Below are 72089 nucleotides of genomic sequence, written 5' to 3'. Positions count from 1 at the left end.
TAAAGGTAAATTTTCTCTCCTTTACATGTATTCATATACATTCTTACCGTATCTAATTTATCTTCTTTTGAAGATCAATCTTGTAGGCACAGAGTTAATGAAGATGGTCTCTCAAATGGAGCAAGTAGCATGGGATTTCCGTATCGAGGCAGATAATTGGAAGGAGCGGTACGAGAGTCTACAACTTGACATGGAGGATGTAGAGGAAGAAAAATGTACCTTGGAGCAACAAGTTAGGGTTATGGCAGCAGAACTGGCCATTTGCAGAGCAGCTTTCCCGTGCCTCTAAGAAGATTAGGAGCCTGAAGGTCTTGTTGGACCAGAAGGAGGAGTACTATGGTGAACTTGTTCAATCGCTCACTCAAACCCAGGAAGACCTCCGTAACTCTTTGAAGAAGGTCCAATTTCTGGAAAGGTCTCTTACTCCTATAAAGGCCTCTTACGATGCTGCCATGGCTTAAAGAGATGAGTTAAGAGATGAAGCTGAATAGTAGGAGAAGGATTATAAAGCTCTTGAAGACAAAGCAATCGTCAATGTTAGCTGGGCATATCTGAACGCCCGTCTTGACACATTGACGAAAATAAGCCAAGAGGGTTTTGACTTGGAAGCCGAAATTGCTAAAGCCAAAGAGACGATTGAGAAGTCTCAGCAAAGTCAAAATCTCTCCTCACTAGAGGTTGAGGTCCCTGCTGCTCGTGTCTCTCCATCTCAAGCTGCTCCTCCTGCCAGTGAAGACAACCCCCCATCTGGAAAAGTTTAAAGAACTTGGTTCATTTTTTTATTTGTATCAATTGGTGGTTACCCCCATTCCCATCGGGGCTAAAGTTGGATCCTTTGTAAGTCCCCAATTGACAATTTAGGGGAAATCAATTAATCCGGCACAGACTAAGTTAACACTTAGTTTATTTTGCCGTAATATCAATATTAGCATAACTTTAGCTTTCTTCGAGTTTTTGTTTCACTCTTAAGTCTTTGCATGCTTTCTTTTTGAGGTTTTTGGTTTACCTCTGAGTTTTTGACTTTGCATTAAAAATGCCTAGATTGTTTGTACATTTTTGTAACAGGCACGATTTATAAAAGAGGGCCCTTTTTTGATCGACGCTTAATGAAGAAGACGTCTCAACTTCATAATGGTGTATATATACAAAAGAGAGATAGGAATTTTCACATGTTTTTTTTTAACAATGTTTTGAAGAAAGTTTTTGCATTGAGCTTTCATAACATTTCACATGTGTTTGTGTATAGTCTATAACTCATTTTGCAACTATTTTTTCTTTTAACAGATTCGATATAAACTTGCACTAGTAACTGTTTTTATTTTGCAATCATTTTTTTTGAATTGGTACAAGGGGATAATTGTTTTTGTTTACAACAGTTTTAAATATAAGGGTATGAATTTTTACCCATTACTGTTTTTATTGATAATAGTTTTCAAATGAATACAAGGGTAATATTTTTTCATCCGTAACTGTTCTTATTCACAACAGTTTTTTTTGAATAAGTACAAGGATAATGATCTTTCATCCATAACTGTTTTCAGTTTACAACAGTTTTTGAGTAAGTACAAAGATGTGCATTTTTACCCGTAACTAATATTTTGCCTTTAACCTGAACATTCGTTTACATTTACGAATATGTATTCGAAGGTTTTTGAGTCAGGCTTTTTGTGTTGAGTCTTTGGCTCTTTTGATTTTGCTCATAGTACTTGACTTGTTGGGAAGATAGATCTTCAGGCCCGAGCTTTGACTTTTTGATAGTCTTCTTTGCCTTCCATACTGTATAGTCCCCAAAGTGTTTGAGCTTTCAAGAATGAAATCTCGAGCACTTGACTATTCCTTCTTTGTGGTCCTTTTCGTGAAAAAGAAAAACATACGGGACTTGAAGGTATATAGTTTTTAGATGATGACTGCTTAACCCTTTAAAACGTCCATCAAAAAGTTGTAACCCTAAACTGGGAATTCAGTTACTTCCTCGTGTCTTTACAGGTCTAATATCATCATCTGGTGATAGGTTAGCTTTTTGCCTATCATCTAAAATGGTTAGTATAATTTTAACAGTACAAAAGTAAAATTGAACCCTTTTGCCTATCATCGTTGTTTGTTTATTCTGTGGGTGTTGTGAACCTTGTGCTTGGTTCACCAGTTTCCATTGGTATTAAAGCTTCTGAACCGTAAACAAGAGCGAATGGAGTCTCTCCCGTGGCTGTTTTTGCAGTAGTTCTATAAGCCTATAATACTGTCGTAGCTCATCGGGCCAGTTTTCCTTGGCTTTTTCCAACCGTTTCTTTAGGTTGTTAACGATGACTTTATTCGTTGACTCAGCTTGCCCATTAGACACGGGGTGATATGGTGATGAAGTGATTAGTTTGATTTGCCAGCTTTCGAAAAATTCTGTGATTTGTGAGCCTATGAATTGCGGGCCATTATCACATACCATCTCCTTTGGTATTCCAAAACGGCATATTATGTGTCTCCATATGAAGCTTTTCACTTATTTTTCTCGTGCCTGTTTAAAAGCGTCCGCCTCCACCCACGTTGTGAAATAATCAGTTAATACAAGTAAGAACCGTACCTTTCCTTTAGCTGGGGGAAGGGCTCCCACTATGTCCATGCCCCATTTCATGAATGAACATGGTGATACCACTGGATGAAGTAACTCTGCTGGTCGATGCATGTTGCTAGCATATCGTTGGCATTTGTTGCATTTAGCTATGAAACTCTCAGCCTCTTCTTCCATTTTGGGCCAATAGTACCCTACTCTGATTGGGGTTTTGACTAAGGATCTTGCTCATGCATGATTCATGTAGTGCCCTTCGTGTTCTTCCTTTATTACGAATTCCATTTGATTGGGTCCGAGGCACTTTTCTAAGGGACCTCCAAACATTTTGCGATATAAAGTATCTCTAACGAGGCAGTACCGTGCAGCTTTTCGACGAAGTGCTTGAGCTACTTATTTATCTTCGTGTACGGTACCATTCTCATTTTTGTCCTGGTCGATTGCTGAATGAAATAAGTGAATGACAATTGCATTGTCTTTATTTGTCACTTCTACAACTGCTACGAGGTTAGCTAATGCATCCGCTTCTGCATTTTCCTCCTTGGGTATTTGCACAACCTTCCATGATTGGATTTGTCTTACTAGATCACATGTCTTTTCCAGATATTGTTGCATCCGAGTCTCTCTGGCAATATAAGTCCCCTGCATCTGGTTTACTACCAGTTTAGAGTCGATTTTGATCATGATCTGCTTGATTGAGAGTTGTTGTGCCAGTTCAAGTACAGCTTCGTACTCTGCTTCATTGTTAGTTATGGGATAACATTTAATAGCTTGTCGTATCTTTTCACCCGTAGGTGATATTAAAACAATTCCCAAGCCAGCTCCTTTTACATTAGAAGAGCTGTCAGTAAATAAGATCCATACACTTGGATTAGCCCCGTTAAAGAGTTGTAACTCTTTTTCCACTTCAGGGATTATGCTAATATTAAAATTAGCAACGAAATCAGCTAAAATTTGAGACTTTATTGTAGTCCTAGGCTGATATATTATGTCATGCTCACTTAATTCTATTGCCCATTCAGCTAACCTTCCTGATAATTCTTGTTTATGCAGAATATTTCTCAATGGGTATGAGGTCATAACAGTGATTGGATGACATTAAAAATATGGTCTTAATTTTCTAGCTGCCATGATTAGAGCTAAGGCTAATTTTTCTAGATGTGGGTATCTAGTTTCTTCATCTAGTAAAGACTTGCTTACATAATAAATTGGAGATTGTTTATCTTTTTCTTCTCTTACCAGTACTTACGACAATTTCTACAACGGCAAGATAGACGTACAACCTTTCCCCCTATTTTGTCTTAGACATCAATGTGGGGTTTTTATAGATAGGCCTTCAGATCTTTGAGAGCCTGTTGACAATTTTCAGTCCATTCGAACTCATTCTGCTTTTTAATAACTGAAAAGAATTTAAAACTCTTCTCCGAAGACCTGGAGATAAATCTTCCCAAGGCTGCAATTCTTCCTGTTAGTCTTTGAACTTCCTTTTTACTCGTAAGTATATTGGGTATTTCATCAATAGATTTAATTTGAGCAGGATTTACCTCTATTCCTCTATTTAATACAAGAAAACCCAAAAACTTACCTGATTCTACATCAAAGGCACATTTTTCTGGATTCAGCTTCATATTATACCTACGTAGGATTTCGAAGGTAATAAAAAGATGCTGGAAATGATCTTCCGCTTGTGTTGATTTCACCAGCATGTCATCGATGTACACTTCCATTGTTTTCCCCAGATGTTCCTGGAACATCTTGGTCACTAGCCTTTGATACGTGGCTCCAACATTTTTCAGGCCAAAAGGCATGATTTTGTAACAATAAGTCCCCCTGTTTATACTAAAGGAAGTTTTTTCCTCGTCTGAGGGATCCATTTTTATCTGATTATAACCAAAGTACGTATCTAGAAAGCTTAACAATTCATGACCTCTTCGTCGATCACTTTATTCTTGAATGGTCCTTGCTTTCTTTTCTTTTGCTTGACAGGCACGAATGATGGATCTTCATTTAGTTTATGAGTTATCACTTCTGGAGGAATACCTGTCATGTTTGAATGGGACCATGCAAAGCAATTTGCGTTAGCTTTTAAGTATTCAATTAACTTACATCTCATGTTGGGGCTTAGCCTCGTGCCTATATGAACTTTTTGTTCAGGCTTCTGCTCGAACAGTGGAACAACATCGAGCTCTTCCGTAGTTGTTTTGATATGTTCGTCCTCTTCTAGTTCCTGAATAACATCAGGTCTGGAATCCATGTCCGTATGTTTTGATACTTCTTTCGTGGTGACTTGGTTCACCTTCTCGTGGTTATCTTCTTCTGTACCTGATGTAAGGTAGATGGTATTTCTTTCATGTCATGGATCCATGGTCTCCCCATGATTACATTATAGGCCATATCAGTATCAATGACTTGGAATCTAGTATTTTTTATTACTCTTTCTGCATAGGTGCTAAGCTCAATTTCCCCTTTTGTTATGACCGTTGAGTTGTCAAACCCTGATAAGGCTCATGTTTTTGCGATTACTTGATCCTCCAGTAGCTCTTCTTCCACAACTCTCGACAAAATGATGTTGACAGAGCAACCTGGATCAATCAACACTCTTTTTATGTTAGTGTCATGTATAAGTAGGGATATTACCAGCGCGTCGTTGTGTGGAATCATTAATCCGTTGATATCTACATCGTCAAATGATATATTGTCTGCTTCCACGTCTTCACGAATCCACTTCCCCTGCGTGATTGTGAATTTTTTTTGTTCTTTTGCAGACTACTCCGTTTACTTCCTCGCCTCCATGTAACACGTTCACTGTTCGGTTTGGAGATGGTGGTTTTGGGGGCTCATGCCTGTTCTTCATATATGCCTGTTTACCTTTTTCAGTAAACAGTTTTGTTATATAGCCCTGTTTTAGTAATTGTTATACCTCACCTTGCAATAATCTGCAATCTGATGTTCTATGTCCATGATCATTATGGAATTTGCACCAGAAGTACAAATTTCTTTTATTTAGGTTAGACCCCATTTCTTTGGGCCATCGAACCCTATCGCCCATATTTCTCTGTACTGTAATTAATTCAGAAGTACTTACATTGAAGTTATAGTCTCCAATTCTTGTGTTACCTCTATTTCGTTCATCCCGATCCTTTCTGGATCTTGATGAGGATGAGATCGTATCTCTATTTGATGGTCTATTTTCTGACCAGACGTTTTCAAACCTGGGGTAAGTTTCTCATCCTGAAGGTCCCATATAAGGGTCGTACCTGTTCTTACCCGTTCTCTTTTCTGGTTCGGAGCGTCTAGAACTGGTTTGGTCTTCAACTTTTGATGGAGCAATGGTGTGTTCTTCTATTCGCAGCTTGGTGCTATACCTGTTATAGATAGTGTTCCATGTCGTGGCTGGGAATTCTCTCAAGCTTTCCTTGAGTCTTCTTGTGGCTTCCGAGCTTTTGTCATTTAAATTGCTTACAAATACCATGGCTGTCCAATTGTCAGGTACCCTTAGTAGCATCATTCTTTATCGTTGAAACCTATCTACAAATTCATGAAGCAACTCAGCATCTCCTTGTTTTATTTTAAATATGTCCTCCATTCTTTTTTCAACTTTTTGCGCATCGGAATGTGTTTTTATAAAAGAATCTGCAAGCTCAACAAAAGAGTCAATATAATTTTCAGGTAGAAGATAATACCATGTTAGTGCTCCTTTGGTGAGTGTTTCTCCGAACTTCTTGACTAGGACTGACTCAATTTCTTGTTTAGTTAAATCGTTGCCTTTTACTACGGTGGTAAAAGCAGATACATGATCACGTGGATTGGTTGTCCCATCATACTTGGGAATATCAAGCATTTTAAATTTCTTGGGAATAGGCAAGGGTGCTGCACTTGGCTTCCAAGGTTGTTGAGAATATCTATCAACGTCAATGCCTTTGATGACAGGTGGTACTCCTGGAATTTGCTCGATCCAATCGTTTTGTTCCTTCACTTGTTTCTGCAAGGTTAGTAATAAAGATTGTAATTCTAGATTATTGGACATACATGGTCTCGCTTTGAAGGACTCATTTGGAGTGCCTCCACTTCCTGAGTTTGCTAACTCGGATTGTGGGTTTTCCACAGTTACGGTGTTGTTAGGAGGTGGTGTAGGTGATGCAGCTGGTAGTCCTCTCATGAAAGCATGTAAGGCTTGAGTCACATATTCACCAACCATTTGCTTCACCTGATCTTGTTCTCCTGTTTGTTCATTTGCATTGTGATTATTGTTTTGAGTCGTGGATCTGTCTGGGGAAGGTTCCCTTGAGCCCCGTGGGGTTCCTGAAGGTGATGGAACTGGAGTTCTGATCCTTTATTAGTTGTTGTCGTTAGCGCTCGACATAATTCTCAGAATATTATTTGAGAAGAAATAGAGATTATCAGATTCCCGGTAACAGAACCAATTTATTTAACCAAAGAATTAGTTTCTTTGCCAAAGCTGTTTTAAGAAGAACACGGGTTTCTAATAACCAAAGGATATACCAATGATTGAAAGTAAATTTGTAAATAGAAGGCAGTAGGATGCGTAAAAAGTAAATATATTGCAATATTAGTTCGAATGTGTCCTTACAAGTGATATTTTACTCCCTTATATAGGGAATTTCTTAATATAACATCTACCCTTTTCAGTGATTGAGCATTAATGACTAATAATGGCATTAATGTAACGTTACAATGATTAACTGTAACTGTTGTGTGAAGGTTATGTAACGTTTGGCTCATTAATTGAAGATCTCCGAATTTGCCCTTTATTATGCCTGGGTTCATTCTGACCATGTCTCTTCATCTTCTCAATTAGGTTGAGATTCCCGTATCTGATTACCCCGTGGGTATGCTATTCTGTGCCTCTTTGCCTCGTACCTCTTCATGAAGTCTCGTCCAGTTGTCACGTTTTCATTGTTCCACATAGATTGCCTAGTCATCACAATTACTACACGTGTGAAGCTTTTTTTTACCAATACACCGTAGACCAGTGAATACGGCATATCACTTGTGCTAGTTTTCGGCATTGTGCAGTAAGCCCATAGCACCTCTAGTAGCAATTCTGGCCATAGCCCTTTGGCGTCCTCAAGCTTTTTCTTTAATAAGTTCAATATTGTTTTATTGGAGGATTCCGCTTGACCATTGGCGGTAGGATGATATGGCGCGGAGAGTATCCACTTAATGTGCCATTTTACAAAGAATTCAGTCATCTTTTTCCCGGTAAACTGGAGTTCGTTGTTGCAACTGATTTTTTTGGGGATGCCGAAGCGGCATATGATGTTTTTCCAGATGAACACGATGACTTCTTGTTCGCGTATTTGAGCGAACGCACCTACCTCCACCCTTTTGAAAAAATAGTCAGTTAAAACCAAAAGAAAACGTATCTTACCTCGCTCTGCTGGGAGGGGCCCGACGATGTCCATCCCCCATTTTATAAATGGACATAGAGAGGTGACGGAATGTAGGAGTTCCCCCGCTTGGTGTATCATAGGGGCGTATTTCTAGCATTGCTCGCATTTCTTGACGTACTCTATGACCTCTTTTTTCATAGTGGGCCAGTAGTATCCTGCACGAATAAGATACCTGACGAGGGCCCGATTGCCTGTATGGGCGCCACAGTGGCCTTTGTGTAACTCTTTGAGCACACGCCTTATCTGATTTGGTCCAAGGCATTTGGCTAAGAGGTCGCCAAACGTCCTTTTGTAATGGTCGTGGTTTATGAGGCTGTATCTGGCCGCTTGTATGCGAAGCTTTTTGGCTTCTTTTTTATCTTGTGGGAGTATTCCTTCCTGCAGGTATGATGTGATTTGATTACGCTAGTCCTAAGTTAAATTTATAGAATGTACCTCGACTTGGTCTATTGACGAGTGGAGGAGGGTGACTACATTCTCCTTGGTGATGTTTTTAATTGCTGCTGCCAGCTTGGCAAGACCGTCTGCTTCGATGTTTTGTGCTCGGGGTATTTGGTCGATTCGGCATTCATATAATTCTGGCAGCAACTTGTGGATTTCTGTCTGATATTTCTGCAACCTTTTCCCTTAATCTGGAAAAGTCCCAGTAACTTGGTTCACAACAAGTTGAGAGTCGCAGCGGAGGATGATTCACCGAGCACCATACTTGATGGCCAATTTTAGTCCTGTAATTACGGCCTCATACTCGGCCTCATTGTTAGACATTTCAGGGTATCGTACAGATTGGCGAATTACTTCTCCAATTAGGACTTCGAGTATGAGTCCCAGTACCGATCTTGATGCGTTGGACACGTCGTCGGTGTAGAGGATCCAGAGGTCGGATCGTTCAGTCGAAGTGCGAAGCGCTTCTTGTTCGACTTCAGGTAGTATTTTTGCACTGAAGTCGGAGAGCATTTGCAACTTTATCGCAGTTCGCGAGTTGATATGTTATATCGTGTTCGCTCAATTCTATGGCCCATTTGGCCAACCTTCTCGATAATTTGGGTTTGTGTAGGATACTCTTGAGAGTAAAGGTTGTCACCAACTTTATGGGGTGGCATTGGAAATACGGTCTAAGCTTTCGTGAAGCTATGACTAATGCTAGAGTCAGTTTCTCGAGGTGGGTTTATCTCGTTTCGGCGTCAATTAAGGTTTTGCTGATATAGTAAATTGGAGATTGCATACCTTTGTCTTATCGAACTAGAACTGCACTTACCACGACTTCGGATACAACCAGGTAGACTAGGAGGCATTCTCCTGGATCTGCCTTGGCGAGTAAGGGTGGTGAAGACAAGTATGCCTTCAGTTTCCTTAGGGCGTCGACACATTCTGAATTCCATTGAAGTCCATTGTCTTTCCTTAGGACATTAAAGAATTTGTCGCATCTATCTAATGACCGTGAGATGAACCTCGATAAGGCGGCTATTCGTCCTGTTAGTATTTGTACATGCTTTTTGCTGGTCAACATTTTGGGTATTTCTTCGATGGCCTTAATCTGTTCTAGGTTGACCTTGATGCCTCTTTGCGATACTAGGAAATAGAGGAACTTATCCGAGCATACATCGAAAGAGCATTTTTCGGGGTTCAGCTTCATGTCGTACCATCTTAATATATCGAAGGCTTCCTTCAGATGATCGATATGATCTTCTTTCCTTTTCGACTTAACCAGCATGTCGTCGATGTAGACTTTTAATGTTTTACCAAGTTGGTTTTTGAACATTTTGGTGACCAATCTCTGATACGTCGCCCCTACATTCTTTAATCCGAACGGTATAACCTTATAGCAGTATGTTCCTTGGTGAGTGATGAAAGTGGTTTTATCCTGTTCTTCTTCTTCCATGAGGATCTACTTGTACTTCGAGTAGGTATCCAAGAAGCTCAGTAACTCATGTCCTGTCGTTGCATCGATGAGATGGTCAATGTGTGGCAGTGGAAAAGAATCTTTTGGATATGCTTTGTTTAAGTATGTGAAGTCTACACACATCCGCCACTTTTCATTTTTCTTTTTCACCATGATCACATTGGCGACCACTGAGGGTACCTTGATTTACGGACGGAGCCGTTTGCAAGCAGCTTATCGACGTCTTTGTACGACCTAGTTGATCATGGCATTGAACTTCCTTCTTATTTGCCATACTGGCAGATATAGGGGGTCGACATTCAGCTTGTGCGTGACGATATCCTTTGGGATGCCTGCCATATCTTCATGGGAGAAGGCAAATAGATCGGCAAGGTCGGTCAAGTACTTATGAAATTTACCTGGTTTCGAGAGGTTGTGTTTGATATAGGCCTTTTTGTGCTGTCGTTGCCATGCAGTAGGACGGGATCAAGATTTTCTATCGTTTATTCAGACGCTTCCACGATGTCGGGGTCCTTGATAGCGTCTGTCCGCACGTCAAGTCTGGCTCCCGACATCGCTGATTGCTATGCTTCTACATTTGTCCCTTTGAGTTATTGGGTGTGGGTGCAACCTTGGGCGATGCGGTAGCATTCCTGTGCGGTGTGTTGCTCGCCTCGAATGCTGACTACTCCCTATGGGGCAGAAAACTTGATCACTTGATATAGACTAGAGGGGACCGCTCGTATGGCATGTATCCATGTGCACCCTATGATGGCGTTGTAGGTTGTTTATTGGTTCATGACGTGGGACGTTATTTCCAAATTGTCTCCTCCGGCTAGGACGGGTAGCACTATCTCCCTAGAAGTTCGTTCAACTGTATTATTGAAACCGGTTAGCGTTATGCAATACGGTATTATCTTTTCTTCGAGTTTCATTTGTGCAAGTACCCGAGGGTGGATAATACATGCGCCGCTCCCGTCATCTACCATAATTCTTTTTACATCAGTATCTGCAATACATAAAGTGATAACAAGGGCATCATAGTAAGGGAAAGGCAAACCATCGGCATCTGACTTATCGAAGATGATACTGTCTTTGAGGTCATCATACCGTTCATGGGTGAATGATCGTTTGAGTTTATATGTGGTGGTGAACTTGACATGATTGATTTCTACGCCATCGCCTCCGCCAATGATCATCTATATAGTGCGAGCGGGAGAAGGAGGTTTTGGAGGTCCCTGGGGCTGTTCGCATCCGCGGGAGAAGTTAGCCCGTCCTCGATCGCTCAGCAACTCTTTCAAGTGTCCCTGGCCCAGCATTCGCACCACCTCCTGTCACAGTCCTATGTAATCTTCGGTTTTGTGACCCCTTTCTTGGTGAAATTCGCAGAAAGCGCTCGACTCTCGAGTGCTGGGGTCTGATCTTATCTTTTGCGGCCATTGCACCTTTGGACCGAGTTTCTCGAGTGCGTACACTATTTCTGAAGGAGAAACACAAAAATTGTGAGCAGATAGGAGTGGAAGGCATACCTTTCTCTTGTCGATATGGTGTTGTATGTTAAGGAAGAGCATCCGCGTGTCGTGGTGGAGGTGGAGCAGACGTTTTGACATAAGGTTGATGCCTTTTACAGCCGAGGCAGGGCCCTAAGTGATCTCTTCGGACGTCGTTACGATGATCTTTCCTTGCTTCAGTTTGAAGGGGCATCAACCGTTGGGCCAGGCCGTTAAGTTCATCCTCGTCAGCTCGTACCTCAGCGCAATAAGCGTTATGGATTTCTTCCCAAGTAGTTGGAGTGTATTTCATGAGCCTGCTTAGTAATTTTTTGGTCGCTCTCGACCCGTTCCTATTTAGTTCGTTCTGGAAGGCTGCTACCGCCATTCTTTATGACACATTCGACAAGCTCATTCTCAACCTGTTGGACCGAGCTAAGAAGTCTCTAAGTCCCTCACCGTGCATTCGTCTTACGACATATATATCATTTACTCTAGCTTCTTCATTTTTGGCTCCTGCATGGGCAGTGATAAATTTGTCTGCCATTTCCTCGAATGTTGCTATTGAGCGTGCCGGCAGTTGAGAGTACCATGTCAAGGCTCCCCCTGTTAGGGTTTCTCCGAACTTTTTCAATAGCACCGATGGTACCTGCTACTTTGAAAGATCGTTACCTTTTATGGCTATAACTTAGTGGATGATATGATTTTTTGGATCGGTAATACCATCATATATCTTTATGTAGGGCAGCATTTTGAATGTTTTAGGAATGGCGTAGGGGGCCGCTTCTTCACTGTATGGCTGCTCAATGAATCGACCAACGTCGTGTTTTGGCAACAGCTTTGGGGCGCTTGGTATTTTTTAAATCCTCTCTTGGTGTTCCTTTATTTGATTACGGAGTGCTTTATTCTCATTTCCATCTGCTCCATTTCTTTAAAAGAGCTATAAGCGTATCATTACCTGCGTCATTAGCGACATGAGTGTTGCCTGTATGAGGGGCATCTTGCTCATCAGCATTTATCGTGACATCTGCCTGTGCAACATTCCTGTTATCCCTTTGAGCAGGTTTGTCAAGTATGGCGTTCAGAGTACTCGTTAGCCATTCTTCCAGTCTTCGCACTATTGGTGGTGCCTCTCCTGTTGCAGATGTGCAAGCTTCCTTCTCGCGTGGAGCAGTTACGCTTTCGTGCGGGGGAGGTGAAACGTCTCCCCTGGGTGTGATGTCCGGCATTTCATTTTCGTTATCTTCCCTGCTATCTTCGTTGATGGTGTTTAGGAGGTTGATTGTGACGCCTATTATTGCTTTTTGTCTTGCATCTCCTTTCCCTGCCATTGTTAGTTTGTACAGAGCTAGGATGAAGTGATTATCCCTTTCAAGAGTCTAGATGAGACTAAATTCTTAGCTAAAGAAAAACCCACAGACGGCGCCAAATTATTTGACCAAAAGATATTGAAACCTTTTTGATTAAATTAATTAAAGAAGTTGAAGGGGGTAAATCTTAGCTAAGTATAATATGATCTAGCTTGAAATATGCAAAGAATGAACAAGATGAACAATGTTTCTTTATATCTCATAACCGAACGATAGAGTGTAAATATGATAACTTTGAATGTAGAAAGATTTTGCAATGGATGTTCTTAGCTTGAAGTAAGAACCGTATATAGTTCTTAGAATTGTGATAAGTAAAGTCTCCTCCTTTTACAGAGCGTTCGGTCCCCTTTTCTAAGAGACAATCTCCCTTTTTGCCCAAAAAGAAGAAAAGTACAACACAAGGAATATTCTAAAGGCATATTCCCATTGTTTTCTATCATGCTAACATGACCATAGACGTCGTGCATTCTCTAGCCACTTTTAGTTGTCGTCCATCATAAGATTCTTAAGATGCAGTGTCGTAGGGACCTCGCTCTCTGCTACACTTGGTATCGGTCGTAGTCGTCCAAATTTCGACTCATACAACTACAGCCCTCTACGATGAATTTTTATTTTTTAAATATTTTAATAATCGTCTTATAAATGTCTTTTCGAGAATGGTTTGATAGTATCTACTGTCAATTCAACCAAGAAGAGGATGCCAACTCAAATGGATTTTTGTTGCTTCTTAATTTTGTCATAGGTCGGTGGTTCAAGCCTCACTAATACAACATTATAGTTTAGTAAGTAAAGTTTCAAAAATGATAAAAAATTTTAAACCTGCCATTCGGATTTGAACTCCCAACCTTGAATAGAACTGTTGCGGTGTCACGAGAAATTTTATTTTGTATCTCATACAACTGACATTAGCTGTATGAGGCTTCTTTTTGTTTTACAAATTTGTAGACCTCAATCTTACACTTTTGGGTCCACAGAAATCTGGGTCCACAAAACTGTGAGATAACAAGGAGCCTCATACAACTAGTGTTAGTTGTATGAGACACAAAATAAAATTTTCTCGGTGTCACTTATGCATGTTTATATGAATAATTTCTTTTTGCTTATATCAGTATATACACATATAGTAAAACTTCCTGCTAAGCGGTGTAACGTGACATCGCTTCCGATAAGGTGGTTCCGCCCCTGGTACAATAGACCCTTATAGTCCAACCTTTTTTGGACCCAACGCATAGCAGGAGTTTGATGCATCCGGCTGCCCTTTTTTTACGTTAAGTTTTGAATTTTTTTATGTAAGCATAAAATAAAGTCAAAAAATTACTGTAAAAGAGAGTCGAACCAATACTTAAATGTTTAAATTTACCTAAATACATTTTTCTTTAGTTTCCTTCTTTTTCATCTATTTGGAAACGCTCCACCTCTTTCTAAAAATAGAAAATAGGGAGGAAAACTTGGATCTACTAACAGTTTGCCTAGAAAATGCAGACAGATTTAATAAATGAAAAACATCCATATTTTTATTTAAATACATGGTTTCTTTTCGAATTTTAAAAAATTTATAGATCACACTATTAGAGTCCTCTTTAGTCTTTACACTCCCTTTCTTTGTAGAAACTATTAATGTAATGGAGGAGAGAACTGAAAAGACCAGTTTGCCCTTATCTTTCACATTCTTCAATAACATTCCATTCCAGAATCACACTCCATTCTTTGCTCTACTTACCCAGTTACCCATAGGCCTACAGTCAGGACCATAGAGAATCTACTTTCCAATTCTCAATTTCACGTCAAATGTCAAAACCGGCGACAACATCGCCGACACCGGCATCTTCAACGACGATAAAGCCGGAAGATTACTCTCATAGCCCTGTACATTACGCCGTCGTTTTACGCGATCACTCTACTCTAAGCAGACTTGTCGCTTCTGTTCCTCGACTCGCCGATCCAACTCAGATAAACACCGAGTCCCACTCGCTTTCCCAGGAACGAATTGCTGATCAAATCTCCGCCGTCCTTGACCGCCGTGACAATCCTAACCGTGAAACTCCATTACACCTCGCCGTCCGTTTGAATGACGTGTACGCTGCTCGGACTCTTGCTGCTGCCGGCGCCGACATTTCGCTTCAGAATGCTGCTGGTTGGAATGCTCTACAGGAAGCCATTATGCGGAGATGCTCCGACGTCGTTTCGGTTCTCGTCCAGCATCATCATTTAGGTGCTTGGTCCAAGTGGCGCCGACGCCTTCCTCGTCTTGTCGCTGTTCTTCGCAGAATGCGTGACTTTTACATGGAGATTTCGTTCCATTTCGAGAGTTCTATTGTTCCGTTCGTCGGAAAAATTGCGCCTTCTGATACGTATAAGATCTGGAAACGCGACGGCAATCTCCGAGCAGATACTTCCTTAGCAGGTTACGACGGCTTGAAAATTCAGCGAGCTGAGTTTTCTCTTTCTCGGTGACGGTGATCGGAATTTCGATATTCCGGCTGGTGCTTTGCTAGTGTTGAACCATGACGAGCGTAAAATTTATGATGCTTTTGAGAATGCTGGTGCGCCGTTGGGCGATTCCGACGTCGCGAGTTTCTGTAATCAAACGAGTGTGTATCGTCCTGGAATGGACGTGACAAAATCGGCACTACTCGGTCGTACGAATTGGAGAGGGCAAGACAAAACGGAGAATGTCGGTGAATGGAAAGGTAGGGTTTACGATGTGCATAATGTTGTTTTTAGCTTCAGATCACGGAAAATCACCGGAGCTGAAAGCGAACAAATTTTGCCATTAGACTTGGAACTCGAAGAGGATTCTGAAGAAGGTTTTCTCGTAGCAGAAAATCCGCGGTTTAGCGTCTCCACTCGTCCATCCGCTGCCGGAGATGGTAACAGACAAAGACGTCACAGCAGTTTCATTCGAGAGGAGAGAGAGTTTGTTACCGTATCAAGAAAGAGTGTCGACATTGTTCCGGAACCACGGCGGAGAACGGCGACTATACCGGTTGCACCACCACCGAATACAAAGGAGAAAGAGTATGTGAAGAGTCTGAAACCGTCGGTTTGGTTAACGGAGCAGTTCCCCTTGAAGACGGAGGAGTTACTTCCGTTACTCGACATATTAGCGAACAAGGTCAAAGCCGTCAGACGAATGAGAGAGCTGTTAACGACCAAGTTCCCTCCGGGGACATTTCCAGTAAAGGTAAGGGGTATACTTGGTATTTCGTCCTAACTTCTCAGGTCCCACGGGATTCTCATTTCTTCTGATGAAGCTTTGATTATGTGCATCAGTTTTTGCTCTTTAATTCTTCTTTTCATGCACAAGCTAAAGACCTTAGCTGGTCTGTTTTAGCTTCAGCTCCTGTCACACTTTTCCTAGTGTTTAACGCAAAGAACCTTCCTGGGACCCATTTTATTGACAAAGGAGTATTTTAATGGGTTATTGTGGGTCCAGATTTAATCCTAGGATTTGGCAACAAAAAATTGTTTTTGGACCTACTCTAATTTGTAACTTTTTGAATTAAGGTAAACATTATAACTATAGTCTTATTTCTTCGACTTGATTTGTTTTAAAAATTTAACTTATCACCTGTTTACCATATACTATTAATAACTTATAGTAGTATTACTTAATAAGTTTAGTACATGAATCGGATATTTTCTTTTTAATATTTCACATTAGTGTTGTACTAACTGCGAGTGCTCTTCGATCTCACCTATACTTTCATCAGCCATCAATGGTCGAGCCGTTACACATGGATAAAGTATGATCTAAGACAGGGTATTTTTTTTATACTATAAATGCAAATTTAATACACCTATACTTTTTTATATCTTTCTTAATTACACATACAGAGAGTGTGAGTGTATCCACCATTCTACACTTGCGTCTGCCACCAGTTGTTGGGAAAAGCAGTTTCATAAGGGACCCTGCTTAATTCTTTGTGAATTGTGGACCAACCTGTTCCTTACGCTTTGATTTGAATGTGTATCTGTCTGTGTTTAAACTTTTTGATCTAACGGCAATTATTTTGTTGTGGGTACAGTTGGCTATACCGGTGGTCCCTACAGTGAGGGTGGTAATAACATTCACGAAATTTGTCGAGCTACAACCAATTGAACAGTTCTACACTCCATTTTCAAGTCCGAGCCACCTCCTTAATGGTGGTGAGGATGAAAGTTCAGGCAGCAATTACCGTTCATTTCCGGCATCGTCGTCTTCATCATCATCATCATGGCTGTCGAGGAGCAATAGCCGGTCGTGCTCTTCGAGCAAGCAGCCGCTACAGAGTTGTAATGGAGCACAACAGGCAGATCCATTTGCAATACCTGGTGGATATAGTTGGAGTAGTTTTGATGAGAAGAATAGGAAAATGAAGAAATCTAAGTCTACTAGGAGAACCAAGTGAATGTCTTTACTAATTCTTTTACCAAGTGAATGTCTTGATACTAGGGAGGATCTAATCTTGAATCTCCTTAACACGTAATCTTAGTTTCTCAATTCTCATTTTGCTATTCAGTTGATGAGTTTTCTCAATCCAAGCTAACTAATAGGAGTAGTAGAAGAATAAAAAAGGATCTTATATAGATTGATCCCATCTATACATAACAATTTTGTTGGGTGGAAATATGTCAAAATAGTGCTAGTTTGACCTTTTATACAACGAAGATATTTTGAAGGAAAAAGCTGAAAAGGAAAATCAATCAAAAAGCTGTATTTCTGATCAAATAAGAGTGGCGTGGGAGTAGAAGGCGTGCAATATTATTGTGGGGTTTGGAGTTTTGCAACGTGACACAAGGATGTTAGAAGGGGTATTGTGGGGTTGTAGATATTATAGTTGTTGCTCAAAGCGAAGGCATTATTTGTTTTTCCGACAAAGCAACGATATTTTGACTAGTGTATAATTTTCAATAATTAGCAACTACCACATGAAGGGGGCAAATTATAACTAAGAGGTCAAAATTAGGTGAAAACTGGATATACTAGAGCCCCTTTTTCCCATATCTCTGACTTTGTGCATTTAATCATTTTGACATCATTCTCAGGCCCCTTTTTCCTCTGCCTTTTAAACCAAGAGAGTTGTCTCTTAATTTTTTCTTGCTGTCGTTCTAAATTTATAACGTTCTCATGATTCTATCATATTATGTTTTTATCTTTTTTCGTTTTTACTTGGAAAAGTTTCACAAAGAGTTCGTTCGAATAACTACTCATGCTTGTAAAATGTTATCTAGAGCAACAAAAGTCGACTAAACGTGGGATGGTTATCTGGAAGAGAGAATTAGTTCCCTATTAGATTTGATCATATCACACTAATAGGAGGTATTAGAAAAAATAATGCAAGCATTAGCTCTACGCATTACTAATATCTTGTTTGGTACATTTTTTTAATCTATGTATAACTAATATTTGTATTAGTTATACATCATACTTGGTATTATCTTATGTATAAGTAATGACATTAGTAATACCAAGGCTATTAATGCATGCATTAGTTTGGTTAAAGACAAAATTGTCCTTAAAGTCCCTTAAAACTAGAGAATACGGAGCACATTTTTGTAAACAACTATTTTTCTTAAAAATTATGCAATGCATTATAATTTTAATACACCACACCAAACAGTAGATAAAAAATAATATCTGCATAACTAATGCTTGCATTACTAACACATGCATTACTAATCCATGCATTACTAATGCACCTAATTTCGCACTATTCTTATACACCCTACCAAACGATCCCTTTAAATGTGTGAAAATTGTTCAAACTATCAGCGAATGAAACAAGTACTTCTCTAGATGTGTGCGACTTCTTGCTTATGATACGCCGGACAACACTATATGGGTCAAAATCCGACTGAGGAAATTCAGCACGAGGAGGTGATTATCGTGAGATTTGTAACTATCATGGGTAGTTTGGCCGAGGTCGATCAGTGGTCAATATAACAGGCCATTGTGCGGCTCATCAGGGCCGACGTCGAGCAGCATGGATAGAAGTAACAACTAGTATAACTTTGGAGCTTTCAAAGGGAATATTCTATTGCATATTACTTCTGTTGTATCTTTTAGGGTTCTTTGGGAATATCCCATATAAATAGTAGGAAAGATAAGACAAAAGGCATGTAATATTCCATATGATAAGAACACTTTTGAAAAGTGAGCTCTCTAGATAAATACAAAGAACTGCTTTCTGAGAGAGATTCGATCTCTTAGCTATTGTCATTTCCACCAGATCCAAGAACGTGTCTCATATTCTTTTATATTCTTGTCATTCATCATTGTCAGAGGAAAGAATCATTCACCTCATTCAATATTATGTAAAATCTTCCCTCCTTATTTACATTTAGTGTCATCTATTGCTATTTATTACTTATCATTACTCTCATCCCAATAATAACCACAATATTTATTGTATATTGCATTGAATCCACTTCGGCACTGTCCCACGTTATCCACATAATTTGATTTTAGATCTATGGTCATTATCTTTAACTAGGATTAACTCCATATCCATTTATTTAATTAGTTTAACTAGAGGTGCATATTTTTTGGTCAAACAATTTGGCACCGTCTGTGAGGATTTTCTAGTTAAAATTTTAGTTTATTCTTGATCTAAAAAAAAAGGATGCAAAAACCATATACTTCCTTCTGTGCACAAATCTAGCATGGCAGGCAACGAAGTGGAAAAGAGAAAAGCAATAGCCGACCTCACTACCAATCTCCTTCACACCTTCAATGAAGTCGATGAAATAGAGGGAGAAAATGTAACACCAAACACCTCTCCCAGGCGAAACAGCTCGCTCCCTCCTCACAGCAGCATCACGGCCTCACACGGTAAAGGGGCCTCTACATCCATAATGGAAAAGGCACCACCGGCAGTGAAAAAGCTGCTCGAGGCGTGGTTGACAAACATGCTAACCAACATTCTTGACAAGCCCGCTCAAAGGCCGAATAGAGAAGACACAAAAGTTTGCGTTGCATCAGCAACATACAAGTAACACGCCCGCTTGTAACAGGTATTACTCACAATGTTAGTGATGCAGGTAACGACACCCTCACAGCCATTCTGAGGAAAAAAGAGGAGATGGAGAACGAGAACAAAATGCTCCGCGACCAAATGAAAGAACATCAAGAAATGGTAGACAAAATACCAGGCGCCCCAAAACTCCTACCAAAAAGGGACGCCGGTCGGTTTGTTGAGCATCCATACAACGACGAAGCTGCACCAGACGCAATACCCAAAACCTTCAAAATGACGTCTTACCTAAAATATACGATGGCATAACGGACCCTGAAGATCATGTGACTCATTACGTCACTGTAGTAAAAGGCAACAACCTCGCCATTATCCTCCATCTTATTGAATAAGTTCGGCGAAACCCTCACCAGGGTCGCGTTGACTTGGTATTCACAGCTGCCTGCGCACTCGATTGAAACATTCGAGGAGATGGCCGACAAGTTCGTAACGACCCATGCCGGAGCAAAAAAGGCGAAAGCAAGAGTAAATGACATTTTTTTCATCAAACAATCACCTGTAGAGGGACTAAGGGACTTCCTTGCTCGATTTAACCGAGTAAGGATGACCTTACCAAATGTATCGGAAGGAATGGTCGTGGAAGCCTTCCAAAATGGACTAAACAGAAGCGGTTCGAGGGTGAACCAAAAAAGTACTAAGCCGCCTCATGAAATATCCCCCGACTACTTGGGACGAAATACACAATGATTATTGCGCTGAGGTTCGAGCTGACGAAGATGATCTAATTGGGCCGACCCAATGGCTAACTTCAGTACAAGCTGAGTCCAGGAAGGACCGTTAGAGGCACCCTCATGCCGCCTCCCCGCCATGACGAAGGCCCATCCAGGCCATAAACAGGAACTCATCGAAGTGAGAAAGGTATGCCCCTTTATTATCTGCTCACAATTTCTGTGTTTCCCCGTCAGAAATAGTCTACGCACTAGAGAAGCTCTGCCCAAAAGTGAAGTGGCCACAGAAGATAAGGTCCGACCTGAGCACCAGAAAGTCAAATACCCTCTTCGAACTCCACCAGGAGCGGGGTCACAAGACTGAGGACTGTATTGCCCTAAGATAAGAAGTCAGGAACATGCTTCACTAAGGGCACTTGAAAGAGCTGAAGAGCGACCGAGGAAGAGCCAATGTCGCTCAAGGACGTGAACAGCACCAGGGACAACCCAAACCACCTTCCCCAGCTCGAACCATTTAAATGATCATCGGAGGGGGCGACGACGAATCAATCAATAACGTGAAGTTCACTACCACCCACAAACTCAAACAGTTGATCACTTATGAACAGTACGACGAACTCGAAGAAAGTATCATCTTCGATAAGTCGGATACCCACGATTTGGTCTTTCCTCACTATGATGCCCTTGTCATTACTTTGTGCATCTTAGATACTGATGTAAAACGTATTATGGTTGATGATGGAAGCGGCGCATACATCATCCACACTCGAGTTCTCACATAAATGAAGCTTGAGGATAGGATAGTGCCACGCTGCATCACACTAGCAGGTTTTAACAATGCAGTTGAGCAAACATCTGGTGAAATCACGTTGCCCGTCTTGACTGGCGGCATCACGCTTGAGACCACGTTCCATATTATGGACTAGAATACGGCATACAACGCCATCATAGGTTGACCTTGGATACACGCCATCAAAGCCGTCCCCTCCAGCTTATATCAAGTTATCAAATTTCCAACCCCTTGTGGGTATTCATCATCCTAGGAGAGCAACGGACTGCCCGAGAATGTTACCGCATCGCCCAAGACTGCACATACACCTAACAATTGAAGGGCAAAGTCGATGAGGCGTAGCAATTAACAAGGTCGGGGTCAGGTGGTGATAAAAAGGAAAGATGTTATTAGGGACCCCGAAATCATAGAAGCCACAGGGTCAACCATAGAAGACCTCGACCCCGTCCAACTCGATTATAACAACAACAACAAGAAATCTTTCATCGGCCACAAACTCCACGAACCAACTAAATTTCGTCAATTCTTAAAAAGTAACATAGACCTGTTTTCTTTTTCCTATGCAGACATGCCAGGTATCCCAAGGGAGATAGAAACACATAATTTGAACGTCGACCCGTTCCACCCCCCGGTGAGACAAATCAGGTGGAAATTCAATGTCATCATAAATAACGCAGTTCGCGAAGAGGTAGAGAAGTTGTTGGAAAACGGCTCCATCAGGGAGTCGAAATATCCTCAATGGGTCGCCAACGTGGTCATGGTGAAAAAGAAAAACAGGAAGTGGCGGATATGCGTGGACTTCACAAACCTAAACAAAGCCTTCCCGAAAGATTCGTTTCCACTTCCTTACATTGACCAACTCATTAACGCGATGACCGGGCATGAGCTTCTTAGCTTCCTAGACGCGTAATCGGGCTATAATCAGATCCTCATAGAAGAGGAAGACTAGGAGAAGACCACCTTCATCATTCATTAGGGAACGTACTGCTACAGAGTGATGCCTTTCAGACTGAAAAATGTAGGGGCGACTTATCAGAGGTTGGTGACAAAAATGTTCGAAGACCAGCTCGGCAAAACCATGGAAGTCTACAACGACGACATATTGGTCAAGTAGAAAAGGAAGGAGGATCACATCAACTACTTAAAAGAGTCTTTCGACATACTCAGACGATATGGTATGAAATTGAACCTCGAAAAGGGTGCCTTCGGAGTAACCTCGGGAAAGTTCCTTGGTTTCCTATTATCACAATGAGGCATCGAGGTCAACCCTGACCAAATCAAAGCTACAAAAGGAATACCGGAGAACCTAACTAGTAAGAAACAAGTACAGAAGCTGACCGGCCGCATAGCCTCCCTGTCGAGGTTCATCTCACGATCCCGATAGATGCCATAGATTTTTTAGCGTACTCAAAAAAGACAATGGACTCCAATGGAACTCTGAGTGTGTCAAAGCCTTGAAGGAATTAAAGGCGTACCTATCTTCACCCCTACTACTCGCCAAGGCAGAACCGGGTGAGCGTCTCCTCATCTACCTAGCCGTGTCTGATGTGGCAGAGAGTGCGGTCCTGTTCTAAGAAAATAAAGGTACGCAATCTCCTATTTATTATATTAGCAAAACTCTGGTTGACGCCGAAACAAGGTACCCATACCTCGAGAACCTAGCCCTGGCTTTGGTCGTAGCTTCACGGAAGCTTAAACCCTATTTCCAGTGTCACCCCATCTCGGTGGTCACGACCTTTCCCTTGAGGAATATTCTGCACAAACCCAAGCTGTCACGCAGATTGGCCAAATGAGCCATAAAATTGAGTGAGCAGAATATAACCTTTCAACCACGAACAACAATAAAGTCGCAAGTGCTCGCCGACTTCAGCACAAAAATAATGCCTGAAGTTGAAAAAGAAGCTGCTTGTACGTCCCCTAAAATACACGATCTATGGGTATTGTATGCTGAAAGCAACTCTAACGCATTGGGATTGTCGCACCTCCTTTTTACATACCCGAGAGGGTGCGTGGGGAGTTTTCTCCAATTAAAGGACAGTCGAAACGGGATTTGTTTGTTTGTTTCAGAGTCGCCACCTGGGAATTTTAAGGCGTCCCAAGTCACCAATTTTAATCCCTGAATCGAGGAGAATATGACTCTGTTTATTATTCTGCGAACCAGAAATCCGGATAAGGAATTCTGTTAACCCGGGAGAAGGTGTTAGGCATTCCCGAGTTCCGTGGTTCTAGCACGGTCGCTCAACTGTTATATTTGGCTTGATTATTTTGATTTATTAAATACATTTTTATTGCATGATTTTATTGTTACCGCTTCTATTTAAATTGTTTATAATTAAAGACCCTTCTTCGAATCGAATCACGCGTACGTGTATTCGTTTTATATATTAATATTTTTTAACGTGAAAATCGTGTCACGCGTACGTATACACAATATAATAATTATTATTTATTTATTTATTTATTTTCGAAATTTTTTATTATATAAAAAAAAGACTTAAGTTCGAAATTGTGCTAAAATAAAATTATGAACGTTCGTCGCTCTTGTATAATTAAATATTGAATCGCACATCTCGAGTTATATGAAATTAATATTGATATTCTCCGAAGAGCCCCCTTTTTATTAAATGTTCTTTCGAAGTTGCGCGAACGCATAATCCGAATTGCTTTTAGAAATATAATCAGGTTACGCGAACGCATCCCTAATCACGCAAAAGATTCTTAATAGTAGTATAGATTTTCCATAAATGTTTATTGCATCTATCTATTTTTAAATGTAAGAATCGTGGAGAATTACCGATTGGGATGCCACCAAATTTCTTGACAAAGAATTCAAAATTTATTAGGCGTTGCTACAAGTCTTATTTTACGCGTATGAATTATATACCTCAAAACTATTCAAATTTTAAAGAATTAATGATATGAAAAAGAAACAAACAACATGTAACTAAAATACTACCATTTTTATCGTGGATACAACATTAACATATCCAAAAATTGAATCGCATATAAAACTGGAAAAAGAATTAATTTGATAAACAAATTAATAGTTTCTGCAGAACTTTTATTGTTACATTTAATGCGAATTCTATTTCTACATATCCTTGACATAAAATGTTGCAATTCGTGCTTGTAAATCCCATATCCTTCTCATATACTTGTTTTTAGTCCAAAGTTATAATTGTTTGGTTAATTTGTTTACAAAGATTGAGTTTGAGATAAATAAACCAATTCTTATTCTCTGCCTATGCGACTATTTGCAAACTTAACTCTATATTTTGTAAAAAAATCATTGACATTATTTCATATATTAAAAGAAATGAGTTGATCGCGTTCCTAAAATAACTAAGCCATTAGTTATTAAGAAAGAGAACTAATCTACTAATTGATTTAATACTATATTAACCAACTAAAACAAAACTGAAATTTAAACTAATAAAATCTAAATGAGTAGAAGACATCCTTATAATTCCAAACTTCATTTACTTGCCATGTTGAAGCTCTTCACAACATGAGTTTAAAAGATATGTACCTGATATTGGAAATAAAAGAAAATGAAGATGAAAATCAGCAACAGTAATAAAAGTGCAATAGCAACAACTGCTCAGCAACAGTAACAACCCAGTAACAGACCGGTGGAGTAGTAATCCCAAAAACAAAAGCTTTAAGCTTTAAATGTAACAACAACCATTAATACTAATTTCACACAAAGAAAGAAAGCAGTATTTTTTTTAGCTTTTATTTTTATTTTGAAAGCTTAAATATTTTTCGGAATTTTTCTCTCTTCTATTCTCTGTCCGTTTTTTTTTCTCTCTATCTGTATTCTTGTTCTTCTTTGTGTTCAAGACTTCACATATATATAACATATCCCATAAACCTTTTAATCAATTAAATCAATACTTTTTCTCTACCCAACCCATTATCTTTCCACTCATCCCCATTACATTAAATAAACATATCACACCACCCCATTATATTTTGTCCCCCATGCTTTATTTAAAATAATGCAAGATTCCCCTTTAATTTAAATCTTGTCCCCCCTTTATATTAAATAATCATATCACAACCCACCCCATTTCATTTTGTCCCCCATGCTTCAAATAAACAATTTCAAAATGTACAATTCTTAAACTACCCCTTCCGACCTTACTGAAATTACCAAACTACCCCTGAACGTACTACAAATTTACCAAATTACCCATCAGCTATAACACATCATTTAATCAAACATAACCAAAATATAGACAATATGATCAATCTCTAACAATGTTCAAACAACAATATGAACATGGATGAACATCATAACAACAATATCACATGAACACGATTTTAACAACATTTCAACAACAAATCACATGAACACGAATTGAACAACAAAGAACAACTAAAATTTGATTGAACAATATTTTAGCAACAACAATCCTATTTTCGGATTCAACAACAACAACAAACAAAGTATGAACATTTCTAAATTCAATCATATTGAACTTAAAATCAACTCTAACAACATTACAACAAACAATTCTTATATTAAACTTAAAACAAGATTATGAGAACAATTCAAGCAATAATCATAAATGGTAAACAAGAAATCAAACTATACAAAATTCGGATTCAAGATCATCCAAACAAAGTATGAACATGAATGAATCTATTTTAAGACAACAAACATGACGGATTAAACGATTAAAACAATATATTCCTTTAATACAATTAAATTCTTTAAACAAATAACAAGATCGACGAAGAAACAATTATGAACTTAAACTCGAACTTAAAAATATTAACAATTTCTAACAATACATAAACACATGAAACAAATTGAAGAAATAGTTGATTAAATTTCAATTTGAATCTAACAAACATCAAACTAACAAATACTTACTTAAACAATAATACAAACATGAAATAAACATGAAAACAACTAATTAAACTTCCATTTTAAAATCTGAAAATTAATTTAACAATCAACATGAACATGAACAAAACCAAAAAATCAAATATCTAACCATAGACATGAATAAAACAAACATTCGCCGATTTTAGATTCGAAAAATATCAAAACAAAATACGGACAAAATAAAATTCAAAAATCTACTAACCGGAGATGAACCAACGACGCACTTTTATTGTAAGCAAATCTGTCCGAGCCTCGACCAAAGCTTGAACGAAGGACGACGAAGACGAAGAAAAAGTAGAAGCAGCCGCGGCTACTGCCGTGACGGGCAGCAGCACGACGTCGAGAAGCAGAAGCAACGGCGGAGGAAGGAGTAGCAGCGGCAGCGTCACTGTTGCGACGAGGCAGCAGCGGCGACGTCCCAGCAGTGGCAGAAACGGGCAGCATCAACTCGACGAAGGAAGCAAAAGCAGTAGCACGGCACAACAGTAACGGGCATGGCAACGATGGTCGTTTGGTGGTGGTTCGGGTGCTCGAGGAATGCAGCCATGGCTGCTAGAGAAGCAGTGGTCGTCCATGGATGACGCAGCTGGGTCGTTTGGTTTCTTGGACGGAGAAGATGGAAGTAGAAGGGTCATTTGGTCGTAGCAGAAGCAAAAGAAACGAAATGGAGGAGGAGTAGCCATGAACGTCGAGCTCAAGCTCGAGCTTGACGAAGAACGAAGGAGGAGGAGTAGGCATGAACGTTGGTGAAGCTGAAGGCGCAGCTGGGTCGTCCATGGTGAGGATGAAGGGCAGCCATGGGAGGTGGGGTTTGGAAGGTTTGGAGAAGAAGATGAAAAAAAATGAGAGGGGGGGGGGGGGGCGGATGAGTTAGGTCATTTTTAGGGTTTTTGGTTTGTTTTTTTTTTTGTTTTTTTTTGTGTCTTTGAAATGCAAGATAGGGGTATTGGGTCTTTTGGGTTATGGACTGGGTTGACCCAGTTCGAAATGGACTGGGTCGTAGGGAAGATTGAGCCATTTTTTGGGCCTATGGCTTGAAATCGAAGACGAGGCCCAATTCCGACTTTCTTTATATTTTCGCTCTCTTTTCTTCTTTTATTTCTCTAAAACTAAATTATAAAAATACTTAAACTATTATTAAGAACTAAATTAAGTTATAAAAGTGCAAATTAACTCCAAATAACAATTAACGCACAATTAAGTAATAATTAAGCATAAAATTGTATATTTGGGCATTAAATGCTAAAAATGCAAAAGATGCCTATTTTTGTAATTTTCATTTTTTGTAAACAAATTTAATTAGTAACAATTATAGAATTAAATCCTACATGCAAATGCGACATATTTTTGTAATTTTTTATTAATTTAACAAATAAACAAACACAGACAAATACAAATAATTATCCAAAATATCACAAAATCTCACAATATTTCACACCAAGGAAAATCATTTTATTTTGAATTTTTGGGAGTAATTCTCATATAGGGCAAAAATCACGTGCTTACAGCTGCCCCTCTTTGCCCGGAGACACGAAGGGTTTTCGTGCAAAGATAGAGCGAGCGATTTTTGCCCATCCGAGTACTCCGTTGAAGCATTTTTTGAAAAAGTTTTGACCGAACCTTTGCTTCAAAGGTTTCCTACATATCCCGGGCTAAACAAGAATCAGGTCAATGTAGTTCGGGAAATTTTGGTAGCTGGGACTACCGTTAGACTGCAATGTTACTGTTGTTGCATGCTATTACTACTGCTTATTGATCTCCTTGTTACAACGTGCTTAAAAGAAAACAAGAAGCTAGGCTAGAGTACAATTTGTTTTTGTTGCCTTGCTTCCTTGTCTGCTTGCATTTCTTCTGGTACTTTTTCTTCTTTTGACATATGCACTTGAGTTTGTGTTGTGACCTCTTGTTGCATCCTTCTGTTTCCCGGTGCCGGGGAATTTTATTGTTTCCTGCTGGGGATTCCTATTGTAACCCTCTGTTTTATTGTTCTTTGACTTGATCTTGAAATGTATGCCTCTGTTATCTGGGCGGGCTCCCAAGTTCAATGCTTGAAAATTAAAGACTGAAATGTATGCCTCTGTTCTATTGGCGGGCTCCCAACTTTAACAACAAAAATGAATGCCATTCCTCTCTTCAGGCGGGCTCCTGACTTCAACAACAACTTTGAAAATAATTCGCCATTCCTCTCTTCAGGCGGGCTCCTGACTTCCACCAATACATCGCCATTCCTTTCTTTAGGTTGGCAAGATTTCAACAACTTTTAAAAACGCCTTTCCTCTCTTCAGGCGGGCTCCTGACAACAACTTTGAAAATAATCGCCATTCCTCTCTTCAGGCGGGCTCCTGACTTCAAACCATACATCGCCATTCCTTTCTTTAGGATGGCAAGATTTCAACAACTTTTAAAAACGCCTTTCCTCTCTTCAGGCGGGCTCCTGACAACAACTTTGAAAATAATCGCCATTCCTCTCTTCAGGCGGGCTCCTGACTTCAAATCATACATCGCCATTCCTTTCTTTAGGTTGGCAAGATTTCAACAACTTTTGACAACGCCTTTCCTCTCTTCAGGCGGGCTCCTGACAACAACTTTGAAAATAATCGCCATTCCTCTCTTCAGGCGGGCTCCTGACTTCAAATCATACATCGCCATTCCTTTCTTTAGGTTGGCAAGATTTCAACAACTTTTGACAACGCCTTTCCTCTCTTCAGGCGGGCTCCTGACAACAACTTTGAAAATAATCGCCATTCCTCTCTTCAGGCGGGCTCCTGACTTCAAACCATACATCGCCATTCCTTTCTTTAGGTTGGCAAGATTTCGACAACTCTTTTAAAACGCCTTTCCTCTCTTCAGGCGGGCTCCTGACAACAACTTTGAAAATAATCGCCATTCCTCTCTTCAGGCGGGCTCCTGACTTCAAACAATACATCGCCATTCCTTTCTTTAGGCTGGCAAGATTTCAACAACTTTTGAAAACGCCTTTCCTCTCTTCCGGCGGGCTCCTGACAACAACTTTGAAAATAATCGCCATTCCTCTCTTCAGGCGGGCTCCTGACTTCAAACAATACATCGCCATTCCTTTCTTTAGGTTGGCAAGATTTCAACAACTCTTTTAAAACGCCTTTCCTCTCTTCAGGCGGGCTCCTGACAACAATTTTGAAAATAATCGCCATTCCTCTCTTCAGGCGGGCTCCTGACTTCAAACCATACATCGCCATTCCTTTCTTTAGGTTGGCAAGATTTCAACAATTTTTTAAAATGCCTTTCCTCTCTTCAGGCGGGCTCCTGACAACAACTTTGAAAATAATCGTCATTCCTCTCTTCAGGCGGGCTCCTGACTTCAACCAATATATCGTCATTCTGTTCTTCAGGGGGGCTCCTGACTTCTTCTTAAATTCTTCATCCTCGTTATCCAGGTGGACGCCTGACTTCTTCTTAAATTCTTCATCCTCATTCTCCAGGTGGACGCCTGACTTCTTCTTTAATTCGTCATCCTCATTCTCCAGGTGGACGCCTGATTTCTTCTTAAATTCTTCATCCTCATTCTCCAGGTGGACGCCTGACTTCTTCTTTAATTCGTCATCCTCATTCTCCAGGTGGACGCCTGATTTCTTCTTCAATTTTTTTCATCCTCATTCTCCAGGTGGACGCCTGATTTCTTCTTCAATTTTTTCATCCTCATTCTCCAGGTGGACGCCTGATTTCTTCTTCAATTTTTTCATCCTCATTCTCCAGGTGGACGCCTGACTTCTTCTTTTCTTTTCTTTTTCCTTCGCTCTGCTTTGTTCTTGCTTGCTGGGGATAATACCACTGTGGGAGTCTCCTTTCTTCCCCTCCTTCAAATTCATTTTTTTTTCAACACTGTTGGGGATAAAAGTGTTATCTTCTTGGGATAACGTTGTTGAGGATAATGCTGCTGGGGAAATTTATCCCTTCAAATCAATGCTTCATTCTTCTGGAAGCTGCTGAGGATGATAATGGTTTTTGCTTTTCTGAGCACAAATGTCATCCCTTTGTTCTGTCTGCTGGGGAACAACTTCTTTTATTAAAACTTGTTATGCTGGGGGTAAAACTGGTTCAAAGACCACTTCCCTTGAGACTGATGCTATATTCATTTTACCCTGAATGGGTATCTGACTTCCAGAAAATTTTCCAAATGAAAGGAAAATTTTCTGCCCCAGTTTGACAGTCTCCCTTATGGCCTGCATCTCTGTCATCAATGCCACTTCCTTTACCTGTTTCAATTTAAACAAAATTTGTTAGTTTAAAACGCGGTGGTTGGTTGTGATACTCCCACTGGGATGGTTTTCCCTTTTCCCTTCCTTGCTCTGCGTTCCACAACTTGTTGGGGATGATATTATTTGCTGGGGATAATCCTTTTCTGCTGGGGATATCCCTCTTCTTTCGTGGCATGGCTCGGAAACTTGCATTTTCCCGACCTTTTAGTCTCGCATGAATTTCCCAAATCATGCTTATTGTTTTTCTTGTTTTGTCCACGGGCTCTGGTCTTGAGGTTTAATAACCTTTGATTTCGGCAAGGATATCCCTCTTGACACTCGTCAATCCTTTTGCTGGGGATATCTTTCTTGACACTGGCCTCGCGCTTGTTCCTTCCTGACTATATCACTTGGATGTACTAGTCAGATCTTATCTTGGAAAGCTGATGGTCTACTTTGAAGTCATTTCCCACTGGTTTTGACCCAACAGACTCTACTGGGGAAATTTCTACGAAAGGAAAAGATAAAAGGGAACAGAATAAAAGACAAAGGAAAAAAATGACTCTTTAACAAAAGAAACTATAAATAAAAATCTATCAAACGAAAACACTGACTCTAATGGTCATGACATGCATATGTGGCCTATCCTTTGTCATCAATCGTCTTTCGAGGTCTTCCCTTTACTATCCCCCCTCTGATTCCCAATCTTATTCGACCTGTAGTGCCCGAAAGGTTTTCACTATCAAGCCTCTCTCATTTTGGTTTTTCTCTCAGCTTGCGTCGCCTTATGGTGTCCGTAAAAATTTTCACCGATAAGACTCTCTCATTTGTATCACTTTCCAGCTGGGGATTTGGAGTGTTACTGGTATGACTCTCTCTGCTGGAGATTAGAGTCCTTTCTGTTGTGGAACAGAATGTTATGTTCGTCGGTAAGATTCTCATTTGTCTGACTTGGCATCTTTTGCAGACTGATCAGAAGGTCTTTCTTTGGACCGTAATGTGGATTTTTTGGATAGGCTAAAAAAGAAAGGGTATTAAAGGCTCACAAACAAAATAAATTTGGGGTTTTAAAATTACAACCTTCGGAACCAATTTTTGCTTACAACGAGTACAACTCTTGCCCCAGTTTCTTGCTTGGGGATTTTTATTTTGTCACAATATGTTACCTTATGCACACTATGTTACACTATGACCGAGCCGTGAGGCGCCTACGTATCCTTCTTTGAGGAATCAGGTCAAACGTAGTTCCCAATTCCTCTGTTTTCTTCTGACTTTCTTTTATCATTTTTCTCTTATTTTTCGTTTTTTTTTATTATTATTTTTTTTGTTGATTTTTTCTTTACCTTCCAGGCTCGTATTTCCTAGTCGTTGCTATTGATTCCGAACGAGGGGTATGAAAGAAAATAAAATAAGGCTCAAAAGGGGTAACGAAGGATAAAGTGTTTAGGTAGCAGAACAAAATGCCTTCGTCATTCCAGTCTTCACAACATGCCAAGTGCAAACAACACAATTGAACATAGATTTATAGTCTCTTCCGACGGTGCTGGCCTTGACAATTATGTTAAACACTTACTTTTCATGTGTCCTTTCTAAAGCACTGCTGGGCGACACTCTCACTCTCATGCACGACCCTCATGTCAATTTGGCGAATCTTGCATTTAACGGTTTTCTTTATGTTTTACTTGCCCCAGTTCCACATGACTCGGGCTTCAAATAATCTCAAACCGTTCTTATTTCCTTTAAATGCTTTGATCACCTTCCCAGGGTTTTATGATTAACTTTATAGACTAGGCCCAAACTGTGTGCGCATGTCATGTCCCTAGAATCGGCATTGAACGAAAATGACAAAAGGACTAAATAAAAAGATGACTGGAAATAATAAAAGACCGGCTTTTGTATTAAACTTCCGGCGAAATGGTTAGAAAAACAAACAAAACAACCAGAATAAAATCTTAACACAACATCAACGAGACTTAAACAAACTGATACGACAAACATGGAAAGATAAGAAGGTTTGACACAAGACAATATTCGGATTACAACCCTAAGAATAATCCGGATAACAGAAATGACAACAAAATAACCACCAACAGCTTCTCTCTTGCTAACCAAGGAACGGAGCGTCCTCCCATTTTATCAAAATTGGCATCTTAGCCACTAAGCTTTGCATTAGTATTGCCAAGACCATTATCAGCTTCCATATCATCCACCTCCGTCAACAAGTTCTCGATAGGGTTCGAGTGCTCCATGTTACTGTTATCGATCACAATCCGCCCTTCTTGGATCATTTTCTCTACCTCCCTTTTCAAATTACGACAACTCTCAATGTTGTGCCCTATGACATTGGAGTGGTACGCGCATTGCGCTGCCGGATCAAAGTTTCTTGCATGTGGATCTGGAGTATATGCGGGGAGCGGCTCAATCAAGCCAGCATGCTTTAGCCTTTCAAACAGACTTGCATAAGATACTCCGATAGGGGTGAGAGCCTTTCCTCGTTTCAGCAACCTTTCGTTCCTAAATGCTTGATTGGGCCGGAAACCTGATCCAGGGGGCTTCCGGTAGGCTTGTGAGGGTGGATAGGCCTTCTGTGGAGCTGGGTATTTGGAAAGTGAAGCCCATCTTTGGGAACCTCGTGGAGAGAAGTAGCATTGGGGAGGGGAGTAGCGTGGACGAGTGATGGAGCTACTCGGGTAGCTAGGAAAGCTGTCATAAGTGGGTTGGGATGGAGAGTATGGGGGATGGGTAATGCCAGAGTTTGAAAAGCTTGGCGGTGGTGGGGGTGGTGCTTTCCCAGTTATCCATGCTTGATACATGTCTGCCACATGTTGTCTCAGCATTTTCACTTCTTCTACCAACCCGTTGTTCTGTTCGACCAATTGTTGTCGGTCATCAGTACCGACCCATCCTGTTCTGAGGTTCTGTGTCATTTGCTTTGCGGGGAGGAGTTACCACAACCAACCACTTTTCTATATATGAACACAGCAAAGGGAAGCCATCATGTTAGTGTCAGGGCATTTGACAGATAATCATATATTAGAGATGCAATGCACCTAAGCAGTTAAACTGTTCTATCAGAAATGCGATGCACTTGCGCTTTCTTTTATTTTTCTTTCTTCCTTTTTTTTTCTTTTTCAGTGGTGGTCGAATCTTATAGAGATTGCCTACGTATCATGACCCCGCATGAATCAGACCTTGCGTAGTTCGGACCAATAAAAGATAAGAAATACTAATCATTTTTTTTTCAATTTTCATATTGGGTTTCAAAGGTTTAAAAATGACCTACAAACTTGAAAATCAAACGACCCACATATTATAACCAAAAGTTTTACAAACTCCAAAACAAACGGGCTTCCTTTCTCCGTTTGACAAATGCAACCAAACGGTTATTTTTGCAAATGTGGCCCCTTCCAAATCTTACATGAATTTTGAGGCTGGGGAGGATTATTTTGACACTTTACGAACTTGTCCATTCTTTTACGAAAATAACCTTGCGACAACTGAAAGATACTCTGAGGCTATTTCGGCAAGAACGGTTTAAGACGCGGCCGAAGCTGGCTCGGCTTATTTTGACCAAAACTCTAAACGGTATTCACCTGACCGTTGACTCTTTGTTTTTTTTTTCAAATTACAATAAAAACCAGGTGTTGCAACACGGCCCTTCAGCGCCTCGGGGACGAAGATTTTTAAGGCTGTGTGGGTCAACTGGACCAAATCTTAAAAAACGACCCAAAGGTGACTGTTTATGCAAAGTCAGCCTTCCGGCGTCCCTTTCGGGAACATTCGGCTGTGTCTTGACAAAACAGCGTCACCCGACTTCTTTATGTCAAAATTAAAATTTGACATAATATATTTTTTTTGGCTATTATTTTTTAGCAAAAGGGGAAGTTGGACACCGCCCGACTTATTTATGACAAAATTAAAATTTTGACACGTTTTTATTTATTTATTGGTTTTTGGTTATTTTAGAAAAAAGGTGGGGTTGGACCCGATGAAGGTTGCCTACGTATCTCACATCCGGTGAGAATCAAACCCGCGTAGTTCGGGCAGGTCGTGAATAAAGTAAATAAACTAATTTTAAATTTTTTTTTTGAATTTGTAAAAGAACTGCTTTAAAAGAAGAAATGAAGTATATATATATATTTTTTTTGATTTTTGATTGATTTTCTTTTTGAAAGAAAGACTTCTAAGAATTCCTTTTCTTTTGATTTGAACTTTAAGAATTTCAAAAGTAAAAGGAAGATATTTTTTTTTTCTTATTCTAAGAAGAAAGAAAATATTTTTTTTTTAGAATTTTACCTTTAATAAAAGAAACGCTTTCTAAAAAATATTTTTTTGAATTTTGAATTTTCTTTTCAATTTTTAAAGAAGAAGGAAAATATTTTCGAATTTGTTTTATTTTATTATATATATATATATATATATATATATATTTTTAATAATTAAAAAGACTTTCTAAAGAAGTCAATAACGGAAAATTTTTTTTTTTGGATTTTTTTTTTGAAAATTGAGAGTCTAAAAAAAACTTTTCTAGACTTTTGGCACGACAAATATTTTTGCAACAAATAAAGATATATATACATTTTTTTGGAAATAAAGAACAACTTTTTGGATTCTTATATATATACATATTTGCAACAAATAATAAAACCACTTTCGACGCGACTTTTTTTATTTTATTAGTTATTTTTATTTTGGTATCTAAACAAATAAATAAATAAAAACTCATTTTAAAACAAGACTCTTTTTTTTCATTTTTTTTATGGCAAGACAAACTATTTTTTTTTCTAATTTGTTTTTTAAAAACAAGACAGAACAACGACTCTTTTTTTTCTTTCTATTTTTCCTTTGCTTTTAATAAAACAAACTAATAAAATATTTTTTTTTCATTTTCTCAAAATTTCGGCAGAGTTTTGACAGTTATTTGGGCATTGTTTTTTTTTTCCAAAAATAAACAATCAATTCCCTAACCGCTATTTTTTTTCAATTTCAAAATATTATTCGTGATATTCAAAAGTCAGTCAACACAAAAGACCGAATCAAATAAATGCGCAAATAGCAGCAAGTAGGATGCATCAGGATGATCCTTTTCATTTTTTGGTACACCTGTCCTAGACAGACCCAACCCCTGTGTTGAGCCTCCAAAGTCAAATGCACGTGATGCAAACAAACGTTCCTACTAGGGATCCGGCATGAAGCTGAGTTATTCTAAGTGGAAAAACCTGAGGCATATTGTTCTAGCCCTGGCTTACCCAAGTGGACAGCTTGAGCCGAAATGGGGGCAACATACCGGGAGCACGAAAGTCTGCCCGGCCTAGTTGCTTGTCCCAACTTCGTCTTATTTGGTATGACTTCTAACAGAAAGGTGGGTCACGCGCACGTGTACACCATAATTTTAGAAGACTCAGAAAGAAGAAGGGTTTCGTAGCAGTTTTATACACAATTCAGATAATATTAAAGCGGTAAAAGCATCATTTAGCATATTAAGCATAAACATGTAAAAATCAGATAATAAATAAAGCCAACTATAACAGTTATTTTAAGCTCGAATTTCTAACCCTGAACCAGTGGTTCTGGGAAAAATGTCCCCAGCAGAGTCGCCAGAGCTGTCGCACCTCCTTTTTACATACCCGAGAGGGTGCGTGGGGAGTTTTCTCCAATTAAAGGACAATCGAAACAGGATTTGTTTGTTTGTTTCAGAGTCGTCACCTGGAAATTTTAAGGCGTCCCAAGTCACCAATTTTAATCCCTGAATCGAGGAGAATATGACTCTGTTTATTATTCTGCGAACCAGAAATCCGGATAAGGAATTCTGTTAACCCGGGAGAAGGTGTTAGGCATTCCCGAGTTCCGTGGTTCTAGCACGGTCGCTCAACTGTTATATTTGGCTTGATTATTTTGATTTATTAAATACATTTTTATTGCATGATTTTATTGTTACCGCTTCTATTTAAATTGTTTATAATTAAAGACCCTTCTTCGAATCGAATCACGCGTACGTGTATTCGTTTTATATATTAATATTTTTTAACGTGAAAATCGTGTCACGCGTACGTATACACAATATAATTATTATTATTTATTTATTTTTTTCGAAATTTTTTATTATATAAAAAAAAGACTTAAGTTCGAAATTGTGCTAAAATAAAATTATGAACGTTCGTCGCTCTTGTATAATTAAATATTGAACCGCACATCTCGAGTTATATGAAATTAATATTGATATTCTCCGAAGAGCCCCCTTTTTATTAAATGTTCTTTCGAAGTTGCGCGAACGCATAATCCGAATTGCTTTTAGAAATATAATCAGGTTACGCGAACGCATCCCTAATCACGCAAAAGATTCTTAATAGTAGTATAGATTTTCCATAAATATTTATTGCATCTATCTATTTTTAAATGTAAGAATCGTGGAGAATTACCGATTGGGATGCCACCAAATTTCTTGACAAAGAATTCAAAATTTATTAGGCGTTGCTACAAGTCTTATTTTACGCGTATGAATTATATACCTCAAAACTATTCAAATTTTAAAGAATTAATGATATGAAAAAGAAACAAACAACATGTAACTAAAAATACTACCATTTTTATCGTGGATACAACATTAACATATCCAAAAATTGAATCGCATATAAAACTGGAAAAAGAATTAATTTGATAAACAAATTAATAGTTTCTGCAGAACTTTTATTGTTACATTTAATGCGAATTCTATTTCTACATATCCTTGACATAAAATGTTGCAATTCGTGCTTGTAAATCCCATATCCTTCTCATATACTTGTTTTTAGTCCAAAGTTATAATTGTTTGGTTAATTTGTTTACAAAGATTGAGTTTGAGATAAATAAACCAATTCTTATTCTCTGCCTATGCGACTATTTGCAAACTTAACTCTATATTTTGTAAAAAAATCATTGACATTATTTCATATATTAAAAGAAATGAGTTGATCGCGTTCCTAAAATAACTAAGCCATTAGTTATTAAGAAAGAGAACTAATCTACTAATTGATTTAATACTATATTAACCAACTAAAACAAAACTGAAATTTAAACTAATAAAATCTAAATGAGTAGAAGACATCCTTATAATTCCAAACTTCATTTACTTGCCATGTTGAAGCTCTTCACAACATGAGTTTAAGAGATATGTACCTGATATTGGAAACAAAAGAAAATGAAGATGAAAATCAGCAACAGTAATAAAAGTGCAATAGCAACAACTGCTCAGCAACAGTAACAACCCAGTAACAGACCGGTGGAGTAGTAATCCCAAAAACAAAAGCTTTAAGCTTTAAATGTAACAACAACCATTAATACTAATTTCACACAAAGAAAGAAAGCAGTATTTTTTTTAGCTTTTATTTTTATTTTGAAAGCTTAAATATTTTTCGGAATTTTTCTCTCTTCTATTCTCTGTCCGTTTTTTTTTCTCTCTATCTGTATTCTTGTTCTTCTTTGTGTTCAAGACTTCACATATATATAACATATCCCATAAACCTTTTAATCAATTAAATCAATACTTTTTCTCTACCCAACCCATTATCTTTCCACTCATCCCCATTACATTAAATAAACATATCACACCACCCCATTATATTTTGTCCCCCATGCTTTATTTAAAATAATGCAAGATTCCCCTTTAATTTAAATCTTGTCCCCCCTTTATATTAAATAATCATATCACAACCCACCCCATTTCATTTTGTCCCCCATGCTTCAAATAAACAATTTCAAAATGTACAATTCCTAAACTACCCCTTCCGACCTTACTGAAATTACCAAACTACCCCTGAACGTACTACAAATTTACCAAATTACCCATCAGCTATAACACATCATTTAATCAAACATAACCAAAATATAGACAATATGATCAATCTCTAACAATGTTCAAACAACAATATGAACATGGATGAACATCATAACAACAATATCACATGAACACGATTTTAACAACATTTCAACAACAAATCACATGAACACGAATTGAACAACAAAGAACAACTAAAATTTGATTGAACAATATTTTAGCAACAACAATCCTATTTTCGGATTCAACAACAACAACAAACAAAGTATGAACATTTCTAAATTCAATCATATTGAACTTAAAATCAACTCTAACAACATTACAACAAACAATTCTTATATTAAACTTAAAACAAGATTATGAGAACAATTCAAGCAATAATCATAAATGGTAAACAAGAAATCAAACTATACAAAATTCGGATTCAAGATCATCCAAACAAAGTATGAACATGAATGAATCTATTTTAAGACAACAAACATGACGGATTAAACGATTAAAACAATATATTCCTTTAATACAATTAAATTCTTTAAACAAATAACAAGATCGACGAAGAAACAATTATGAACTTAAACTCGAACTTAAAAATATTAACAATTTCTAACAATACATAAACACATGAAACAAATTGAAGAAATAGTTGATTAAATTTCAATTTGAATCTAACAAACATCAAACTAACAAATACTTACTTAAACAATAATACAAACATGAAATAAACATGAAAACAACTAATTAAACTTCCATTTTAAAATCTGAAAATTAATTTAACAATCAACATGAACATGAACAAAACCAAAAAATCAAATATCTAACCATAGACATGAATAAAACAAACATTCGCCGATTTTAGATTCGAAAAATATCAAAACAAAATACGGACAAAATAAAATTCAAAAATCTACTAACCGGAGATGAACCAACGACGCACTTTTATTGTAAGCAAATCTGTCCGAGCCTCGACCAAAGCTTGAACGAAGGACGACGAAGACGAAGAAAAAGTAGAAGCAGCCGCGGCTACTGTCGTGACGGGCAGCAGCACGACGTCGAGAAGCAGAAGCAACGGCAGAGGAAGGAGTAGCAGCGGCAGCGTCACTGTTGCGACGAGGCAGCAGCGACGACGTCCCAGCAGTGGCAGAAACGGGCGGCATCAACTCGACGAAGGAAGCAAAAGCAGTAGCACGGCACAGTAGTAACGGGCATGACAACGATGGTCGTTTGGTGGTGGTTCGGGTGCTCGAGGAATGCAGCCATGGCTGCTAGAGAAGCAGTGGTCGTCCATGGATGACGCAGCTGGGTCGTTTGGTTTCTTGGACGGAGAAGATGGAAGTAGAAGGGTCATTTGGTCGTAGCAGAAGCAAAAGAAACGAAATAGAGGAGGAGTAGCCATGAACGTCGAGCTCAAGCTCGAGCTTGACGAAGAACGAAGGAGGAGGAGTAGGCATGAACGTTGGTGAAGCTGAAGGCGCAGCTGGGTCGTCCATGGTGAGGATGAAGGGAAGCCATGGGAGGTGGGGTTTGGAAGGTTTGGAGAAGAAGATGAAAAAAAATGAGAGGGGGGGGGGCGGATGAGTTAGGTCATTTTTAGGGTTTTTGTTTTTTTTTTTGTTTTTTTTTGTTTTGTTTTGTGTCTTTGAAATGCAAGATAGGGGTATTGGGTCTTTTGGGTTATGGACTGGGTTGACCCAGTTCGAAATGGACTGGGTCGTAGGGAAGATTGGGCCATTTTTTGGGCCTATGGCTTGAAATCGAAGACGAGGCCCAATTCCGACTTTCTTTATATTTTCGCTCTCTTTTCTTCTTTTATTTCTCTAAAAATAAATTATAAAAATACTTAAACTATTATTAAGAACTAAATTAAGTTATAAAAGTGCAAATTAACTCCAAATAACAATTAACGCACAATTAAGTAATAATTAAGCATAAAATTGTATATTTGGGCATTAAATGCTAAAAATGCAAAAGATGCCTATTTTTGTAATTTTCATTTTTTGTAAACAAATTTAATTAGTAACAATTATAGAATTAAATCCTACATGCAAATGCGACATATTTTTGTAATTTTTTATTAATTTAACAAATAAACAAACACAGACAAATACAAATAATTATCCAAAATATTACAAAATCTCACAATATTTCACACCAAGGAAAATCATTTTATTTTGAATTTTTGGGAGTAATTCTCATATAGGTCAAAAATCACGTGCTTACAGGGATCAGGACTGGGACTCGTGCTCAAAGTCCTGACTTGAGAAGTAATTCTCTAGTCCATAAGATGCCCAGATATGACTAACAATGAGGCCGAGTATGAGGTCGTGATTGCAGGACTAAAATTAGCACTCAAGTATAGAGTGAAGCGAGTCGTCCTACGGTACGACTCTCAGCTCGTCGTCAATCAAGTCGCGGGGACTTTCCAAATCAAGGAACAAAACTGCAAAAATACTAGGCCGAGATCTTCAAGTTGTTACCCAACTTCAATGAATGCCAGCTCAACCAAATCCCTTGAGCACAGAATATCGAAGTAGACAGCCACTAAAAGCATAACCGAACAAAGGAACGTGGTCACTTTTCTCCACTCGTCGATCGATCAAATCGAGGAATGAACTATAAACCTAACTTGGGACTGGCACAATCATATTATCACATATTTGCAAGACGGCGTGCTCCCAGATGATAAAAGAGAATCTAAAAAGATTTGAATGCAAGAAGCCAGGTACAACGTCATCAACAATGACTTATATAAAAGAACCTATGGCGGCCCCCTCGCAAAATGCTTAGGCTCAAACTAGACACTACGTGTTTTGAAGGAGGTCCACGAGGGTCACTGCGGAGCCCATACCGGCAATTGAGCCCTAGTCAGATGCCTCATACGAGCAGGCTACTACTGGCCCAAAGTGAAGAAAGAGGACGCCGACTTCGTGTAAAAATGTGAACAATGCCAAAGATACGCCCCATGATCCATCAAGCAGGCGAGAACCTTCACTCAGTCACCTCGCCTTGGCCTTTCATCAAGTAGGTGATGGACATCGTCGGCCCCCTCCCAGCAGGATGAGGTAATGTACGATTTCTTTTAGTTTTAACTGACTATTTTTCAAAGTGGGTGAAAGCAGGTGCATTCGCCAAAATACACGAGCAAGCAATGATCACCTTCATATGGAGGAATATCGTATTCCACTTCGGCCTCCCCAAAGAAATAAGTTGTGACAACGGTCCCCAATTCACTAGAAAACGGATCGTCGAGTTCTTCGAGAAATGGCACATCAAAAGAATACTCTCCATGCCATATCATCCCGTGGGCAATGGACAATCGGAGTCCTCCAACAAGTTAATATTGAACATCATGAAGAAGAAGCTCGAGAACGCTAAGGGACTATGGTTGGAGTTGCTGCCGAAAGTGCTATGGGCATACCGCACAATGCCAAAAGCGTGCACACGAGAAACACCATACTCGCTAGTCTATGGGACTGATGCAATAATACTGGTTGAGGTCGGAGAACCAGGTTTGAGGTACTCACACGAGAGCGGGCTGACTAACGACGAGAGAATGAGGCAAGACCTCGATGTTGTCAAAGAACAAAGAGACATGGCTTACATAAGGATGGTCGCTCAGAAACAACAGGCAGAGCGATACTACAACAAAAAAGCCAAGATCAGACAGCTCAAAGTTGGGGACTACGTACTCAAAGCCAAAACACAGGCGAGCAAGGACACACGGGAAGGAAAGCTAGGGACTAATTGAGACAGCCCATACAAAATTACGGCGGAGGCAAGCAAAGGGTCGTTCCAACTAGAAATGATGGAAGTTAAACTACTGCCGAACAATTGGAACATCACCCACCTCAAGTACTTTAACTTCTAAGGAAAAATGTTCTCCAAGCCGTACTCTTTTTCCCTCACCTGAGTTTTATCCGAATTAGGTTTTCTAGTAAGGTTTTTAATGAGGCAACGAGAAGGATATTTCGAAGTTAAGCATGAGAAGGTGAGATTACCAGTTGGGAAAGTTGATTGCTCGGACCCTAAATACTTATTCAGGTCAAACAATAAATGGACTAGATAGATTAGGACTGGAATACCAGCCCGAAAAATGTTTAAAATTCAATGTAAATATGCAAGAAAAGGATACAAACACACGATCTTCGCCTATGTCTCCACCAAGTTTTAACTCTAAACCAACCAATATACTCACATTCGACCTCGTTCAAATTAATTAAAAGTCAACATTCGACCTCGCTCGAATCGACTCACAGTCGACCTCGTACAAATTATATAAGAGTCAACATTCGACCTCTCTCAAATCGACTCACAGTCGACCTCATTGGAATTAATTAAGAGTCAATATTCAACCTCGCTCGAATCGACTCACGTTCGAATTAACTAAGAGTAACATTCGAACTTGCTCAAATTAACTCACATTCGACCTCGCTCGAATTAACTAAGACACTCACATTCGACCAAGTTCGAATTAACTAAGAGTACTTTCGACCTCGCTCGAATTCAACTTACATTCATCCTAACTCGAACTTGATTCACAGAATAACCTCGTTCGAGTTAATTATGGCAATGTTCGACTTCACGCGAAGCAATCAAAGACACTCGATCATGTTCGAGCTAACGCCTACCAATATAATTCTTTTAATCAAGGCAACAAATTGAGGAGAATACCATGGAAAAAATAAGAGATTCGAAAATAAACAGCAAAAGTAGCATTCCAAAAGGTATCTTACAAGGGCCGAATAGATGCCCACAGAAATAAAAAAAATAAAAGATTACAAAAAATACTTCTCAGCAGCATCACCCTCACCATCGTCCTTGCCATCGGAGTATTCGTCATCTTACCAGGCACCTAGCTCAAGCCCGTCCAAGTCATATTCACCATCACCAGCCCCCGCCGTAGAAGGATCGTAATGACAACTGACCCGAGCTACGTGCGCCTTAGAACAAGCATCCTCAAACTCTGTCTCAGAAACCCTCTATGCCGTCATCAAGCCCCTAAATTTGTCTAGTTCAGCCTAGACATGAATCAACTTCTCATACAAATCCTGTGGAACATCGGGATAAGTGGAAGCACAGGATGAAGATGGTTGAGCCAGTAGTTGCGCCTTTTCAGCCTCAAGAACGGTGATCTGAGTGCGACCGTCTTCGTATCATTCGCCCGCTCAGATCTAAGGACACGTATAAAATACTCTAATGTCGCCACCTTCGCCAAAGCTGCCGTCCTAGCCTCCTCGGCCCTCTCCGACTCTGCCACTTTTTCAACCAACTATCGTTGGCTCTGACCGAGCTCTGCTCAAGCTCGGCCCGCAGGGATGCTACCTGAGCTTGAAGGTTGACACACTCAGCCGCGACCCCCTACTCACCTTGAGCTCGTCCTCTTTGTCTGTATGCACTCCCTCGAGCTCGCTACATCCACCGATGACTCTCACGAGCTCATCGTCCTTCTACTTTAACTCGTCCCTGAGAGATTGGAATTTACCATTTGTGCCGAGTCGGCAGCACAACTCTCGATGCTTGGCACTATACGTTTTATACTTAGAGTCCATCTTTTTGAAAAGAGCCCTCTTTTTCTCTTCTCAGCGGGCGTACTCAATCTCCAAAATGAGGGTCTTATGAACATGCAGAAAGCATAAAGTAGTCGGCAAAAACGTACAATGAAAAGGAAAGAAGCAAATGGTACGAAAACTTGAAAAGTCAAAAACTTACCCTCAAAGCCATTCCAGATATGCCTAACGACAAATCGGCATCCTTAAACGTCTGTAAGGTCCTACTCTCGGTGCTAGTGCAAAGAGGAACCAAAGACGGAACGACTCTCTCTATGATCGTTAACAAGTTGCAGTTTAAGGGAATGATGATATTACGAGTAGATCCCTCCATTCTCACCTCTACCCGAGTAAACCCTTCATCGAACATCCATACCTCTTCGGGTCGATGTCAGAACCGGACTCGTCACCATCTATGGCCATATTTTCCCCCCTCTCTTCGACAGACAAAGATACGTCGTTCCGCTCTAACGTCGATGGATCACTCCTAGGAATGACCTCTGCTACCTCTGATCGCCTTTCTCCTTCCACGACGACCTCTAGCAAGGAAGCAATCTCCACATCTGAAGGGGGCACAGTCTCTGCGTCTAAAGCTACGCCGCCCTCGGGTGCGGCCATGGCCTGCTCGGGATCGCCCCCCTGTTGGCTCTTCGTTCTCTATTGCCTCACCGCAAACTTCCACTCTCTGCCTTTTAGCGGAACCGCTTCCTCCTCGCCCGACGATGACTCATCCACTAAAAGCAAAATTAGAGAATTCGGAGTCTTCGTTGATGGGGCAGCTACCCGATGGCCCGACCTATTTGGGATCGGGTCCGAGAAGAAGTAGTAATCTGTACGGACTAGCCTGCAGTCGCAAGCGAACAGAGACCCGATTTTGGTACCCGACTGATGACAAGCGAGAGTAGGACCCTTCACTCTCCTCGGAGCCCTCCAACCTAACAACAAAGAAACACTACATGAAGTGAAAAAAAGGCGGTATGAAGGTCGAAGTAACTAAAGATCGAAACTTAATAGTTGATGAAAGTTTACGTCCAAACTCTTTGTTGAACGATGACCACTCGTGGATCCCCACCGTGTGGAATAAGAATTGAGTCACCCGGCCGCAAATATTAGCGACCAACATAGGAGTCTCCTTCTCGGTTGCACAAAAAGGAAGAAGAATGATTAAATCCCCGAAGAGAGAACATGTTATCAGTTAGCAAAAACTCTCACGGGCGAAGTTCCACTCCTCAAGGAACCCACTGGGGTTCGCTACCACGTGCTTGGTTTTGATATAGAAGAAGTTGAACCAAAATCGACGATTTGTCTTATCATCAATTTTCACCACCAGTCCCTTGGTCCCATGGTGGCGGTGGTGTATCATCATACCCCTGTGAAAGCTTGGCGCGAAACGGTGCAGCAGATGGCAGATGGAAATCCCATAGTTGGCCAGTTCCGCGTACTTTGTCAACATAAGAAAGAGTTAGTAAATATAGGGGGAGAGCTGGGCCGGACAGATGCCGTAGTAGTGGTAGAATTCCTCCGCCAACGGGGGAAGAGGCAGAGAATAGCCCACTTGGAACGGGTACGCACAAAATGCGCAATACCCAGGACGATAAATTTGGACCACGTCGTTCACAGCTGGGACCAGATCGACGTGAGCAAGGATGTTGTACTTGGCCCTAAGCTCGGCAAGATGGGCTGATCCCATCTCGGATTTCACAGGCTCATGCTCATCCGCAGGTGACTTCGAGAAGTCCGACCTGGAGCCTGAATTACAAGGAATGATTTCTTCCACAGTAGGGAAGCTTTCATCCTCTACAACAATGGCTTCCCCTTCATCATTAGATGGCATGGACACTGACAATGGAACCGGGTCAGAGTTCCCCTCATTGTTAGAAGATGCACTAGCCATCCTTTGTTTTACGTATGCAAAGGAATTGAAAAAGAAGAAGTGATAATGGTGGAAGTTACTGAAAGTAGGAACACAGAAAGAAGAAGAAGAGAAGAAAAGATGCAGGTTTAAAAGATTAGAAAACGTAAAGGTTCATTCAAAGGGTTTCCCCCCTTTATTTATAGAAAACAACGGTGCTCGGATCGACACGATTAACCGTCAAATACACAAGGATCGAAACGACATGGACACGAGGAATGATGCAAAGTATCGGGAAGCTGCGTAATTATGATACATGAGGTTGTGACGTCACTCTAAACCAATGTCATTAGGCGTGGCTCTCAAAATGCTACGCCACTATCTCAGCCGTGATTCTCACTACTTGGCCTCTCCATCCGAAATTCCCAAACTGTGATTAATGAAGTCCGGTCATTGAGGTCGACCAAAAAATGACCTCGATAAGTGGAGGAACTAACTGTAGGGGTCAAAATCCGACTGAGGAAATTCAGCACGAGGAGGTGATTATCGTGAGATACTATTATGGGTAGTTTGGCCGAGGTCGATCAGTGGTCAACAGAACAGGACGCTGAGCGGCTCATCAGGACCGAGGTCGAGGAGCATGGATAGAAGTAACGATTAATATAGCTTTGGAACTTTCAAAGGAAATATTCTATTAAATATTCCTTCTGTTGTACCTTTTAGGGTTCTTTGAGAATATCCCATATAAATAGTAGGAGAGATAAGGCAAAAGGCATGTAATATTCCATATGATAAGAAAACTTTTGAAAAGTGAGCTCTCTAGATAAATACAAAGAACTACTTTCTGAGAGAGATGCGATCTCTTGATATTAGCTATTGTCATTTCCACCAGATCCAAGAACGTGTCTCATATTCTCTTATATTCTTGTCATTCATCATTGTTAGAGGAAGGAATCATTCACCTCATTCAATATTGGGTGAATCTTCTCCCTTATTTACATTTAGTGTTATTTATTGTTATTTATTACTTATCATTACTCTCATCCCATTAATAACCGTAACATTTATTGTATATTGCATTGAATCCACTTCGGCACGGTCCCACGTTATCCACATAATCTGATTTTAGATCTATGGTCATTATCTTTAACTAGGATTAACCCCTTATCCATTTATTTAATTAGTTTAACCAAAGATTCATATTTTTTTTGTCAAACAAATACCAACAACAAACAATGAGTTCAGTGTAATCCCACAAGGATGATACACGGGACAAATTTTGACTTTGCACACATAAGCTAAACATATGTAAAGTATCAAAATTGCCCTTACCACTATTGGTGGTGAGAGTTTCATATCTTGTTATTTTCTCTCTCCTAGTAAATACATTTTTATATCATCAAGTTATGCTATTAAGAGTAAAATAGTGGATGCTATTATTAAATTATTTTCAAATAGATAAATATGTCTTTCTTTTTTAGACGAATAGAAAGTATGTGTCCAATAAAATAGGACAAAGGGAATACATAATAATTCGGACCCCAAGTAATAAGTCAGTTGAACTCACAGAACCCCCATGATCCACCTCTAAGGATATGTCGGGCAACAAATGTAGACCTTGATATAAGATTGGATTTAAATTAGTTGGGGCAGAGTGGTACTGCCACTTCCATATATACAAGTACATAATTTAAGCTTAAGATGAATGATATGACCAAACTCGTAGCCCAAATATTTCACCTACTCTAGCTTTGAATGAATTTGATTTGCAATGACTACCAATAGGGCAGACTGACAGTTGAACTACATTGAAGAGTAGACATGAAAATGGTTGGAAGAGAGATTTGTTGAAGTTCCATTTACTCCGTTAGTTCAGTTTTAAATATAAAAGGCTTCATTTACTTCATCCAGAATCAAGATATTTTAGCCACTCCTATGACAAAAATATAACACACGTAGGGGACCCTTCTATATAGGATAGGCTGGCCATGGCTATAACTTAGGACCAAAATTATTTTCCAGGTTTTCTGATTCAAAGATGTTGAGGAAATGGAAAAAAAACGGGAGCTCATATGAGGTCTCCTCCCTCACAAAAAGAAAAGCACGATTCGAAATATGAAGGTTAATCATCCAATTTTCATGCATCTAAAATGCGTAATATTAATCATTCCATTATTCACACAAACCCTTTGCTAACTTATCTATTCTATTGCTTGAGGAATAGTTTCGCCTTCAATCCTACATCTGACAATGAAGTCGAGTTACGTAAGGACTTTATTATTATATTGAGAAAGCATGAGTGGCAGTGGGGTTGTTGAAGAGGACTACAATTTTGTAGATAGTGCTTTGTCATATGAAGAAAAAGCCAAAGCATGAGTCTTACTTTTGGTTAACTAAATCCTTCCACTTCAACCACTAATTTCTACCGCAAATGATAATTGGGAAACTTTAGCCTTTTTGTAGAACAATAAACTAATGAACCCCAATCAATGTTTGCTTCAAGAGTAAGGTAACCTTATGAGTTAGACAAGTCTTCTATAAAAGGAGAACACAAGTTTAAGAAACAGTCCCTAAAATATCCTTAGTTCCACTAATTAAGACAGTCTACCAGTTCCAAGCTCTGATAAGGTAAAATCCTCAACCCCTCTTTTTTCTTTTACCTTTATTATTGACAAAATTAGAAGGAAGTAAAGTTGTTATCATGTGACCAGGAGGTCACGGGTTCGAGCCGTGAAAACAGCCTCTTGCAGAAATACAGGGTAAGACTGCGTACAATAGACCCATGTGGTCTGGCCCTTCCCCGGACCCCGCACACAACGAGGAGCTTAGTGCACCGGGCTGTCCTTATTCTTGACAAAATCATTTTATCTTGTTCACAATTTTAATTTGGTTAAAAGTTTCTTGACATACTTTTGTTGATTATTGAAAGGATATAACTATGGCTACTAATGGACCAAGTTGGGCAGATCAATGGGGTGCAGGAGGAATAGGTGCTATGGATGAAGATGACAGTTATTATAAGAGCAACAAAGAAAATGGAAATAACAAGAAAGCCAGTGCAGGAATTGGCAAAGTGAAAGCAGTAGCAATTGCAGGTGCACAGAAAGTGAAAAATGGCCCTTCTATGGTCATCAAATGGGTTAGGAGCAAATCACAAAAGAAAAACTCCTCCATTTCATGAATAGAGATAGAGATTATCTCATCTTTATCTGGCCTTCTGTAATAACATTCAAGATTTCAGATCAAATGAGTCAAATTAGAGGCCTTAAATAAACTTATGGATTGTTATGCTTCATTTATACCAGGACTTGCTTGGAACCTAAAGAGGACAGTTTTTATATTGCTTCCTTGCCAGCTTCTTCAAGAAAGAAATTCCAACTTCTCTAAAACAAAATCATCTTAAAAAAAGAATATTCCTATAGTAATAATTAAAGACTTGGGAACAAAAACTTGAAAGTTACTGTCCCAATCAAGGGAGTGGTTACGTTTAGTGGTGCCTCCGGGCTACAACAACAGCAACATACCCAGTGAAATCCCACACGTGAGGTCTGAGGATGGTAGTGTGTACGCAGACCTAACCCTTGTCTTATGAATATAGTAAATGGTACCTCGGAGCTGTCCAGCAAAAAGCTACAGCCCCAATATAATATATCCAACATTCACATGGTGAAAGAATATAGCAATCGAAAAGCTATAACTCAACTACTCCTGTATGAAGGACAACTATGTTAATCATAATCAAGTCTATCTTGTCAAACATTTAGAGTAACTTACATGATTGAACAGAAACAGATGAACTGTATATCAGCTCATGATGTTTAATTACTAGCAATAATTGATATTTAACCAAAAGGTCGAGGAGAGGTATTACCACTCTTTAAACTAGTACGTACTAGTATAGATTTTTCTTTCAAATCAATAGCATGTACTATGAATTACTGAAGATTTAAACCCTACCACAACATTCACAACCTTTGCTACAAGACGACAGATCACACACTCCCGAACAAATTTATTGTATTCCCTTTTTTTCCTTCATATAACACGTTTTGAACCAAAAGAAATTTATAAGAAAAAGGGGCTATTGGATAAGAGAGCAAGAGTCATCTGTACATGGTAAGGTTAACCAGAAGAGGACCATAAGCTCTTCAGTCAAATTTGATCTATAGATTAACGAAAATGAACGACAACAGCCAGCAACCAAGATAAGATCAAAGAAATAGCAGATTTACAATGGAGATAGTAACTTTGCGATATTAATTTCCAAGCTCAAGGAACCCAAAAGTATTTTCGCCACTGTATGTCATGTAGAGAAATCCATCCTCATCCTTATTTTCCTCATATATTGCAGACAACAGAGCAGCTGCAACGAAAGAAGATGCAATTATACAACTATCAGAATAAGTAAAAGACCTACATAATCTCTCTTCTTACCCGTGGGAGGCAAAGTGTTGTTGACAAAGACAAATATGGCCTTCTCAGCACTGAGCTTGATCCTCTTCCGAACCACATAAACAAACTGGCCGACAGTCAAATCAGCTGGAACAAGGTATCTGCATCACAAGGTAAGACAAATGAGCATTAACAGGGCGGCCAACCCAGTCCAACTTCGGACAATCAGACATAGGAACCGTAAGTGACAATAACATTGGATATAAATGCTGCCAACATTTGACGGCTAATGAACACTTAGCATGTTTAGTTGCAGAGGAGAAACATCCTAGTGATCACAGGTCCATTCCTCCCAATTCACTAAATTAAACTCAGCTTATGAGCTATTTCCACACGCAATCCCATTCTCCATGGAAAGATCATGGACTCAAGTATTTGATCATTTACGTCACGAGAACCTCAGGGAAGACAACAGCTTTTTTGAAATTCAAATTTAACAGAAAAAGCAAAGGGTATTCCATCAACCTTCCTGCCCGATTCTCCTATAGGGCTATTGGGCTATTGATATGGATTTTTTGTTCTAAAAAGTGATACGAAAAATGAAAATTAACATCCTTAAAAGCTTGCACATAAAATATAACCACCCCCAACTTCCCATGAAAATATCCTTATCTCAAACTAATAGGAACAAACACCTCATATAACTAGCTATGCTAAAACCAAACATTTGATCCATAAAACAGGGTAAGATGCACAAAGTCATTCTTGTACCCATAAGTCAACAATAACCACCAAAGAGAAGAACACAATTTGCCGGACTACCAGTAGGAGAAGCCAAAACACAATCCATGTAATTGAATTTGTAAATTTAATTACCTTCGGGTAGAAGCTCATAAACTAAGAGCTTGATTCTGAAAATTTAACGTCCAAAACATCTAGGAAAAGAAGGAAAGTAGAAACTTACTTCTTCTTATCAATGTCAGGGATATCACTCCTCTCTGCCTTCTCAACAATCACCTGAATAAGGAAATATGAATGTCAGAGAGAAGCAAACAAGAGTACTAAGTATTGAATTAAAGCCAAGATGCTCTTCAGATAATAAACATCATACCGGAATTCGATCGGGATACTTCTCTCGGATGCGAGAAGATTCTGCCTGCCTCCTCTCTATAAACAAAACCACATTGTGCATTAATCAGAATTTACACCTGAAAGTACTAGCTTTCTTGTCTGATGTTTTCAAGCAAAAATAGGATGTGCTCAGGAGAATCTAGAAAAGCTTATGCAGTCTCTGTTCCATAAGCTAACCACCAGTTCATAAATTTGTTAGCAATTCCAAACAGTACATAAAATTTTAAGACGAAAAGGTCAAAATAACCACCATAGTCCACTATGTCCTTCTTTTCTATAAACATATGTGCCCACACATGCGGAAGGGAAAAAAGAAACTAAAAGCCAATCATGCAAGCTATGACATGACACATGACTCTTACATGCTTTACAAGAAGGTTTTTCAATAAACATTCTCAACATAAAATTTGGAAGCATTGATGATAGGCTATAATTACGTATTTTAGTCGATTATTACACTTTAATTTACTGCACTTTAGTTGAGTTTGCGCTTTAATCGCTAGTGTTTTGCACTAATTGTGTGTTTTATGCCTTGTAGGTGTGATTCAGAGCTATATAGATGTTATGGAATGAATTTAAGTGGTTTGGATCTTTGAAGTCTGAGTAAGAGCTCAAGGAATTAAGCCGGGATCGCGTTCGGGGATCAACGGATGATAAAACAACAAAACGAAAACTCGAAGAGGCATATTGCGCACTGTATAGTAAAATAGATATAACGTTTTGCTCAGAACTCCATTTGGGCCCCATAATATATGGTTGGAAAGATAACTCAAAGGGCAACAACTTTTATGTTTTACGTTTTTCCATATTCCAAACGGAACAGGGTGAAAAACCACGGTTACGGTAGGACCGCGGCAGAAGGCAGTCGCGGACAAATGAAGAACCTGAGAGGGTGTTTGGCCGCGGTTCCGGCGTAACCGCGGTGGAACCGCGGCAGGATGCGTAAATTTCAGGGACCAAAGTGCAAAACATGGGATTTTAAGCCCTAAACCCTATATTAAACCAAGGAAGCCGGCCAAGAAAAGAAATTGGACATATTTTTGACATAGGTTTGACCTAAGGAGGCAGAGACACAATAGGAGCAAGGCTTGGGAATTCTTCTACAAGTTTTTTCTTTCCTCTTCCTATTTTTCATTGTTGGTTATGACTTTTAGTATTGTAGTTTTACATACTATTATGAATAGCTAATTTGTTATCTAGAGTTTTGATAGAACCTTTTGTAGGATAAATTCTTGTTATGTTTTTATATAATTGAGTCGTAGTATAATCTCTATTTGTTCAACTACGTTCTTATTGTAGTTAATTGAAGAGCTCTCAATTAGCTGTGCCTATTTAGTATGCATAACTCGGGAGAGAGTGCATATTTAGGTAATTGTTGAACAACACCACTCCCAGAGTATATGAGGGATCAATAACCGAGGGTTTAAAGGCGGGATTAGGGATAACGAAGCCTTGGGTGCGATCTGAAGTGAGCTGTATCAAAAGCCAGCTAGCGTAGCTCGGGAGAGTGCGTCTAGTAAATTGTCGTGATTACTCGGGAGAGATTTACGGTAATAAGAGTGCTCATGATCGGTAGAGAATACTTAGGCGAAATTATAGAAGACATAGCGGGAAGGATTCCGACAATTGGGGAAATCATAACTCTAGACCTCCTTAATCGTGTCTCTAACTCTTAGTATCTTTAGTTGTTAATTTATTATTTTAATTTGTTAATCAATTAGTTGAACACAAGAATCTAAATATCTATAAGTTAGGAACTGTTCAAGTTGTCTTCTTGGTGATAGTGAACAGCTGTAGCTAAGCCTTAGTTCTCTGTGGGATTCGACTCCGGACTTGTAAACCGGATTATATTTGCAACGACCGCATTGTCCTTTTTATAAGGCATAGTTGGGCGTGATCAAGCATCTTGATTACTATTACTAGAGGTGTTAAATGGGCGGGTTGGGCTGATTTTGGGGCGGGTCAAAATAGGTTGAGTTAATAAATGGGCGGGTCAAATGATCCGCACAAAAGTTATTTGGGCTAAGATGGACTGGATCAAGATGGGTTAAGATGGGCCAAAATTCGGGTACTAACCCAACCCGCCCAACTCTTATCAAACTTTAATTAATGTATGTTGTTTTCTTATGAATAGTTTAATTATCAAGTAAGACTTTTTTTCTTTTGTTATGGTAGATGGGTTGGGTCAAGATGGACTGAGTTCAACAAATGGGCGGGTCAATGATTGGCCCAACCTTGGGTTAGTTGAGCGGGTCAAAATGGATTTGGGCTCAAATTGCCACCCCTAATAGATATAAAACACTCCGAATATGATTTTTCAGCTCAAAATAGTCAAAAGAGATATCCAGCTAAACTTAGAAGAATAAAACCAGAACACATACTAGCAGAAAAGCAAGTGTGCCTTAATTATGAGATTCTTTTATTAAAATAAGGTAGTAATAATTTTAGAAAACTCGAAATATATACAGCCCCAAACACCAGACAGTATAAAATGTCAACAAAGGGAGATAAAGCTCTCATCACAACGAAAGCTACGCCAATTGAATCCCCGCGTTGAAAATTTATAGTACTATTTAAATAGGGAAAAAGCTAATTTTCTTTTTATTATATATAAGTTGTTGAATCCCCTTGACATACGGAAAAGTTCTAGTAAAGTGGCAAAGCCGTTCAAATATTGCTTTAGGTCATAGGTCTAAATCATAGGTGTGATATTTTTTTAACAACTTGTATAAATTTCTGGCTCCGCCACTGACTCTCATATGGATGAAAACATTCAGGTCTCATTGTTTTTTCACCAGATATTGAATATTTTTCAGTAGACAAACCTCAAACTGGAAAACCAAAAGAACTTAATAGCATCAAACACTAAGGACACAAGAGGGTAAAGGCACACCAATCACCACAAATCTTTCCCCGTACCCCAGAACTGATCAATATGAAGTTTTTCAGCATAATTGAAACAACAAATACATGTATTATGATTACCTAAGAAAGTTCAAGAAAGACATAAACAAGTCAAAGATACATACACACATGGTGTGTTTGGTATAACGAAAAATGTTTTCCGTGGAAAATATTTTCTTGGAAAACAAGTAGTAATCTTATTCATTTTCCGGTGTTTGGTACGCAAATTAAGGAAAATGACTTCTCAAGATTATTCATAAATAATTTAGATATAATAAACATGAATCCATAAACTTTCAAACCAACAACCTTCTGAACCCACAAATTTCATAAACTTTCCAACCGCTAAACTTTCAAAACTGCGGAATTTCGAACCCGTAAACTTCCAAACACATAAACCTCCGAACTCATAATTTTGGAACTTGTAAAAGTTTGAGCCTTTAAACCGATAAATAATAAAATTAAAAGTGAAAAATATATTTAAAATTTTTTTTTTTGGAGGGAGGGGGGGGTGAGGGGCGGTGCTGGGGGGCAGCAAAACAAAAAACAAAAAAAAAACAGAAATTTAAATTACAAAAAAAAGTCAATTTTTTTTTTGTGCAGGGGGAGGGGCAGGGGGTGTGGGCGGGGCTGGGGGGACAGCAAAACAAAAAAAAAATAGAAATTTAAATTACAAAAAAAAAAGTAACTTCTTTTTTTGTGCGGGGAAGGTGGGGGATTGGGGTGGGTAATGGATGGTGCAGAAAAATTAAAAACAGAAATTTGAAATTGTAAAAAAAAAAAATTAAGGTAAAAAAAAGATTTGCAGAGAGGGAATGGAGGAGTAGTAGGGTGGGTGATAACGGAAAAACTAAAATTTGAAAAAAAAAACCTTTTTTTTTTTTGGAGAGGGGTGGGGTGGGTTAGTGAGGGTAGGGTGGGTTGGCTAAGTTGAAAAGGAATTTTGGAAAATGTTTTTGTTTTTCTTTTCTTGATAAGGAAAATATTTTCCGGCTCGGCGTACCAAACACAACCACAATCAAACAACTTATAGCATACAATAAAAAGTTCTATTAGAAATAAAATTACCCATGGCGTGTTCAAGCTTGAAAGAACTCTTGGCCATGATAAGACTCAAACTTTGGTATCTACCTGCAAATTCCGACAGCTAAAACACATCAGAATCACACCCAAAAAAAAAAACTAAAACACGCACCACGAAAATACACAGAATTCACGCAAGAGGGTATCTTTAACACTTACCAAAACAGAAGAAAATCGAAGAATTGAAGAGGGGTTGTGATCAATTTGGCTGTTTTTACAAAAAGAAAAAGGGTGCGCCTTTGAAAGAACAAGAAATAATGACTTTGAACAAATTCTCGCTATTTAAATGGAAAAATAAAAAGGGTTTTTTCTGCTACACGGAATCAATCGGAGAAAGTTTTGATTCACAAGGAAACTACAAGTATTTGTTTAGTTTCGTACTCTGTTCGGTGAGAATTTGTCGGAGGCAATAATTCCTTAATACGACATCGTAAAAGAGTGTTTAAAGATTAAACGACTCCGTTTGGGATTCACTGGCTATTGGGTGAGGATTTAGTTTGCTCATCTAAGGGGGGGTACCAAACTTATTTGATTTAGAATTCCCTCGTACAAAGTCCAAGTAAAGAATATTTAAACTATATATTTAAATAAGTTTCTTCGTAAATTAGAAAAGATTAATTTTGATTTTAAGAAGCAAATTATGGAAAGGACAACGGGATAATCTTTTGGGAGAATTTCACATAAGAATAATTAGGCTCCTCATTTTTTAATTTTATAGTCCATATTTCAATTTATCATCAACTAGCCCAAAAATAATAGGCTAAGATTCAACATTTAACTCCAATAGGTTCTCAAAATTATCATTTAATTTTTAAAAAAAGATTGCTCAAACTTTTAAGTTAATTTTCGAATCAATGACTGTGACTCAAATATTAGTTCAACAAACCAAATCCATTTGAGTGGTGAAAATTAGATTTTTAACAAGCTTAAATATGTGGGTTTAAATTTCAAATTTGATTTTGTGAGAAATTTGGAGTGGGTGTTACTTAGACTTGTTAGAAATAGTATAAGGATGTTGTATATAAAATTTGAAGTCATTTAATGAAGATCTGGACTGGTTTTGAACAAGAATTACAACTGAAAATCGTCGAAGAAGTTCGTCTACAAATGTTTGTATAAAGGTGTATAAAAGTGTATAATAGTGTATAAGATGTATTTATACACTCATATACACTATTATACAAGATTATACAAAAAAACTGACTTCGTCTTCTTCCTTGCGTTTTTTCTGAAATTTAACTCAAATCTTGCTCAAATCTACTCCAAATCACTTCAAATTTAAACTTTGAACTCTTTTTGATATTTTCAATCAATTGGAACAACACCCAATCCAAACAACTAAGAATTACAAAAAATTATATTTTCTAAAGCAAAACTTTGAATGACCTTTAATGGTGGACTTCTACTCTTCAAATTTTTTTTTTACATTGCAACCAGGTGATATAGGGGGAGAAGCAGCAATGGCGGACGACCCCTTGAAGCATATGTAAAAAATGTGAGAAGAAGAGAAAGTGAAAGTAATGGCTGTGAGAACACAGATTTAACTTCATAGTTTTTAGAAGCAATGGTTGTAAGAACATTGATTTTGAATTTGCAAGAGCTAGTGTTTTCAAAATATATATAATATGGGCTAGGTCGGGTAAAACTTAAAAACATGGGCCATTTTTTGTTATGGTGTGAAGTCATGTGTATTTTCTTGTAATTCTTTCTAATTTAAAAGTTTAATTAGGGATTTTTACCTAGCTATACTATAATAGAAATCTATTTACCATCTTTATTTAGGTTCCTTATTAATTACTTTGTATATCTATATTTATAAGTTATATACAAAATCACAAAAAAGAAAAAAATTCAAAATCCCTTAAATTTAGTCAATCGGTTACACTACACCCGCACCATTTTTAATAACCCCCTACATTTAAGATTCTAATCCTTTTTCAAAGGATTTCAAAAATATTTTCTCTCTTTCTTAATAATTACCCAAAATCTTTGTTATTTTTTTATTACCCCTCCTCCCAAAATTATTAATTCTTTTCCTTTTTCAAAGGTCTTCGAGCCCAATTTCTCTCTTTCTTACTGATCACCCAAAATCTCTCTTTCTTATTAATACAATGCAGACTAAATTCGAAATATTCCTCTAAAATCTTGTTTTCTTTCTTTATTTCGTCTCTCTTTCAAGCTTTACTCTCCATTAACGGTGGCTTCACTAACAATAAGAATCATTATATATATGATTGTTTTATGGAGATCTTCCCAAATTGCTATCTCTTCACTAAAATCTTAGGGGTTTGAACTTCGATTTGTAGTTGCTCTCTTTACTGGTAGGTAAAGAATCTGAATTATATGATAATTGTATCATATTTGTTTTAGAAATGAATCACAACTATATCAAAATTATATGTGACATGTATATGATATATCAATACCCAAGATAATACTTGATACAATACTAATACAATTATAATACGATTATATTATAATTTTTAGTGTAGAGTTGTGATTGAAACTTGAAGAAGATGAAGATAATAATTGTATCATAAATTTTTAGAAATGCATCGCGATTGTATTATAATTGTATATGTATCATAATTGTTGCAGGAACTGCATTACAAATGTATAATAATTGTATGTTCATTGTATACTGTTACGAGCAGTTGTGAGTTCTGACCAATTTCACAATTTTTATCACAAATATATGACAGTTGTATATTAATTTATTAGTTTTGTATCAGGTATTATTTTTGATATTAATGTACCAGATACAAGTTAGAAACAATTTTAATATAAGTATGATACAAATTATGTTTTAGGCAGTGGTGGATCTACATTGGCATTTGTGGGTGCTTAAGCACCCATTACCTTTAATCATATATAGTAAATTTGTATAGGAAATTATAAAAATATGTAGATAAATATTGAGTGAGCATCCACATTTAAATTTCTTTTTTCTCTTCTTTTGAAATTTTTATCGATCAACACCCATAACTTTAAAATCCTGAATCTGCCACTGGTTTTAGGCATTGATGTATCTGATACAATTCAAATACAATTATGATACAGTTATCATATAATTCCTGCAACTTCTTCTTTTTCGAGTTTCAATATGAAATTTCACCTAAAACCAACTTTATACTTAACTAATCTCCCTCAAAATTGAGATATAAACTCCAAAGCATATTCTCAATCATTTGCAACAATATGAATATCGAATTCAAAATTCAAAGTTTTTTAATGGTACGACATTGGGAATAATTCTGGCAACAATCTGAATGTTTCTTCATTTTCAATATTGTCCAAACTCTCAATAAAAGAACGACGCAATTGACGATTTTTAATAATATAAAGCCGTCGGCAATGGTGAGAAGAGAGAAGATGGAGATTCTGGGTGTAGATTAAGGAATTTTGATTAAAAAAAGGAAAAATGATGTAAGTGAATCCTTCAATTGAAGGCACTAATAATGGGGTGGGAGTTTTAAGGAGCAATGTATATAATTTATAAGAAAAACCTAGATACTTATTAGAAACTACAAAACATAAAGAAAGTAAGTAAATAAGTTTCTAATATAGTATAGCTAGGTAAAAATCCATTGATTATTCCTATATCATTGATTTGGATAATAAGAGTCAATTTTATAACCCATAAATGTGTGTACCTAGTCCAAAGTGTGCATTGGACAGATTGGTAGGTCATATATTCATTTCAGGCTTAAAACTGATATTCGAATTAATCTATTATATAATTGAGTAAATTGAGTTAACTAAATTTTTTGAGTCAACTTGGTCTATATTACTATTTAGTTTTTGCCAATAACTAGAGGGTAACAAAGAGAAATACTAAATGGTTTTAGATGTAGTAGTATATAATTTTATTTGTAAATAGGGTATTTTAACACCCAGCCATATAGTTAAAGATTTAAAAACAAATAAAATTAGTTACAATTCGCTGTTAATGGTGATATCCTAATATAGTAGTCCAACTAATGCTTGTACTCTTTTTTGAAGTACAAGATTTCTGAGTTGTAATTAAAAAAAGAACTACTTTCTCTAAAAAAAATGCAATTATTAGTACTAATGTTCTAAGGACAATATAATAATAAGAAGTACTGAAGATCAAGTTCCGGAATTTAGTACTTAAAAAGTTTACGTTTATATTTTGATGCTGAGGGGCGGATCCAGCTTTTTGAAATCGGATTAATCTGAACCTTGTACTTTCTGCAGGGAGCATAAATATATGTGTAAAATGCACTAAAATTATAAAAAAAAAAAATAGTAGATATAAACTCATAACTTTATAAATATAATATGTTCAAAGCTAAAAAATTTAAAAGATAAACTCATAAAGTTTAAATCTTGTATAGGCTCTATTGATGGCATAAAGAATATTTACATATCAAATCATTTAAAAGCCAAATAATATACGAATCAAACATGACTCGGTATCAAATAAATTGTGCTAAATAAATTGTGCTAAATAAATTGGTAAAACTATACTGATTATCAATAACACGTAGACGAAGTCATCGGAAAAATAACTTACTCCTCGAATTGTATAGCGAAATGACCAAGGAAAGATTCCTTAGAAAATGCTCATTTTCATTCTCCAGCTCTTGGTGACCAGTAAGGTTCAACCACAAAAAAAAATGAAAAAGAAAAAGAAGTAAACGAGAAAGAAAGACTAGGGATGTACTCTATGAAGCCAATTATTAATTCTTTGGCTACTAGTAGGCTTTTTAAAGAATAACTTATTAAAAATTTAATTAGTTGATGAATTTTGGCCTCTAGCTATTTCTCATGTAAAGTTAGTTGTGACTACTCATGTAGTTGCCTAGTTCTCCGCCTTGTAGAAAAAGAGAAGTAAATTAAAGGTGACGGACATTTGTTAGATCGTTCACGAGATTGAGTCTTTTTATTCAAAGAATCGATATAGAGAAAAAAAAATTCTATGATTAAATTAGTAACTGTCTAGGTAGTATGTTTATGTTTTTTTTTTCTTAGTAGGTTTAATTTATGTACTCGTGCGATTTGTGGTACATTATATTGAAACATTTTAATTACCACCAGTATAGAGGAGTCAAGGTGAATGTTTCGAAAACCAAATCTATAAAATATATCAAGGTCCAAGGATATAAAATGGCAATCTTCTCCGCAAATTAAAACAAAGGCAATAATATAGCTTTGCATTATGATGACAAGCTCACCTCCACACACGGCAGATGCACGCTTGTCGAAGTAGTGTCACGCACGTCGAAATTTTTTATTAAATATATGTATTAATACTACACAAAAATAGATAAGTTGGAAAAAATGACATCATTTAACATAAATTGTGTCTTAGTGTGTTGGTTATGTGCTTAATTTTGCTCTAAGAGGTCAAAGTTTCAAACCTCAACTAACACATTTTCTTTTGCAAAAATTTGAGAGAGCTTTTGTGGTTAAAAATTGTGATGAAATAGAATTGAACTCATGACCTTTTCTAACTTAAACTCAACAAAACTAATAAATTAAGACTATTTTCTATCTAAAAGTATTATAATCAAAGTTATATTGAAGTTCTATAAATTTCGACACCGCTTGCAAAAATTGATACGCCCCTCGGGCTCCACAAGTTCTTACATGTAAGTAGTTTCGATTTTCGAACTCCCTGTAAAATAATAATACATGAAGTTCCTAGTTATTGACATGAAGAGAAAATGAATGCAGTGATATTGCACGCACTCGTTTAAGATTCTGAATCCATTTCTCCACCTACAAATGAGATATTCGGGTTCTCATTGACATGCATAAACGTACGAAAATTGAGCTTCATATGAAACAATTAATATCAACTAACACTACAGTCTACATTGAGCAGAATCGCCATTGAAAACCCTCATTCAAATTTCTCTCTAAGGTAAAAGCTATTTAATTCTTCATTTATGGACACTACTTGTACTAGAAAAATTGACCTCTCTATGCGCAAATATGCCATACTAAGATAACAGATTTTCTTTTTTTTTTAATAAAAGGTTCAATAAAAGCTACAAAGGACAAAAACGTTATGCAGTATCTTTCCCCAAAAATAAACTTATGAATTTTAAGTTGAAAGGGATTATTCTCGTCCTCTGCTGGTTTTACATAGTGGTAGCAAAATAGTTAAAAGAAAACAATTGTCCACTCGTATTATTCATTAAAAAATATGTTAGATAATGAACTTTTTAAAAACGGATCAAATATGGATAAAAACCATATTATTCACTTAGAAAATAGACAATCAATGAGTTTAACTTCAAGAAGCCATGAATATACATATTATCCGCCGGTTAACCTATTTTTTATCCGTATTAAATATGAGTCGCATCGAATAATATATCCATTTTTGCATTATCCGTTTTCGACCCGCCTGTTTGCCACCCCAAGTTTTACATGATAATCTGTCTATTATTTCTGCCCATCTAGCTTTATGATAGTCGATTTTTGCTCTCATACCTGTCACAATATTTGTAGAAAACAAGAAATGCAAGAACGATTCAAATACTAAAATAAACAACCACCCCCAAAAGTGGGCTAGCAAGATATATTTGAAATTCAAAAAATTAGGTGTCATGGTATTGATTCGTGATATGCCATTTTTCTAATCCAATAAGTATAATAAATGCATATTGAAAAGCTCCAGATTTGCTTCAGTGAGCTTTTTCATCGTTTCCTAGCTTTTGAGTAAATATACCAACCTCCTTTTTCTTGTTGGGTTGTTGGCAATATTCAATGCCTGTTCCTCGCAACTTCCCTTTACTCATATCCCTTATTTTCCTCCTCACCAACACCTAGGGATGAAGCTATACGTTTGAAGGGGCGAGAATATCCCATATTCAACTACTTGAAAATTAATTTTTTTAGTCCTTTACAAATTTATTTTTATCTTTTTTCAAGTGATCTTCGGTTTTATACATAAAATTTAGAAAAAAACATACAAGATATCTGAAAATATTATTTTCTTCTATTCAAATGGTAAGCGGCCACAACAGAATCATTTCTCTTGAATATCAAAATCTCATCTGTCGAAAAATTATATAGTGCAAATAACTTATTAATACTAGTATTTGTATTGCAACAAGGGTGACTCAATAATTATTTTTAGAACCACCAAAGGATGTGGTGCAGTGGATAGCGTTGTTCCTCCCTTAACCAGAGGTCTCGAGTTCGAGTTCCGGGTATGGAAAAATCCTTGGTAGGGAGCGCTACCCCCCGAATGAGGCCTTACCCGGGGCGAATTCGGATATAGTCGGGCTCCAATGCGGATATCGGACACCGAATGAGAAACCGAAAAAGAAAAATTATTTTTAGGATATCATATTTTTTAAGTGGCCACAAAAGATTATTTCTCTTGAATATTAGATCTCCTATGTCGAAATATTGTATAATGCAACAACAACAACAACCCAGTATAATACCACTAGTGGGGTTTGGGGAAGGTAGTGTGTACGCAGACCTTACCCCTACCCTGGGGTAGAGAGGCTGTTTCCAAATAGACCTTCGGCATTCTTCCCTCCAAGAACTCCCCACCTTGCTCTTGGGGTGACTCGAACTCACAACCTCTTGATTGGAAATGGATGCAAATAGCTTAAATACGTATTTGTATTGCAACAAGGATGACACAATAATTATTTTTAGGGTGTCATAATTTTATATTTCAGGTGCGATAATCTTGCATCTTGAATAAATTCTTGTTAGAGTTTCTCGCTTCGTCACTTCCAACCCCCCTCCCCTACTACCTAGCTCCCACCCCCATTATATGTAGAAGGACCATCACAGGCATAATATTCTTGATTACAACTAAGATATGCCAACTACTTCCCTACCACTATATTTATTCTGTATACTGAAGATTCCACTTTGTCTATCTATAAATCCATCCTTTTCAGTTTCCTTCTTCCCCTCCAACTTATTACTATATATATCTCTTAGATTATGAATATCTGCAGCCGGCCTATGCGTGCGTGTGCAAGTTTTCTTTGCTTGGATATATATATATCATGGTAAGATTTTAATTGTTCTATTTGAAAAATGCATACGAGATATTGGTGCGGTTCAATTAGAAAGCCGAGTTCTTTTTGTTTTAGAACTCTGTTATTTGATTGAGCCGTGCCAATATCACGTATATTAGTATTATCTCGATCACTCAACAGCCATGTTGAATCTCAGTTTGCTTTATGTTTTTTCTTGATTTTGTCTACTTGTTTTCCATTCTCTCTTTAGTTTGTAAGTACACTTTGAAGCTTTTTTTCCAGGCCACACTCCCCTAACCCCGAATTATCTCTCTCTCTCTCCATATATTTTTTGTGTATATTATGAATATTTCAACAATTAAGATGGAAAGGAATGCTGAGTGACGAAGTAACAAGAATTTCTTTTCTAAATCCCCAGAAAATAAAAGAAAATTGTTTGTTGAATATCCTATAAAAAGAAATATTTTCATTAGGAGCAGTAATGGAGCATTAGCTGGAGATTTCTATTTATCTATATATTGAGCAGCCACAGGGTGACGGCCATATCTACAAAGGTGTTCCATTGTATATTCTCATAAAACTTCACATTTGTTTCTTTTTTATTTGTAGATAACATATTCACGCATTCATATATATTCTTCGTGACTAGCTATTATGGTTGTTATGAAAATTATCATTATGTTCAATTGATAATTATTGTTGTTTCTTCGTCATAATCAATGTTGGGATTTAATTAAAGAAATTAAGATGCAGTTATACGTAGTAGGTATAAATGCAAGTAGGGGCAAAAGATCGCTGTTGTTGGAAGTAAATGGTTTGGAGCTAAAAAGATTGCCTGCTTTTGACAAAAGTAGTGTTGAGTAGGTGAAAGATTAATGATTATATGCTTTATTGACCTCATTATTTAAGTCATTGTCAAAGCTCCAATATCGTACATTATCAATTTTCTTCCTAAGTGGGTAATAAATAATTGACCAACTTGACGAACCACAATGAAAATTGCTTCTAAGAAGCACTTTAGAATATCATGAGTTATGTTGTCTAACGATCGATCCACGAAAGAAAAACTTTTGGAATATGCATATTGTTTTCTGCAAGGTTATTATAAGGTTAATCAAGTTTTATTGCCATTCATTGGTTTTGGCTTATGTCTCCTTTTAACCGTGTGGTTTTGCATTTTACATGAATTTATCTTCTATGCAGTTAAGAGGATCCAAGAGATGAGTTCTGGCATGGAAGGAGATCAGTTTGACTGTGACGCCCAATTATTATTGTATATATAACTCGAGGTCACTATAAGACCCATAAGCTTCAAATTTTTGGATCCGCCTCTCTGGAGTGTGCCTGCTTTTGATCTCCAGCATAATTAACCTCTCAATGAGATTATTTTCTCTTACCTCATTTCCAAAATAACCTACAAATTGACTCACTCTAACGGCCTGCAAGTAATAAAGATACTTGTTCAAGATGTTTTCACTAAGACGAGGAGCAAGTCTCCAGATCCTCGGACTATATATATATATATATATATATATATATTTAACTAATTCCCAGACCAGAAACAAGTCTCCAGACCGGTTGCATTGTCCTTTTTTGATGTGAAGTGTTAATAGCAGTAGTATGTAATAGGTATAGAAGAGTATTTTTTGGATAACTAGTAGTGGATGACTGAGCTTGCTTTGTAATTCTTCTTTGGTGATTAATGAAATATGTTTAATTACCAAAAAAAAAGAAAAAAAAACTAATTCCCAATGTTAGTGCTACAATGTAGTCGCGAAATTTATCAAATACAATAACAATGCATTTTTTCACAAAACTTTTCATGCCTAATAGTTTACATTTTACAAAATGTTTCTAGTTTTACTTACTCCGAATCTGATCATTGAACCACAATTATGTGCAAGCTCTAGTAGTTCATTAATGATCAAATAACAACTTAAAAATCATGTGAAAGCTCAGTAATTAAACCGATTCAATGATATACTGAAAATTGCATGACTACCCTGTATAGAATATACATACTCCGTAATGTTTGAGGACTATATAAAAGGAGTATATTATAGAGTTCAGGGAATCCAAGAGTTCTTAATTTGAGGTACTAATTTCATGAATAGCAAAACTACTTTAAAACCCTGCTTCTTGAGTAATTCATACAAAGAGTTGCACTACAAGGATGAGCCAAGAATTGTGGGTCTGCTGTTTGGGCTCGATTAAAGCCCACAAAACTCGGCTTTAGTTGAGCCCAGTTGATCAAACTTTTTTTGTCTTCTTATCTTTTGAGAATTGATTATGGTATAGTATGACCAGAAAAAAGAGAAGCATCAATTGAATGGATCCACAATAGAAATGAAACATCTACATGAAAGGTGAAGAAAGGATCATATCAGATGCATTCTTCAATTTAGAATGAGAATGAGAGGAAGAGTAATACTTTCTACCACGAGACAAAATCAAACTACTTAAATCATAAATCATAAATAATAAATAATAGCATTTAAAAGAAAAAGTTCTAAAATAGAGTAGAGTCGAATATGAAAAATCAAAATGCTTTTTAAGATTAATTTGCACGTTCTTTGTGCTGGCATTAAGATGTACATAGGCAGTTGGGCTTTAACTCTGTAGTAGTAATTACGTTGTCACTTTCTAAATTCTAAGCAACAGGTCATGATTTTGACTTCTACCAACAATTTGGAGTTTTATTCTTTCCTAGGTTATTCTTGACCTATTTATTTCACAGTACGCAATTACTAACTAGTGAATGTATTGGAAAAAAAGATTAATCTCACTTTGTACAAATAATTTTCTCAAATACTCATAGAAACTTATGTTTTATATATAGTTTTGTTATTTTTGTATGATATTTAAATGTGTAATTTCTTCCAAAAATCGTAGAATGATGCGTAAAATGATACAAATGAATCTCGTGTTCCTTTTGGAATAGAGGACGGATGAACAAACTAAAGTTTTTGGTATCTTTTTAATTTTTTTAACCTGAATTTTCCCCCTAATTCCTACTTCTAACTCATCGTATGGGACCAAATGATCTTTTTTCCCAAACTACACTCTTTAATTTTGATGATTTCTGCCTCCTGTTTCTTTCAATTTGCTTTTAAAATAAAATATTAACAATATTACCTTTATTTTGAGCTTTATGTCAATATTAAAAAGTACAATAAAGATTTTCGTAAGAGTGATTAAAATTGTACTAGAGAAACATCTTTGTGTCACCTAATGCAACGAGCAACTCTTTCTAATGAACTCTTACCATTACTTGTGGTACGACGACGACAACAACAGCCAACAATAGCATACCCAGTAATATCCCACATTGTGGTACGATACTTCTATAAATTCTTTATACTATTTGCATATGTAAGTTACCAATATTTATTAATTAAGTTAAGCAGACAATAGACATAATAATGAAACAAATTAGCTATTGACAACATGACTAATAAATTACTAAATACAAAAAACCACTCTTTCACATTATGATATACCGGATACAAAAACATATAAACCTTCCTAACAACTCCAAGCTCAAAATTGGAAGGCAATACTTAGACATGATGAGGAAGAGAAGAAAAAGAAAAAAACAGTAGAAGGTGGACCTTTGACTAGCTAGCCGATATTAGGAGGACGACACATAGTACTACTAGACTACTACTCTGAGATAATACTAAAAATAATAGTAATGACACATGAAAAAGATGGATGGCCTAACATAGATGTGGTTCGAATTTTTCAAAAATATCTTAGGTGCATGTCGGATTCTTCAAAAATACATATAGCATTTTTTAGTCCGTGCACATAACCTGATATTGTTAATTAGGTAGTAGTAAAACTTATGATAATAACGATGATGATGATGATGCCTAACTATTCCAAGAAACCGGTCTTTGTTAAAATGGCATTCCTCAATTTGCTAAGGTCCCTTCCCTTGAGAGTCCTACCAACTCCTTCCATCATAGAAAATGAAGCAACCTGATTTCTTGCTAACCTTCTTGCTATATATTCATGTGGTGGAACCATTCCATCTCCATAATCATCTTCTTCATCTACTTCAGTAGTACTCTCAGCATTATTTCCATAATAAACTGCACCATCAGAAGAAACCAATGAACCATCTTTTGAAACTCTTTTTGATTTCTTCTCATTGATCTTAACAGGAGTGGATGATTTCTTAGTACTACTACTACTTTTGTTAACTCTTCTTGAGGATGATGAAGATGAAAAATCTGTTTCCTTCATATAAGCCCATACATCTTCTTCTTGAAAATCTCCATCTTTCTGTGTTTTTCCTCTGTTTCTGTTGTTGTTATAGCCACCATACAACTCTTCCATGTGTTTGGTTTTAATTAGATCTCTCAAAATGTCAAGAATGAGTAGAGATAAAAAGTTTGATAGTTTTTTATTTGAAGTACCAAAAGAGCTTGCCAGCTAGAAAGCCTTACAGCTATTTATAGCTAAGAGAAAAGGTTGTTTGGCTTCTTTTTTTTATACAGTATGAATTTTTTTGGTTATTCAGGGGAATCAAAGAAAAAGAAGACGATGTAAGAGAATGGTATCAGGAATCTTCTTTACCTTAGGTGTAAATAGCTCCAAAAAAAGGGCAGAAGCTTTTTTTCTGAGTTTTTGGCAAACCTCCGCAAAGAAGATCACAGATTTCAAGGGGTTAGCTTTAATAGAAGTGTTCTGTAGTATCAGAAGGTAAAAGACAAGCTGCAACACAGATATTTATAGATAAAATATTGCATGAGCTTTGAAACTTTCATCACCCTCAATACTGGAAACTGAAGCCAAAAAGGCTAAAAAGAAAATGATGATTTTCATGAGAGAAGCTCCCAACTCTCAGCCAAAAATGGTTTGAAACTGAAAGCTAACGAGGGGAATATTTTTGGTCACATGAAAGTCCAAAGAAGCCCACAGAAAGTTGTTAACAAAACAAATGAACTTTTGAATGTGGAAGCGGCCTTGGGAAATCTCACAACCAAGTGTCAAAAGAAATAAACACTTCATAAATATTTGTGTGTTTATAAATCATATTATTAAAGGTAAAACAAAAAATTTAAAATTATATTATTTTTAAATTTTGAAAGAGATCATCTTTTTGTAACAGACTAAAAAAGAAAAAGATTAATATTTTTTTAGGCGAAAAGAGTATGTTAGGAGGAGCCTCGTCTATTACTCTCCGTTCGTGGTACTATTTTCTTATTAATTCATCCAAAAACAAACACTCCATATTCGAAAATAATATAACTTTAAGAATTTCATTTCATTCTTAATAAGAAATTTTATGACCACTTAATAAGAAATTCTTTGAGCCGAGGGTCTTTCGGAAACAACCTTTGTTGAGTTGAATCCCACATCGGTGGGTTATAAGTATTTTGGTCTCCTTATATGGCCTTGGGCAATCCTCACCTTATGAGCTAGCTTTTGGGGTTGTGTTAGGCCCAATGTCCATATCTTATCATGGTAGCAGAGCCAGACCCATCCCAATTTATTGTTACCGATATTGTGCCCTCATTTATATTTGTCCACGCTCCAGTTGCATACCTGGGCGTGAGGGGGGTGTTGAGTTGAATCCCACATCGGTGGGTTATGGGTATCTTGGTCTCCTTATATGGTCTTGAGCAATCCTCACCTCACAAGCTAGCTTTTGGTTAAAATAGCACGGATAGCCAGTTTTCGGACTGGTCATTCAAAAATAGCCAGCGTTTACCAAGTCAATGAAAAATATCCACTATTTTGCTGCAGCAGATCAGCATAATATACTGGAGTTCGGCGCACATGCGTATGAACTCCAGCATATTATGCTGGACCGGTATACTTTGCTGGCTCTAGTATAATATACTGGAGACTAGAGCACCGGTGCTCCAAACTCCGGTATATTATGCTGGACCGGTATACTTGCTGGAACTTCAGTATATTATGCTGGAGTTCTAGTGTGCTTATGCTGGAACTCCATCATATTATGCTGGAGTTCCAGCATACTCATCTTGGAACTCCAGTATAATATGCTGGAGTTCAAGTATACTTATGCTGGAACTCCAGCATAATATACTGGCGTATTTTCGGGTTTTGAACAGTGTTTTCGCTTGAATTTATCTTTACATGAAAAGTGGCTAATTTCGATTACTTTTGAAACTGGGCTATTTTTGAACAACCAGTTATAAATCTGGTTAATTTTGAATTTCTCCCTAGCTTTTGGGGTTAAGTTAGGCTCAAAGTTTTAAAGTAATTTGACTTAATTTCGTGTAAAGTCAAACTACTTCACATACTTGGAGTGGATGGAGTAATCAAAACATGATACACATTCCATTTTATTGAAGTTGAGTGTTTCTCCATTTTATCCTTCGTAGAGTTATAGCCTGTTTGGCCAAGCTTATTTGAAAAGTGCTTTTTTTTTTGTCAAAAGCACTTTTGGCCTCAATTTGAGGTGTTTGACCAAGCTTCGGAAGGAAAAAAAGTGTTTTTCAGAAGAAGCAGAAGCAGTTTTGGAGAAGCAGAAAAAAATAGCTTCTCTCCAAAAGTACTTTGTTGAGAAGCACTTTTGAGAAAAATACACTTAGAAGCAGTTTTTTAAAGCTTGGCCAAACACTAATTGCTGCTCAGAAGTGATTTTCAAACTAATTAGCCAAACACAAACTGCTTCTCACCAAAAGTACTTTTGAGAAAAGCACTTTTAAAAAAAACATTTCCCAAAATAAGCTGATTTTTGCAGCTCGGCCAAACGGTCTATTAGATGTTAGCTGTATGTGGTGGATAAAGGGGGACAGGTGCATCAATCAATTGTCCTGAATTCTTGAAACTGGTATTTTTGGATTGGGAAAAGTGGAGGGTAACGATTGGTCGAGCTAACTTTTCACTGATTTCTGTAGTCTTATCCAATTCAGGAGCCAACTAAGCTTCGCATTAAACCAGAGCAAAAGTCCAGTAAGCGAGTGAAATGACCTACATTAGGGGCCTATGAAGGGGACGGGGAAGGGGTGCTAATGGAGTAAAAGCATTTAATTGGCTCATGCACATTGATATTTGTAGTGGGTTTTTCTTCTATGGTATTCTAATTTGAGCATAGCGGGGTAACTTTGTATAATGTCAAGAAACTACGACTTAAAAGATAGTAATTGTTCATAATAATTGTAACGGGAAAGGGCCAAAAATATTCCTATCATTTAATAAATTGTTTACTATCGAGCTCCGTTCATCTATTTATCTGAAAATACATCTAAACTTATCTTGTGGTCTGAAATTATCCACAAACTAATGAAATATTGTGTGTCCACTTTTTTAATGAACTGACATAATTTTATTGGGCCACGTGACACCTCCGGATTGAACAAACCTGCCCCACATTTCGACCCGTCCCCTTTTTTTGGAATAGAAATATGATTTCCGCCACTATAATCTTTCCTAAGAGAACTAATGCACCTGACTCAGCTAATTTACCGCTAGTATTGCTCGAATCATCTTCCATTTTTCAGATTACTACTCTCTTCTTCACTAACACAAGAATCTGAAACTAGGACGGGCTAAGATTTTCTTGTTGAATCTGCAAATTCCGAAAATTGTAGCAAAGTTGAGATTTTAATGTTGGGATCAATTTTCTTTGGCTTATAGGATGACAGCTTGGATTAGATATAGTATTTATGAGTTGGATGTGAAGAGTGTTGAATGGGTGGCTAAGATGGCAAAGAAGAATTCAAAGAAATTAATCTCTCTAGCCTCCTCACTTTTAAGAATAGCAGTGAGTTAGTGTTGGTTTTTTTGTAGGAATTGGTGATATTTGATTTGAAGAGGCAGTGGAAAGAAAGAAGAAGATTGGGCAAAATTTTCATTATAGGGACTTGTAGCTCGATTTGAAATCTCCAGATTTTGTTGCTCCAAATTGAATGGTATAATTTGAATGTATTGGAATCAATTTTAAAGACCTAAATCTGAAGTTTGAGAAGGTTAAAGATGATTTGGGGTAACCTTAATTCACATTTCGAATTGTAAATTTGCTGCAAAACAAAGTAATGTAGCTTAAGTTCTGATGTTGTTTGAGCTTGAATCATTGTGAGGAAGATGATGAATGGTATGAGGGTGTTACTTTTTATTAACTCAGTTTAAATTGGAGGTTAGGCGGGTCGAAATCTAGGGCGGGTTTGTTCAATCCGGACGGAGGTGCCACGTGGCCCAATAAAATTATGCCAACTCATTAAAAAAGGGGGTAATTTTAGGCCTCGGATAACGTTAGAATGTATTTTCAAACAAATAGGTGGACGGAGCTCGATAGTACACCATTTAGAATACTATAGGGGTATTTTTGGCCTTTTTCTGTAATTGTAATTAACTACCTAAAAATAAAATATGTAATCTGCTACATATAATGTAATACTCCTCAATTTATATGATAGTGCTCGAATTTAATATACAAATGAGTTGTTATTTGATCGTAATTTTTTCTTTTGCCGTTTAAATATTTTTAAATTATCAATTATTATGACATATAATATTTTTTATGTAGTTTTCCAAAATGTTATTAAAAAATTATAAAGATTTGATGTTCCAAATACACAATCAAATTAAGAAGTTTAAATATAAAAAAGTGAAAAATATTACCTAAATTGAGATAGAGGAAGTATAACATACGGATAGTCAGGGGTGGATTTAGGAGGGCGCAAGGGTGTTCACCCGAACATCCTTCGCCAAAAAATTACATTGTATATATAAGGTAAAATTTATTTTTTATCTCTATATATTAAGTTTTGACCACCCTTAACACAATCCAAAAGTGTAATTTAGTGGTCAAGGAGGTTCAAAATCTACATAAGGTCACGAGTTCAGTTCCCATTAGTTACAAAAAAAAAAATTTTGGAACCCCCTCCGTGGAGATCCTGCCTCTGCCACCGCTAATAGTATTAAAAATTTATATTGTGCATTGTGTAACATAAGATAAATCAATCTTGAATCCCTTTAACGGGGACATTGAAATGTCTAACATCATCCCATTAGTGATTACCAAATTCCAACTCTTCCCATCCCTATCCTGTCTCAAACTTCAAGACTTCTATTTTTTGGGATTGTTGCTGAATTGACTGTGCAAACACAA

At 37.6% G+C, this 72089-nt stretch overlaps 4 protein-coding genes, 1 long non-coding RNA gene and 1 pseudogene across 6 annotated transcripts; 3 read left to right on the top strand and 3 right to left on the bottom strand.

Moving 5' to 3' along the window:
- Positions 1-2950: 2950 nt before the first annotated feature.
- Positions 2951-3637, bottom strand: LOC142178516 (uncharacterized). Its single transcript, XM_075248229.1, has one exon. The coding sequence runs from the start codon at positions 3635-3637 to the stop codon at positions 2951-2953; it is 687 nt and encodes a 228-aa protein (XP_075104330.1).
- A 10634-nt stretch (positions 3638-14271) lies between these two features.
- On the top strand, positions 14272-17492 carry LOC107767890 (uncharacterized; annotated as a pseudogene).
- Positions 17493-41454: 23962 nt separating this feature from the next.
- On the top strand, positions 41455-41853 carry LOC142178514 (uncharacterized). The gene has a single exon (XM_075248222.1). The coding sequence runs from the start codon at positions 41455-41457 to the stop codon at positions 41851-41853; it is 399 nt and encodes a 132-aa protein (XP_075104323.1).
- A 6071-nt stretch (positions 41854-47924) lies between these two features.
- Positions 47925-48843, top strand: LOC107825809 (uncharacterized). The gene is made up of 2 exons (XR_001657158.2): positions 47925-48131; positions 48433-48843. It is a non-coding gene; the product is annotated as an uncharacterized LOC107825809 (long non-coding RNA).
- A 724-nt stretch (positions 48844-49567) lies between these two features.
- On the bottom strand, positions 49568-55448 carry LOC107825808 (autophagy-related protein 8C). Of its 2 annotated transcripts, none has more exons than XM_075250367.1 (6): positions 55173-55448; positions 54999-55077; positions 51007-51062; positions 50860-50912; positions 49938-50056; positions 49568-49866 (listed from the first exon to the last, which is right to left on the bottom strand). In XM_075250367.1, the coding sequence occupies exons 2-6, from the start codon at positions 55033-55035 to the stop codon at positions 49760-49762; spliced, it is 372 nt and encodes a 123-aa protein (XP_075106468.1). In that variant the 5' UTR covers positions 55036-55077; positions 55173-55448; the 3' UTR covers positions 49568-49759. The 2 variants fall into 2 exon arrangements, with proteins under 2 accessions (XP_075106468.1, XP_075106469.1); XM_075250368.1 differs by having other exon boundaries at positions 54999-55061; positions 55173-55447.
- An 11426-nt stretch (positions 55449-66874) lies between these two features.
- LOC107773386 (uncharacterized) lies at positions 66875-67339 on the bottom strand. The gene has a single exon (XM_016592815.1). The coding sequence runs from the start codon at positions 67337-67339 to the stop codon at positions 66875-66877; it is 465 nt and encodes a 154-aa protein (XP_016448301.1).
- Positions 67340-72089: the final 4750 nt, after the last annotated feature.

The sequence above is a fragment of the Nicotiana tabacum genome, chromosome 3 (assembly GCF_000715075.1).
Source record: "Nicotiana tabacum cultivar K326 chromosome 3, ASM71507v2, whole genome shotgun sequence".
In the NCBI taxonomy this organism is placed as follows: Eukaryota; Viridiplantae; Streptophyta; class Magnoliopsida; order Solanales; family Solanaceae; genus Nicotiana; species Nicotiana tabacum.
Note: the sequence above shows the minus strand (reverse complement) of the source record. Positions and strands in the feature narration are given on the sequence as shown.

Bases quoted from the DNA above. Each gene is read 5' to 3' on its own strand.
- LOC107825808 (XM_075250367.1), bottom strand. From the start codon at position 55,035: ATGGCCAAGAGTTCTTTCAAGCTTGAACACGCCATGG. The intron at 51,063-54,998 runs GTAATTTTATTT...TTTTGTTTATAG, and splicing joins CAAGCTTGAACACGCCATGG to AGAGGAGGCAGGCAGAATCT. The intron at 49,867-49,937 runs GTAAGAAGAGAG...CTTTCGTTGCAG, and splicing joins CAACACTTTGCCTCCCACGG to CTGCTCTGTTGTCTGCAATA.
- LOC142178514 (XM_075248222.1), top strand. From the start codon at position 41,455: ATGAAGAAGAAGCTCGAGAACGCTAAGGGACTATGGTTGGAGTTGCTG.
- LOC142178516 (XM_075248229.1), bottom strand. From the start codon at position 3,637: ATGACCTCATACCCATTGAGAAATATTCTGCATAAACAAGAATTATCA.
- LOC107773386 (XM_016592815.1), bottom strand. From the start codon at position 67,339: ATGGAAGAGTTGTATGGTGGCTATAACAACAACAGAAACAGAGGAAAA.